At 40.4% G+C, this 60,948-nt stretch overlaps 2 protein-coding genes across 3 annotated transcripts in view; both read left to right on the top strand.

Moving 5' to 3' along the window:
• Positions 1 to 1,268: 1,268 nt before the first annotated feature.
• On the top strand, positions 1,269 to 43,553 carry LOC139459558 (protein HtrL-like). 2 transcript variants are annotated; one of them, XM_071241107.1, is made up of 3 exons: positions 1,269 to 1,457; positions 39,185 to 39,293; positions 39,852 to 43,553. In XM_071241107.1, exons 2-3 carry the CDS (start codon positions 39,189 to 39,191, stop codon positions 40,731 to 40,733), a joined length of 987 nt encoding a protein of 328 aa, XP_071097208.1. In that variant the 5' UTR covers positions 1,269 to 1,457; positions 39,185 to 39,188; the 3' UTR covers positions 40,734 to 43,553. The 2 variants fall into 2 exon arrangements, with proteins under 2 accessions (XP_071097208.1, XP_071097209.1); XM_071241108.1 differs by lacking the exon at positions 1,269 to 1,457 and adding an exon at positions 32,989 to 33,525.
• An 8,264-nt stretch (positions 43,554 to 51,817) lies between these two features.
• The window catches only part of LOC139458821 (protein HtrL-like), an 11,317-nt gene continuing 2,186 nt past the window's right edge, over positions 51,818 to 60,948 (top strand). The window contains exons 1-2 of the mRNA XM_071240246.1: positions 51,818 to 51,971; positions 60,256 to 60,340. Coding sequence (XP_071096347.1) covers positions 60,266 to 60,340 — 75 coding nt within the window. The 5' untranslated portion in view covers positions 51,818 to 51,971; positions 60,256 to 60,265. The remainder of the gene's footprint in view (positions 51,972 to 60,255; positions 60,341 to 60,948) is intronic.

The following is a 60,948-nucleotide window of genomic DNA, read 5'->3' as shown; positions in this document are numbered from 1 at the left end:
GATCGGGTGGTCAGGCTCTCTGACTTGGTTGATGCATGTCATCGATCCCACATTGCGTGGATCGATGCTCATAATGTCAATCACTGGATTGTCTGGCCCAGACTCGATTATTTACAGACCGCCTAGCTGGAATACTGCTGAGTGCGGCGTGAAACAACAAACCAACCAACCAACCAACCAACCAATATGGCTGCTGTCAAATGTTTCAGAGACGAAGAGAGGTCGATGAGAGATGCAGGTCATGTGTCGTGCTAACATCTGACTGAATCATATATTTTCATTTTCGTTAAAAATTAAAAACTTTGATTAAATCTAATTCAAAATGAAAATGCCGACAAAATTAAGCCACTATTTAATTTGAAATAACATTTATATATGTCACTACTCCTTTGGCACTTTATGAAGAATATCGACTATGGCGGCCTTTAGTGTGAAAACCTAATAGAATGATTAAATCTACCCCCAAAGTTTAATGCAAAGCTGTGAGCAGTGTCGTGTAGTGATCTAGTGTGGTATGAAGCACGGCTGCCTCGGGTCAATCTATCGACAAATACACAACAGGATGTCGCCAGTGCACTGGAGTTGAACATCCGGGAAGGTTGTAAATAATCGTCATAAAACCTCCTTCACAAATGCTTAAGTTTCAGATTTGAAGTAGTTTCAACATTTTACCAAATAACAATCGAAAGTATCACGAGAGACCAAACACCGATACATCTAACGTCATCGTCTAGCTGAAGACGAGGTGGTGGGGCGGTGTTGTCTGGTGTATGCATGCATCAAGCGTGCCGTTCTACATAGCGATGTGCTACCGCTAAGGTGATCGTAACTCACCTACCTTAACATAGATTTACGACAGTCGTAGTGCTATGGTTGTTTTGTTCAACGGCGCCCAGCTGTCCTTTTACATGGGAAAGTGGGTTCACACACACACACACACACACACACACACACACACATCTGATAAATCACCGATCCCTGAAATATACTAATTACTTGCGCAAAGACGTAAATATTATATCATTGTCTCCTTCACTGTAAACAAATCTTCACGGGCGAACCAGAGACCATATACCGAGCCAATACCGCCAGCTACACTACAGCTCACTGTTCACTACCCAAAAAAACGTTACGCTGGGAAATCGTACAGCTCCTCTTGATAACGACATACTTACTAAAACTAATAATTCAAACCGGTTACGGATTGACATCAACCGGTTCGGGAAGGGGCGCACTCGATTCGCTGTATGCTGCCGTACTCCCTACAAACCGGAATGGGTCCGCCCAGCCGGTAGTGAGTTATCTCGAGCAGACACAGGAAAGGGGAGAATCCTGACTGCACAATGCGCGTGCAAAAGGACATGAGCCTGACTTCAGTTTCCTTATCAGCCACATTATAGTACCGAGACGGTCCCTAACTCGGTCACCTGGTCAAATCCACGCGGCTGCTGACACAGGTGAGTTAGCCTACTTTGAAACCGTCCCATCATCTTCGTCACGTGAAGTTTTTAGCCTTGATACGATGGCTGTGAACGATGGAATCAATTGAAGCCACCGACGTGTTCAAGTAATACGTAGCTATTACAATAACCACCGGTATCAACACTCCATCGCCGAGCGGTTGAGTGAATCTGACTGAATTTCTGGTTATATTTAAATATGACCTATGACCTCCATCGGCGTGCTGACGTCAGAGGGATTGTCTCAAAGTTTTCAATTAGAAGCAGTTGTGGTACTTGTTCTATAGACTATATATATAATATTCGGTACATCCTGGTATGTATACTTAAAGTATAAGATTCTAAATGATGTCTGAATTATCCTTTACGCATGTATAATTAATAAATATTAATTATTAATAAATATTGATTATTAATAAATATTAATGTAGTTATGGTAAGAGAAGACACAATTTCGTCAGTATATTAACCTAGAGATATGCAGTAGCAATGAATAAATATATAATATATAATTTGTTTTCTCTGAAACGAGAGACAAAAAGTTTTATTTGGACCCAATAATAACAGTATTCAATATAAGAACATCAAACAGGTGCAGCAAATGGTTTAATCTTATTTGGTTTTATAAAGGCTGTGAACAAATTTTCCAGTATTTTCGAGAAGAGATGTTTTTACTCCCATCCTCCCACAAGAATACCAAGGGCTCAGCCTTTCCAGGCTTGTGTACCCTTTTCAAACTGGACATTTCTAAGCGCTTGGGGTTTGTGACATGATCGGATTGCAAGTGTTGACATTTAAGCTGTTGGTGTGGTGAACCCGATGCCCGCACGAACTAGTTGATGTCAATCTGAAACCGGCTTGAATTATTGCAGTTTTGGTAGCCATATCATTGTAAGTGGAGGAACTTTTCAGCTTTTGTAGCTCTTTTTGTAGTGATATACCAAATCGAGAGTCTGAGAGCTGCATCACTTCGGGCTTTCCTCCCACATTAAGCTGACACGCCGCGATATAACTGGAATAATGTTAAAAGCGGCGTTAAACCCAACTCACTCACTCACTGAGGCGAAGGGGATAACACCTAACGAGGGACGCTTAAAACATGTTCCCAGGGTGATCCTGCTACAACGAATTAGTCTTACCGACATGTTTTAATGTGACATTATGAACGAATTAACACAAATTCAAAATTGATATAAAACAGCTGTTCGAGTGAGCTGAGGTTAACTTGTACTATGTCACGTGACTCGGACAAAGTGTGCGGCTTTTTGCTTTTTGCTTTTTGCTTTGAAGCGGAGTGTAAGGGATTTATTCTGTCTGTCAGAAATCTGTCAGAACGTGCAGACTGTATTGCTCGGGGCGGGGTATAAGAGATTTGTTCACCCGCTGAGAAATTCATTACCCTCCAAGGCGGGTTACACAGTATTTCTTCAAGATCACGTGGACCAATCAGATCTCATCATTTTGACATGGCGATATGATAATAGTATTTATACACAATAATAATAAGTTTATAATAATAATAATAATAATACTATTGGAATAAGCGGCGTAAAGCCGTACTCACCCACTAACTCGTTAGAACGAAATGCACAAATGGCGTTGTAGCCCAATGGCAAGTTTGTAGGAGGAATTTGTTATTTCAAGTCGATATGGGGGTGGTGGGGGTAACCCAGTGGTTCATGCTAGCGACTGCACGTCACGCCGAAGGCCTGGGTTCGAACCCATATATGGGTACTATGGGAAGCCCATTACTGTTGTCCCGCTGTGATATTGTTGGATGATTGATTAAAGCTGCATACTAACTCGTCCTGCGCCATGACTGTGGAATATATTTATTTTATGGAAAAAAAATAATCTAGAAACGCATACAAAAGCAAGGTTAGCCAGCTCTAGCTAGCTCTATTCCACATCAGCATACGGAATTTTTTATATATTTTTAGAATGAAGAAGGATATTGTGTAATGTAAGATTTCAGAGACTAAATGTTAATCTACATACAGTAAACCACGGTTATAACGAACACGCTTATAACGAACTGACGGATATAACGAACTTACTTTTTGGTCCCAACTATTTGCTGTAGTTATGCTGTATATATGCTTATTACAAACTACGGTTATAACAAACTAAAATTAGTAGTCCCTTTGAGTTCGTTATAGCCATAGTTTACTGTACTAACCAACTCCCTCAAATCGCCATGGAGCGTTATAAATGTTTAAATATATGCGATGTGTTATATTCCGAGATATTAAGGATGATTGCCATTTCAACAATAATTGTGACATTAGCTTTGCACATGGTAAAAGAACTATTTTAGTGTGGGAAATACAAAGGGGATTGCGTATAAGCATACATCGAAATTATGTTGCGTGTAAGCATACATTGATATTATGTTGACTCTACATCAATACATATTTGATGTCTTGCCTTCTCATGTTTGCATATTAGCTGCTCCTTTAATGAGCAGTTTCATTGATTATCAATTACATATCGGGGGCACGGGGACGGGGGAGTCGCCTTAGGCGCACTGTGCAGAGTTGCGCCCTTGGGCATGACATAAACTATGATTGTGGGTTAGAATCCTGGTTCTTGGCGCCGCTATTCGCTGTGCGGAGTTGTGTCCCTTGGGTGTCCCAGAAACCGCAAATACCAGTGGGGTTGGATCCTGTATGCCCTGATTATGTTTCTAGGTTTGTCAGCACCATACCCGTCCTCGTGTGTGTCACCAGCGTGCTTAGCGTCTGAGACCTGCATCAGTTCGGGCTTTCCTCCCACATTAAGATGACACTACCAGATATAACTGGAATACTGTTCAAAGCTGGGTTAAACCCAACTCACTCACTCACTCAATTCCATAAATGTATAGAATATATATTGTACAGATAATTTAGTCGTTATCAAAATACATATTTGGTGTAATGGTCAAAGTTTGTAAGAGTGAAAATCAAAAGTAAGCGTAATATTACAAGTTTGTACACAAGAAATGTTCCTTCCAAGTCTGTTTGGAGCGTTATTCATCATCCAAATACAAAGGGGTTGTAATATCCCAAAGGACAAAAATATATGAATTACTGCCCCTGGTAAAAGCATCTACCCCCACTAACTGCTCACAGTCGCCGCTACAGAGGTGTTCATAAACTGATCTAATTACGATGCTATAAATTTTGGCCCCCTGAAGATCCGGGGTAGAATAGGTCTTCAGCACCCATTCTTTCCGCAAATTCGACTATACTTGTCGTAAGAGGCGACTAACGGGATCGGGTGGTCAGACTCGTCTTTGTTGATGCACATCATCGTATTCCAATTGCGTGGATTGATGCTCATGATGTCAATAACTGGATTGTCTGGTCCAGACTCGATTATTTACAGACCGCGGTCATGTGGCTGGAATATTGCTGAGTGCGGCGTAAAATAACAAAGAAACAAACAAATATGAATTGTGTTTATTCCTCCAAATCACTGAATTTGGTAACAAAGAATGCAAGTAAAGTATGCTGTGGTGTTGGAATGTATGCGAACTGGCTGTGGTTAACACCACCTTTATTCGTATTCCAGTCAGATTACAGCTGTCAGTTTGATGTGAGAATGAAGGAGTGAGTTAATAGTTAACGTCGCATCGGCATTAGCCATATAGCGACGAGACCAAGTTAATATATTAACAATTAAGTCATTTAGGCAAAGAAATATTTAAAAAACAATTTATCACCGAAAAAAAATAATCCATATATACAAGCTCGTATATGCTTTGGAAAGATGGTATATCCAAAGCATATACAAGTTTGGAGTGATGAGATATACAAAATATACAAGTTTGTATTTATGACATATACACAAATATACAATTTTGTATGTATGATGTATCCAAAATTGTTTTTCTTTGTACATATTAGTAAAGGAGGATAAGTGTTATGTATTCGTGTATAATCATTGTATATGTGCAAAATGAAGTATTTTAAGTTGAGCACTGTGTTTCTTTGTAAATGTTGATAAAGGAGGGTAATTGCTATGTATTGTTCTATAATTGTTTTGTATGTGCAAAATGCCGATCAATATTATTAGCAAGTAACAAATAAAACTGATATAGTGGCGTGTAACATTATTGGAATGTTTAATGAGTACTCCTCGCCGTTAGCGGGAGTCCTTACTCTCCTTGCAATGATATTGACGGGTAAGCGATTGAGGCGTCTGGTACTTTTTCCTGGCGCGGTGCTTGGTATGTGGGTGAACTTTATGGTCAAATATACAGAGCGGGTTAGCAGTCGGAGGTAATTGCATTGGCGGTGACTTCTTTATTTTAATCACTTGAAAGTGTTGAAATCGATTGTGCTAAGCTTGGATTGGTTTGTACGGGATGCCGCGATGTGATTTGTATAATGCTCTCGTGCACATAGCAGATTAGACAACAGAGTGGATTTCACAGAGGATGAAAGCTATATCATTATTGCCTAAAAGTGATGAATTTGGTTTGTACGGTTTAATTGTACTGTATACATTGTAATGATGTGAAATCTCCGCGGAAAATCGCTTTTTTAAAACAGTAGTTCTCGGAAAAATAATCTTCCGCGTAAAAATATAATCAAAGATTTAAAAGAAAATACTCCGAAAAATATCGTGTTTCCGGACAACCGTCGCGGATTGTCCTGTTTTCGATCAGAGCTTTCAGCATCAAACATGCCTTTATTATTATTATTATTATTATTATTATTATTATTATTATTATTCATAACAAAATACTATTATTGTCTGATCTGAAGTTTCCGGACATTATACGTTCTCTATCACGAATACTTGCACTATAACGAGGGGTGTGGCGTCACACACAAATACTCCGATGATGGCTTGTTTTTATGATAACGTTGTCTTTTATAAATCAATGAGATATTTTACAGCAGTTCATGTAAAAAAAATATGAATGTTTATTCAGCGTCCGAAAACTCATAACAGGGGGATATATGTTGCAGTTAATGTCTTATGTTTTACAAAGGTAAGTAAGAACTGTTGCGTTGTGGGTACTGTCTTCTACATCTTGTAATTATTCTGGCTACCACACACAACAAGACGTCGTTCTTTTGCCGCCATATTTTAATCTCTTCCACCTTCACCTCTGACCTAGGTCAGATAATCCCAAACGTCATTTCATTTCAAACCGCCAGAAAATAAAGATAACATGCTTTTCCTTATGTGAAATTTACATTCAAATTTACTACAAAATGTACTCCGTTTTGCTACGCTACAGTACAAGGTTAGCTTTTCTCAATATGTTTCAACATGGGAAAAGAGTCAGACACGGCACGTTTGTAGCAGTGTTGCTCCCAGACCTGGGTGCGCTGAAGCTGTTCCCAATTTTTTAAAAGTACCGATTTTACTTTGAAATTTTACTGCATCCGCCATCTTTGTTTATTTGATTTATTTACTTTTGCCACTGACTTATATGAATTTGTTTGTATGAATATTGTCCAAACGGCACGAAATTGCTAAAAATGCAATGTTTAAAAAAAATTGGGGGGCTCATCTAATATCGTTTGCAAAGTCAACAGACTACGACTGTAAATGTATTGTACAACCGATGCCAGAAAATAAAAAAAATGTTACAAATACATTTTATTCACAAGTGGAATATCAATACTAACACCTGTACTTTTTAGAACAAGAAATTGACACATTGACGTATGTAAATGCGAATTGTTTTGTTTGTTTGTGTTGCTTCATCTACAATTCCACAAGGCACAAAACGTGCTTAAATTTAAAACAAATAGTCAATCAGTGAGATACTCTAGTTATTGCGCAAAGACGAATCCAGTACCAATGAAAGTGAACAGCATGCATGACCCGATGTTATACAAAGCAATCATATAACATATCGCAACTCATGGTTGTTAACAATCAGGCCGTCAACATAATGACGGTATCAGTGGGCACATCGTAGTATTTGAAGTTAAAAAATGATAACTTCATACTTATACTTATACAAAATGAACTCTTATATTTGCACAGTAATTAAGTTCATGCTTTCATTGGCAGCTTCAAGATATTAAATGAGATATATTGTGTATGATTAAAATAGATGAGAGAACAACAGTATCGCTCATTTTCGTATATAGGATACTAAATGATCCCCCGTGCCGAACCATTTCTAGGAAACGAGTGAACAGTTTGGTATCAACTGCTTGGTTTTGCTAGGTTCATAAAACGTGGTATTATGACTCGTTTCGTATTTTATTAATCGCTTCTTTTAAAGATTGAATGATACATAATGGGCCGTGCCTGCATTATATAGCCTGCCACGAATGAGATGCCTCACAACTGACATATTATATTTTGGTAGAATAAAATCAATATCTTTTGAAATAACTTAATCAGAACAGACGAGATACCTTTATGTATGTTATATTTATCCGACATTTTTATCAAGTCACGAGCAGTGACGGATGCGATACAGTCCAATTTTCATTTAACTGTATAATGCACCTTGCTGCCTTTGAGAGAGTCAGTGTCTGTTTGGTATTCACTCGCTGGAACACAAATATTGGATATTAGCGTTGTATTGTGATTTTGAGCATCCGGGTGCCTATATAACATGTAATATATTTCCGATTATAGTACTTGTTGTTCATGCATGTGTTCTAGCAATAAGAAATTTGATAAATATTCGTTTTGCTTAATTTCTACTTTGAAAAACCTCGTTGGCGCTCTGAACGCTTGGCGCTGTATAATTTAGCACGCGCATGGTTGGGTGCAAACCAAATTATGTTTATTTCTCATAAATTAAACCACCAGCGGCGGTACAGGAGCATATATCTAATGTCATACAATACAGAATAGTATATCAAGATGGCAGTTTCCCTGTAAAGATTATATGTATTTCTAAAGATTCGAACAATATATCTTGATAATTGTTTTTTAATCTTTGATCTTTTGTGAAAATAATTGTGGAAATGGTTGAGTACATGAACTGGTTGAGGGACGTATTTTACATTAAAAGTGGCGTGATTAACATCATTAAAATATAAAAGAATCTACACAGTGATACAACTATAAATGGTGAGTTGTGATTTATTTAAGAACGAAGTCAGTAATTGGGGATTTAACTTGCGCTTTCCCACATTATGCGTATTTCGCACACAGTTCAGAACGAAGTGTAATTCACTTATTCATACCAAGTACGAATGCATCAATCCGCCCGCGTTGTATCTACTTACATGTCCATTAATAACAAAAGACAATGACAATGACAAATTGATTATTTTTGTCTCATCGGAGATACAGGTTATAGGCACATACATTATTATAAAATTACACTATAAAGTAACTCTGCCACCCATGATGTGGGTTATAAGAGACCATACATAATGCATAGTAAAACAAATTGAGTTAAAACATATAAAAAGCAATATAAATATATATGGTGTTATGGGTAGTGAGATTTTCTTCGGACAGCCATTTCGTAGCACACACTACCTAGTGTTGAAATAATATTATAATCATTTGAAATATATACAAGCTCAATATTTTTATTTAAGTTGCCATTTGTGGGGTTAAATACTTGTGGAAGGTGGGTAACACGGATATCATCATAAAGTGAGCAGTGGAGGAGAAAGTGAGTTTCATCTTCTACACATCCAGGGCAATATTTACAAAAACGTTTGTTAACTGGCACAGGAGGATTAGAATAACGTCCCAATTCAATCTCGAGCTTCATTGACACCAACATCACAGGACTGAGTACACAGTTCGTTGAATGTTGAGTCCCCCACCAAACTTCCTCTTATTAATTCTTACAACAACAAAAAAGTGGGATTTTGGTAGATTTCCTACTAAGGATTGGAAATTGTTCATGCTTTTAACATATTTTTATTTAATAAATGAATCGGGATTGGTAAAAACTGCTCCAGAAACAAGATTATATTTATCAAGTAATATTGAAAATAATTACAAGTGTTGGTGTATACATACATATTATAAAACATAATACACATATACAACAAAATAGAACAAAAACGGGTGGTCAACAAATTAGTGCGGTTGATGGAGGGGTGTTCAATTATTAAGAAAAGCTATTTAACTATTTAATACTTAATACGTATCTTATAATATGAATTAATTCTTAAGTTATTAAAATGCAAATCCACCAGAACGTAGATATGGACTGAATTCCAAATTTCTAAATGGACAGATCGTTTCCCATAAAACACTGAATTAAAACTCTAACCTTTAGAATCGAAATACGATTCGTTTCTTAAAATATTGTAGTAAGGGCATGTGAAAAAATAATCCAGTATACGTTAGCCCAAGAGCATGCATGATGCGTTATCTGAGATGTGTCTTTCAAGCCGATGGAAGTTTAAATCACTACAGCCGAGTCCGAGGCGATAAAGGATATGTGATATGTGTCAGTTTGATGTGAGAGTGAGTGAGTGAGTTAAAATTTAACGTCCCATCGGCATTAGCCATATAGCGACGAGACCAAGTTAATAAATTAACAGTTAAGTCATTTATGCAAAGAAATATTAAAAAACAATTTATATATATGAAAGGAAATCGCGAAGTGATGAAGGTCGTACACGTTCCCCTTCAGGTGTACACGTTTACGACGAATTACGGCGAATGGAGAGGCAAGCGCCGCGATTCGCTGTGCAGAGTTGCGTCCCTTGGCCACACCAGAAACCTCAGATTGTGGGTTCGAATCCTGGTTGGCCCCGATTATGTTTCTAGGTTTGTCAGTATCATACCCGTGCTCGTGGGTTTCCTTAAAGTGGTAAACGTCTGAGACCTGCATCACTTCGGGCTTTCATTTCACTTTAAAGGGGCACTGATCTAAAGCAGCTCCCCGGGACTGGTTGTTGCCTTTGTTATTGTTCCCCCCCCCCCCCCCCCCCCCCTGAGGACCCGGATGATAAAGCAGAAATCTAGACTAGTTTGCGACCTGTGCTGCGCCATTCGTAAACGCATTTGTCACTTATATTGATAGTGTATGGTCACATTGATCAACAAAATGTAATATATTTTTTGAAATAATAAAGAAATGTAGATATCCTTGTGGTTAGCATTGGGTACGGTGATGAAGTTTTGATAAGTGACGTGCTTGGAAATTATGCGATTTTCGTTTACACTATTTTGACTTACAACACAAAGTAAATATTTCACGTGAGCATTGCTTATTTTATCGTGTTTATATTTTTACAGTCAAAATGTGCAAATTTTTCACCTATATATATATGTATATTATGTATTTACTTATTCACTTATTATATTCACTTATTTCATAAATTGCCTGAAAAATATGTCAATCTGTATTGTTATGGTAACGAATTCAAAAACATGTTGTTATGTTTCAAGAGAATGTTAGGATTAAAAGTACATTTCTGTATTGTTTGGTTTCTAATCCTAGCATAAATAATCTACTGTGGTGCTCTAAAGCCCTTTTGACCGTCTAAATCATATAAATAAATGGACAGCATTTTCAGTCAAAAATGAAATATTTAGACATTTTATAAATTGCCTGAGAGAATCACATTTTACAATTTGGCTAATATATACACGCTTAGAAAGAAAAAGACTTGTGAAAACAACGTGAATCGCGCATCGAAGAACTTCCCAACCAAGACGAATAGGAGCAAGAATGAATCTGTTCAATACCACAGCAAATGAAGGAAAACAAAATACAAATATAATAACAAACTACCAAATTTAGATGTATAATTTTAGGCAGCTTCCTTTTTCGAGGAATGTATCCCTGAATATCCACATAAAGGAACAATATACCACACGTCTGCAGCTTAACAAAGAAACTTATTCGATGTCACATGTCTCTGTAACAAATAAATATTTTAAACTATATTGTCGTGTCGGCATATTATAACCCGTGTTCGTTTCTCAACTGATCACTTAGTTTCTTTCAGTTGTTTCATATCGGTGTCAAGTCTCAAAGGTCAGCTGAGAAAGCCCGCGTGACAACTATTTTCATAATGTCCACGGTTCTTAAAAAATACATTGAGTTAGATAACAATGAGCAATCAATCACCGTATTATCGGTTAACCCTTTGAACAAAGTATGTTGTTTTTACATCGGCACTTCACGCCATGATATCAGTGTATTCCCTTTGCTCTAGTAAACCTAGACATGTAAACACTTACTTTTGACATATCCACTGTGCATGATAACAGTGATTTTTCAATCGACGTATTTTCTGTTAATCCTTTGATGGCTAGGAATTATCCGTTGATTTACAAAAAAGTAAATTAACTGATCATTCATCTCTTGCTTGGGCTGCCACGTGCATATTACATAAAACACATTTCACCTCACTTCAAACCTGGATTTAGATTGAATAATTACCCCAGACACAAGAAATGCCAAATGGGAACCTTTATCACTAATCATACCTGTAATAAATTCATTAACTGAACAGCAAGTGAATGACGACAAATACTCAAGTGTAGGGTATACCAGAAAACGTGGATGGCAACACTGGAGTAGTAATCTATTATCCACGCAATCCGAAATCCGAAAATGCTTTCACTGCAGGGATGCTTTTTTTTATATATATTATTAAACTATAACCATCAGGGGTATTTCCAAATGACGACATCCGATGAGCTTCAGCCGTTCTTTTTGTCTGTTTGTTTAGGTTGAAGAAATTAATTAACATGCGCCCTTTGTCGAAATCTTTATAGATCACGGGTAACCAATCAGCCCAGCTAAAACGAAACTGTTATATAAACATCCGTAAAAATTTTACGAAACGTTCCGGAAATGTTTTAAAACATGTTTTGTACACGTGATTTTGTATGGTTTTCTATTAGAAACATTTTCCGGAAACATTTGGTTATAACGTTTCAAAAATGTTTTGGTAAAATATAGAAGAAATGCTTTCGAAAACGTTTTTTTTATTCATGTGATTTTGTCTGGTTCCAGAAACGTTTTAAAACAAATTCCGTGAACATTTGATTATATCGTTTCTAAAATATTTCTGTGAAATATTCCAAAATGCTTTTGGAAACGTTTTATTCACGTGAGTTTGTATGGATCTGGAAACCTAAGGAAAGTTTTATGTGAACATTTGGTAATAACGTTTCTAAAATGTTTTGAAAACGAACCAGAGTGTTGGAGAATCTCAGTGTTTTGCTGCCAATGTTCACAACGTACAACACCCAGTCACTGTGAACAAGATACAAATGATTAGGACAAATAGTCCCACACTGTACACCCTCCAGGCATGCGCTGCAGAAAACACATTACCAATGACCGACATGGTAATCCATGCCAATGACCAACATGGTTATCCATGCCAAGGACCGACATGGTAATCCATGCCAAGGACCCACATGGTAATCCATGCCAATGACCAATATGGTGATCCATGCCAATGACCGGCATGGTGATCCATGCCAAGGACCGACATGGTGATCCATGCCAAGGACCGACATGGTGATCCATGCCAAGGACCGACATGGTGATCCATGCCAAGGACCGACATGGTGATCCATACCAATGACCGACATGGTAATCCATGCCAATGACCGACATGGTGATCCATACCAAAGACCAACATGGTAATCTATGCCAATGACCGACATGGTGATGCATGCCAATGACCGACATGGTGATGCATGCCAATGACCGACATGGTGATCCATGCCAAGGACCGACATGGTGATCCATAACAATGACCGACATGGTAATCCATACCAATGACCGACATGGTAATCCATGCCAATGACCGACATGGTGATCCATGCCAAGGACCGACATGGTGATCCATGCCAAGGACCGACATGGTGATCCATACCAATGACTGACATGGTAATCCATGCCAATGACCAACATGGTAATCCATGCCACGTCTTCAACATTCTGTCAACATATACTTGATCATGTAGCTCATGGTATTTAGCAACAGTTTCTGCACTTACGTTTGCATCATTCACAGCCCCTGGTGTATTTGGTGCAGTCCTCAATACACCTAATATTTCCGTGTGTATTTCCTGGAATGCTGTTGTATCCTTTTGCCACTGGCTGCAACAAAAACAAAAATGTTCCACATTATAAGAAAGTTATAACTTGAACTATACTAGCCACATAAAGAAACTGTGCACGGAGAAAATATATTCTTGATTGAAATACAACACAGCAAGAACAAAATGATGCAGACGCTGTAGCAGCTGAATGATCGGACCATAAGAAAATGTCAACGGGACCTGAACAACATCTGTTACGATGACGTCAGAAGATCAAAATGGAGTAGGGGGTCATACGACAAAGTCACAAAGTCAATAACGGGTATGACCACCCTTTGCGTGAATCACAGCAGTGCATCGGCGACGCATGGAGTCCACCAAATGGGCATGGGAGGCCTGGGGAATGGCCTGCCATATCCTCCTCAAATCCTGTGCCAAGTCATGGACCTTATCTGGAGGATGTGGAAGACGACGCAGACGGCGCTCCATTTCATCCCACACATGCTCTATTGGGAAGAGATCTGGAGAAACTGCAGGCCATGGCAGTAACATGACATTGTTATGGTGAAGGACATCCTGTGCGACCCTAGCCGTGTGAGGACGAGCATTGTCCTGTTGAAATGTCAATCCCGGGCCATGACGTTGCAGGAGTGAGTGAGTGAGTGAGTGAGTGAGTTGTGTTTAACGCCGCTTTTAACAGTATTCCAGTTATATCACGGCGTGTCAACTTAATGTGGGAGGAAAGCCCCGGAACAACCACCAAAGGTGTTCGGTGCCGTGCTGTTATCCCACCCCAAATCATCACAGAGCCACCTCCAAAACGATTCCTCTCCACAATACAGTTGCATGCATAACGTTCTCCCAAACGCCGATAGACACGTTGGCGCCCGTCACTGTGGGAAATGCTGAACCTCGATTCATCTGTAAAGACAACATTTCTCCACCATATTTGAGGTTGGTGAACATGATTTCGACACCATCTTAAACGGTTGACTCGACGAAGGTGTGTCATGATGGGACGTATGGCAGGGCGTCGTGGTCGAATCCCGTACTGACGTAAACGATTCCTGACAGTGTTGGGATGGATACAGCGCAGTCCAGGAATTGTCTGGGATGTCGTTACTGCCGTTTGGAACTTGTGTCTGAGATGTGTAACTCGAATCCATCTGTCCTGTCTTGGCGTCGTTACTCGGGGACGTTCTGAACGTGGGTGGTCCGCAAGGTCATTTGTGTTCTGATAACGCCTCACCAATGCCAATATCGTGTTATGATGGCATTGGAAATGTGTTGCCACCTGTTGTTGCCTCATTCCCGCTCGGATCATTCCAATGGCTTCATGACGCTGTGCAGCTGTCAATCTTGGCATGATTTGCTTGTGATATGCTTGTGTCTGCGCCTGAAAAGTTTTGAATTTTTGAATGACCACAGATCATGCTTTCCAAAGTGACAGCGAATTTTAAGTTGCACATGCTGTGTACAGCTGCACAGGATGCACGTGCAGTAACACATTGCACGTCCATAGGCCCCCATCAATGACGTCATATCGCATGGCACGTGCATGAGCGTTTGAATCTCCAATAATTGCTGTGTTCAAACCTATATTTCATATATGGACGGTGTGCCCTTATATCTATATTTTCTCCGTGCACAGTTTCTTAATGTGGCTAGTATATATTCAATAAGCATTATATTGTTAATCCAAAGATGAAATATATTATGTAGGTTCATAACATTATTTTAATTCTGGAAACCAATTTGTCCAGGAACGGTCCATGCTTTGGCCAGTTTCGGTCAAAAGTATTTCCAAAATTCATCTTTGCTGATTTCATTGGGACCATCAGTGGTCCACACTAAGGATGAAAAAATAATGTTTCGAAATCTCGTCGAATTATGTCGCCCATGGGCCTGCCCATACACATACAGGCTGACATGGGCTATGGATACTAAAGTGCCTGTTTGCAAACGTCCTTTGTGAATGTTTTGAAGGTCTTCATTGATGATATGAATTTAATGACGAGTTTCCTGTTGTCACATTCTCTTCTTTAGTCCTGTCACATCAATCTTTAACTGTTGTGCGTGTGGGTGACATGTGCAGTTGGTAAGACATAAAAACTGTTCTGTACAGTATTCAAATATCAAGAGGTGTGCAAGTCCTTGCGCAGCTACATGTATTTTCATGGTTGTTTCATTTCAATGCCACATTTAATAATGCGACTATTACTAACAATAGATTGCAACAACAGATCATGTTTGAAAAAAACTTGGTATCAAACAAACCATGAGATTAACATAACGAGGCCGTGAGAAACACCTGGTTGTATTCGCCAACTTAAGTACAACAGTGTCCCTCTGTATTTCTACACAATATGACATGCCACAGGCTGACCTCTGGAATACGCTATACGCTACAGCTACACTCTGCATTCAACACGGTAAAAAGTCATTGATTGCTGATGTGAATTTGATGATTGTTCAAGTACATAAGGGAATATTTTCCGCATATGCACATTGAAGTTTTCACTTCGATTATTACGTAACGTGTTGGTTGGTGTCTGGTGCAGTTGTTAGGCTTTCAGGAATGTTATTGTCTAACCCCCTCAGCCCCCGAGGCTTCCACAAAAAATGAAAATCCGAGAACTGGTAGTGTAGGGGCGCGTTGTAAGCCACGAATCACTTAGTGAAAGCAAATTAATCGCTGCAACAGTTCGAAGCGCATGCGCACTCTTCCAAAATGGCGGCGCAACTACCACTTGGTTGCCTTGACGTAGAAAAACGTAATAAAAGAGGCTCGATGATGAGCTGATCTCGGCTTGGACGTGCTTGGACGTGCAGACGTGTCCTTCCAAGCTCACTACCTCACGCTCTACAATGAGAGACTCTTCTACAGTCCGTTTGACTCTGAATGAGAATGATGAATTGCAAAATAACTCGAAATCCAGAAAAGTCTATGAAACATCAATACGGTACTTGACCATGAATACCCTGTACCCAACAAAATCTGAATTTTGTTTATTTTAAGACCCATGACGAATGAAGTTCTTTAAGAAACTATCATGTAATTTTGTATAGAAATGTGTACATGACACGTAGGTGGGACAAACGGTGGAAGGCACAGCGCAAGCACGCATGCACTGCACCTTCTGTGGTAGGGGAAATGACAGAGCGTTAGAGGGGCCGTCTCATGATAATTTCAGTCGGAATCTGACTCGCTCATGCCATAGATCTCGTCGTCGGAACTGCTGGTGCCTGAACCGACTGCCACTATTATAGGTTGGACTGTTGCTGGCCGTAGTCCATCTCGTGACCAATAACGTGGCTCTATCTCGTCAACGACAGTGGCCACACAACGCCTCCATGTTTCTACTTTTACCCGACCAAGGGATTCCTTTACGAGTTGTTCAACGTCTCGTAATTTGAACGTTGTGTTCGATCGTCCAACGTCACCCTTAACAATGCCCCATACCAACTCGATTGGATTCGTCGCATTGGTCGCAGTGATAAGGTGGCAGTCGTAAGACAGCGTGACCCTGATCCTTGATGTAACTGTCAACTTTATACACGGGGTCAGGTTTTATAGTTTTGATGATTTCATAGAGCTGTGGTTTCGTCGCTCAAGAAGGAAAGGTAATGCTCCTCCGTTGCAGCCAAGTAACCATGTCTCCCTTACGGTTATTAGAGGTTGGAGTCTTGCTTTCTGGATCCTGCACACTATGATACGGTGCATTGTCCATGGCAATGAGAGACTTGGTAGGCAAAGCAGGGACTAATTTATCTTTCACCCACTCGAGAAATACATTGCCGTTCATTTCTGTGTGGTAGTCCCTGTTGTCTTTGGCCTTGGCTCTAAAGACTAGTTCACAGTCTGGGAGAAAACCCTGACTAGCAGAACCAGCATGGAGAACTATGAGTCTTTCACCCTTTCCCATTGGTAACTTTCTACCAGACTCCTTACAGTCACCTCTGGGTACCCTCTGACTGCTGGCTGTGTGTGACGCATTTACCCATGTCTCATCTAAGAAGAAGGGCTGATATAATTCTTCAAGTTTCTGCTTGATGGTACGAAGGTTATGATTTCGGAGACAAACAATGTCAGACCGTTCACACAACACAGCCCTATTTTCTCCAGTTATCTTTTTGTATTTGTAACCAAATGTATGCAACAGCTGCCATAGTTTGTACTTTGTAACATGTACATCATGGTCAGTTTCAAGGTGTTTCTTCAAAATTCTTAGGGACAGGTTCTTATTTTCTGAGTGCACTTTAAAAATTGCACGTCTGACTTGATCCCTCTGAAAACTGTCTAATTTATCAACCTTGCGTGGTTTTGACATGTTCCCTACCTCCTTGGCCTGACTATTTGTATCTCGTCGACAAACAACATTTTTAAGTTTCTGAGGGGACATACCAAGAGCTTCTGAATCTCGTTTCAAGAATTTATTAATTGCATAAAAAGGCTTTGCTCTTTCTGCTTCACTTCTAAAGAAATCATACACATTCAACATCAACTGTTTAACATCTGCTGAGTAGCGCATCTTGTCATTGAATGAACACAGTCACTGTGTAGCACGTGCAGACCGTACTTGCGCTATTCCTTCCACGGTTTATCCCCCTACGTATCATGAACACAATTCTAAACAAAATTACATGATAATTTCTTAAAGAACTTCATCCGTCATGGGTGTTAAAATAAACAAAATTCAGATTTTGTTGGGTACAGGGTATTCATGGTCAAGTACCGTATTGATGTTTCATACACTTTTCTGGATTTCAAAATTATTTTGCAATTCATCGTTCTCATTTGGAGTCAAACGGACTGTAAGTAATTACCGAGAGTGCTGGTTGCCATCCTGGAGCCCCTGCTGGCTTACCGGGTTGGTGACTACTCCCTCAAGACTTCCTACAAGTCTAAGAAGTCCACCCTCTCCATCTCCTTTGACCTGGGTCAAAGGAAGAGGCCTCTGGGCATACCTCCGGCCCCGACCTTACTGCATCCGCCCGGTGCAGAAAGTCAGACCTCCAAGGAAAAAGAAGACTCCACCAGTCTCCGTCATGGAGATCGAGGAATGCCTTCCCACTTCCGGGGGGCTTAAACAGGTAAGAGAATCGGAACTTGTCACCACAACAGCTCGCCAGCTCGCCAGCCGACGCCGTACCTTCTCATGCTTGCCCCCCCCCCCCCCCCCCATATATTTTCCATATTATTGTATATTTCTTTATTCTACACTCCCACCCAGCCAAACCCCACCCCCCTTACCTTTATTAGACTAGGTCTTTATAGTTTATATTTTTGGAGGTTGCACTTCTTTATTTATTCATTCCACTTTTTTCCCCCAATAGTATAAGTGCAGCCCCGTGTGCGAGATACGATTATCTCGTGCGCACGTTAAATCTCCGATAATGATGATGATGAGCTGATGAAATTTATGACTACTTTGAAGATGTGGAGCAGACTGAGGATGATGGGGTGTTAGCTACCTTTGCTCAATTCCTCGTTGATCCAGTCAGGAAATTCTTGTTCAGCTGTCAAAGCAATTCGGGCTTTGCAAAGCACCAAGAGATCACGTACTTTGTGTACCCCTCTGACAAGTGTAAATTGGCACGGCTCCCATGGCCGAAAACTATGAATACACAATGCCATTTAGAAAGTGGTCAAATGTAACAAATGTTATATTTACACAATGTCATTTAGATACTGCTGAGATAAGCGGATACTGCTTTTGAAAATGAACTTACCCCCTAAGAAATCGACGTTCGACGATCTAGCTCTTGCTGGACAAAGTCACTTGGATGTAGAGTAAACTTGAACTGATGATGGCGGGTGCAAAATATGACGTAATAATGTGACGTCACTAGCGACAACAATGCATTTTGTCACAACATTTTAAAATTGTTTTCGAAACGTTTGTGTGATATCAGTTTTTACAAACGTTTTAAGAACATGTCAAAAACATATAATTTTGTGATAAATTTTCAAAAACGTTTTAAAACATTTTAATAACTAGTCATGAAAAATAATTAAATGTGAGAGAATGCGTCTTTGACCATAGATCTATATTTATTCACTTCTCAACGGTTTCTCTCATGCCCCCGCAAAATATGCGCGACTAAATGTAATTGCCTGTGACACTATCTGTGATCAGCAACAAACAAATCATGTGAAGTTTTTTCTTACTCATATCTGCTATATTTTCTTTAGACATTTAGCCTACAGATTAAACTGTAACTGTTGTGAAAATGTTCGATTACTGCATTACCAATCCACAGCCACGTAATCGGTACTCACTTTAATACATGGCGATAACATTTCATAAAAATATGTTCGAGCATAAAATTCCTGCAATGTGTTGAAAACATTGCAATAACATGTTATGAAACAGTATCGCCTATGTTACAGCATGATGTTCTTGAATAACATTTTAAAAACAATTCAATAACATTTCATGAACTAGTTTCTGACATAACATTTCTGCATTGTAATAATAGTGAAATAGTTTCGCCTATGTTATGGCATGATGTTCTTGAATAACATTTTAAAAACATTTCAATAACATTTTGAATAATTATAAAACATTTACACCTTATTTGGATGATTTTACATATGTCTACACAATGTATTTAAAACATGATGATAACATTTCATAAAATATGTTCTGGCAAAACATTTCTGCAAATTGTTGAAAAGATTGTAATAACATGTTATGACATAGTTTCGCTTATGATATGGAATGATGTTTTTGAATAACATTTTGAAAACATTTCAATAACATTTTGAATAGATGTAAAATATTTCTAAACCGTTAATCAAATGTTTTGACGAAAATGTTTTTGAAAAGCTACAATGAAACCTTTTTGAAAATGTTATGTCATCTGGGAGTGTTCAAAAATGCGTAAAACAAATATTGCCTCCAAGTTTAGTTACGCTGTCTTTACAGACGGTAGCCCAGTCTCTTGTCACGCTCAGTTGCGTTAGCGAGTAAATCGACTCACGGCAGCTAGTGAGCCCAAGCGGCCAGTGTCAGACAGCCGAGAAGAAGCCAGAGATTAGTGCCCCTTTAAGCTGATACATTTCTTCATCCTATTATTCCGGAAGAGACTTTTGCAAGTCTACATACCGGCAGAGACCATAAAATAAAATGAAATATATTTATTTTATAGTCTTTGATACCAGTCAGTATCTGTTTACTTTTAAATTAATGGGTTTTTTTAATTTCCAGATAGGTACAAGTTAAACACCCTGTTTCCATTAAACTGAAACAATGTATCTGCAGACAGTCCCTTTGTCTGTCCCCCAGACCAGATACTCAATGGTGGCTGATTGTACTACACTGGACTCTTGCCGGCTTTATGTTGCTAGCCCACTGAGGCACATGCGGCAATTTAATATTAATACCCCACGCAACTGAATGGATGTTTTGTAACAGGTTGTACAGAATTATGTGGCGAGGTTGATGTGGCGAGGTTGATGTGGCGAATTCTACAGGCCACGACATATTGATGGTAAATTCTCTCGAGTTATTGCTCGAGGGTTCTGTTGTCTCTGGCACGCATGATAAATACTGAAAAAGATAAGTTATGGATCATTAATATTTTGGGGATGTTTATATTTTTTATGAAGACTGACCAATTTAATTTGATATACACCACCATCCCCCACCACCACCCACCACCCCAAAAATAAATAAATAAATAAAATGAATAAAAATAAATAAAAAACAAATAGATACATAAAATAAAAAAATTAAATTAAAATATATATATATATATATATATATATATATATATATATATATTATATTATATTATATATTATATTATATATTATATTATATTCATATTCATGATCTTTAAGTAGTAAAGATGATGGGGGTTCTAGCTCACTTCCACTAGAGCCAGATTCATATACCTATACCACCACTACAGAGGGAATTTTTTTATGTCAAAATGATGATGTGATTTAACAATCGTCATGATATCATGTTAAAAGAATCATCAATATTTTTACTAATGTAAGCATTCATTTAAATATGATCCAATGATAGGAAGCAATCTATTTTAAATCTCCAACTAGTTCTTTGGTTTTGGCACGGATAATTAACGCGCTTGTTGTCTCCCTTGTTCTATGAACTTTTTTTCTCTTCTTCGCTAATACCACTGGTCTTATGAGAATTGGATCGAATCTCCTGCTTCATTGCGTTGTATTTGGTGAGTTCTAACAGCACAAAACGAAACTCATCCTCGGATATCTTACAATCAGCTAATGCTGTTGAAATATGGTCCTCAATGCTGTTCAACTTTGCTTCGGTGAGTATCCGAATATTATCATGTTTTAATGCTTTCTTTTGCAACTTACGAGAAATGAATTTTATTGCTATTCCTGCCAGTCCTGAGACTCCGCCCACTATTTCCATACTAAGTACGATAGGCGCAACGATTATAGTTGATAATAAACCGACACCGGCTACACCGAGTCCCATGCCAGCCGTTACCAGCGCGATGTCAACTCCATCAAGAGCATTAACGGCTCTACGATACTTTTTATACAATCCAAGTCTAAACTCCCTCTCCTTATCTATTTGATGTTTTATGTCGCTTATTTGATGTAATCGAAATTCATCAACAGTATCCAACTTTTCAGATGCATCATCGAGCGCCGGATATAAACCCATAGTGTATATTATTATATTATATAATAGTCTTTAATTGGTCTCGCTTAAATGTTTTGAGAGTATACATCAACCTTATCCAATGTATATTATACGGCATGAATATCTTAGTAAGAGAAATGCTGTCACTTTTAATAATTTGGACCCCCTCAAGGGTTGCAACACGTGATGCTCCAATATGAATAATACTGCAACGTTGACGTTGGTGTTTCTTTAGCCATTTAATCCATAGACCTGGTAATATTTCGAAGGCATCTTCCGGTGCATCTCCGAACAAGACTTCAATAATAAGCGTAGAAAGATTAGGTATTGCACTCAAGTTCTGTTTAATATCATTGAATTCAGTAACCAAATTTAAACTAACATTTTTTACTGCTGGACGACTATATAACATATGACCTGGGTTTTCTGGCAGGGGTGTGACTAACACACTTTTTCGTTTTGATGGGATATAATCCCCGAGGAGATCCCAATATTTATTATCTTAGTTAAATTATGTGCCTTACCCATCATCACATACGGTGGGGTATTCAGTAGCCACTCGATGTTTGCTTCAACCATAGTCCATTTATTATCATCGTTGAGAGTAAGATTATACGAAGTGTTTTTATGGAGTCTACTAACGTCGACAACGCTTTAATCTCCTAGATTACCTGTGAATGATCCGCTTGTATACATTATCTTGTAAGTGTAAAGCGTATAACTTACCATCGGTACCGGGTTAACCGAATCCTTCTGTGTCTCCTAGATCGGAAAGCGCAATTGTATTACATTGTCTAAGGTTATGCGTTCCAGGGCCTGATGAATCAACCATTATTTATGTTACACTCAAGTATCCTATATGCACAGGTTGATGTTTTACATCTAATACAGAAATTTTGAGATCTGAAATGATACACCGCTTTAATTTTTTATGTTGTTACGTTGAGAAAGATTCCGTTCTACCGCTATTATATTTTTCATCTTTGACTGGAATAGCTCTCAACAGAGTAGAAGGAATTTCGAGTTGAATATTATCCGTCGTGCTTATCTGATCAAGATGGATGCACAACTCTTTATAGGGAACTAATTCGGGTAATTTAACTCCATGCACTGTTTCGTTGGGTCCTGTTAACATTCTATATTTTTCCATTAATAAATCCAAGTGTGGCTGCTATGTCCTGGAAAAGAAATATTTGCCTTTCTCCAGTTTTTATATTCAGCATCCCATTCGACTCATTTTGTGTGAGACTAATTCCATTAGGCTTAAAAATTTCATCATTGAGGGAGCATACGCTGTAATACACCCATCAGGTATAACACTGTTTTCAATTATATATATCTCATTACCTCTCGCAGCACTTATATTGGTCCACTGCGCTTAATACGTTACATCGCATAGAACGACTTCAAGATGACCAGCTGAGTTATCGATAGTATGAAGCAGTTGAATAGGCTGACCATTTGTTATTCCCGGGAGTGTGACATACATATTAAATATACAATGATACTATAACATTACTTAAATATGAAATCAACTTACATTACTAATCAGTCGATTTTAGTAAGTGCCTCTGGTGCTAATTGTTTGGTTAAATTTCCTGATATCTTTGAAAAATACAGAGTCACGTCAACTAGGGATAAAATGGTGCACGATTGGTTTCACAATCCGATGCAATTTTGGCAGAATCAGTTAAACTTTGCCATATGGTGTGCAACAACAGAATGTGATGTATCTCTTTATGCCCCAGGATTTGAACTAAATAAGTCTGTTTTATCATTTCACGTCTACTATCAGATTAGACGTATACTTAAAGAAACAAGCATGAAATACTCACATTCCCCGCCAATATGACATGTCGGGTGTGTGCAATGCATTAGCTCATGTGAATTATGTTCACTGGGCCTTTTTGTAAAGAAATATAGTACGTTTTTCAAGATATCTGCTCCGGAAACGAGTACTACCGCCATTTTCAGTCTAAATCAAAGTCGTAGCCATGGAAACTCGAAAAATAACTTTTTTAAAAATCCCAAACTATCAAAAGGCACCAGTTCACCACTAGGTCTATATATGTGCCAAGTTTGGTGAAGAAATATGGTACGGTTTTCAAGATCTGCTCGGGAAACGAAATGTGACGGACGGAAGGACGGACCCACGGACGGCACCCATTCCAATATCCCCCTTCCACTTCGTGGCGGCGGATAATTAGTGCCCCATTACCGCAGGATCGAGCTTGGAATGCATCAAATAATCCGTACAATAGGTGGGCATTCGAACGTATTTGTCAGGAGTTTAATGTTTCTATGAGTAAAGATTGGCGTCTGAGTGGAGTTAACCATGGTCTAGGTATTCCATACGCTGGTACACACTCTGTTAAAGGAGTTAGCGATGATTTACTGAAAAGAGGTCGGCTTCTTCAGAGCTTTGCTCTCTCGAGGAACGAGTGGAGAGATGATCGTATGAACTTTAAGGGTGGTGTTGTTTTCACCATCCAAAAGGTTGTGCAACCACCTATATGCTTGGAATGAATTTCTATATGATAAATAGAAAATAATTTTACTTACCCAGGAGTTTAATTAATGAATCAATAAGAACTTATGTAAGGGCAATTCTTGGTGCACAATCGCAAACACGAACGGGAATAATTGGTTCTGGGACGGCGCTCGATGCACAAAAACAGTTTGTTACAAACGTAGAGGATGCTAATTATTCACCAGTTGACATACCATCTTCTATAAAACGTTATCAAGATGTATTACAGTACGCTCAATCATAAGTAGACTATGTTTATGCGCCGGGACTATACATGTCTCTGAGTAATATGGAACTTAAAGGGCAAGTTCACACGGAAATGAACCATTTTTTCTTGTACTTTTTCCACATTAAAAGTGTTAACATAGAAGTGTCATAGACAAAAATATGAAAACATCATATTTAATTAACATATTTTTTGCACTAAAACGATTTATATTTTTCACATTTACCAAGTGTTCTATTTCCATAACAAAAACACCATGGCTTATGCCCCTTGCAATATGACGTCATTGGTGCCAATTGATAAACATTATGACGTCGTCATGCTTTGTTAGAGCCGCTTCACGCGGTGTAGATACAGTTTTGTGATTCTAGCATCTCAGATGCCAGCCAGAATTGTGTTATGCTGAGTCACCACTGCGCCGGAGTGTGTCGTAGACCATGTTGTTTTACCGCAAACTGGTCCTTGATATCTTTTGCGTTGATAATAGACAGGGACCCAGTTGAATTGGCACCAATTACGTCATAATCTAAGGGGGATAACTCAGGCCTATTTCGCTCGTAAAACGAAGGCCTCATAACGGCATATCACTTTCACACTATTGTGAGCTTCCTACTTTCACTGTGAAAGAAAATGAGTGTATATTTTCAAACACAGATACTAACTAATTCTAAAATTGCGTTTTGTTTAGAAAAAGAAAGAAAGTGATTTTTGCGTGTACACTTCCCCTTTAAGATCGGTCAAGTGATCGGTTATAATAATAAAACTGTTATTGCTACCGATCAACAAAAACCAGGTGTAAATTCAGATATTAACACCGAAATAATAAAGCAAACAAACACAGGTGAAACGGGAATAGTCAAGCCACAGACACCACAAGGGCTTATCCCGGAAGACATAATGAAGTAATTAAACATTTGAATATTTTATAAACATAGTATTATTGAACACAGTTTAAAACATCATGGCAACAATTGCGATGATGGTCAGTGGAGCTATTGTTAATGCTCTAGCTTTTTCGGGGAGTAATTATTCATTTTCTACTCTGAGAGAATCAAACGCTAAAGAAGTTGAAGAGGAGCGTAAACGACATAATAAAGCATTAGAACAACTCGAAGCAGCCCAGTCACAATGGGCCAGGCGCAGAATGGAGAGATTAGATTTTATTAATGATGAACTGCGTAAACAAGTACATTCAATTCAAACGTTTAAGGATGTTGAATCTGCCATGCATGAATACTTCCTCGTTTATGGAAAGACACTTGACCCAATGCCGAGGCCAACACTCTCTCAGGTTTATACACCGTCAGAGGCTCAGCAGGACCCTGAGATAGCATTTGTAGTGTTTGGGTTGTCTGAAGTTGCTATTTATAGCTACACACTTATGCACAAGCTATAAATAGATCTGGCTGGTTGAGAGACTCGATATGTGCTTTTCATTCAGACAGACGATATGATAGGTGTATAATCATTAATCTGTGCAGATATACACTCATAGGGAAGCCAATTCAATGTCAGAAACCATGCGTTGGTGTATATTGCGGTACTCACGCTTTTTACATCAGACAAGGAAATGTAAATTATACCTGTTCTGTATGTGGGATAGGTGTCAGATGTCGTTATTGTTTATGTAAGAAACACGGCGCTGATAGGGTTAGGAAGCAGATTATTTACGCTAGGAAGAGAGATTACATCAACGAGAGGAATAGGTTGGGGAGAATGAGATATATGGAAATATAACCATTTAGATAAATGTCTTATTTTGTATATATACCACAATGGTTTTCGCCAGAGAGTTGAAAGCTTTGGCAAAACAACGTGGTCTACATGGTTATTCTCGAATGAGAAAAGCTGAATTGATCGATCTACTTGGTTTGGAATACAACAAACCCCAGACTAGTAGAGAAATCAAAGCTCGAGTGAAAAAAAGTGGGCTGACGGGTTATTCTCGAATGAGAAAAGCTGAATTGATCGCTTTACTAGATAAAAATCAACCAGGTGATGTCGATAAAAATCAACCAGATGATGTTGATTAAAATCAACCAGTTGATGAGTTAAAATTTTTACTTACAGACGGTGTGGGTAAATATCTAAGAGGTTGGAAGATGGATATTTATTCCAAGATGGATGTTAATGATGTTAAGCCCATCGTATCGAGCAAAATTAATGAGGAGTTAGATGATTTAAATAGTATAAAATACCAGCTGACGGTTAAAATGTCATTGAGTAAAAGTAGCGCAGACGATAGCACTGAATATACCGAACCATATTTCCGGAGCAATCATGAAGTTATAACCGAATCTGATACTATAAACGCATCATTAGATACATCAATTAAGAGGATACAAGAAACTTTAGAAAGCTGGACTAATAGAGGTTCGAGTTGGGGTGTGGATAAAATCGAAAGTTTTTATTTAGATATATAGAGGTTATCACGCTTGTGTGTTTGGGAGTGGTAAATATCCTGTATTAGAAATAAACACTATGTATTAAGCTCGCCAAGGCTCGCTAAATACAATGTTTATTCCTAATGCAGGATATTTACCATCCCCAAACACACAAGCGTGATAACCTCATTATCATATAATGTCATTCTTTAATTCTGTGCTTCAAAATCGCTTTCCCTCTCTCACAAACATTACCGAAACATTGCGAGTTTTCCTGGAATGCGCGCATTAATATTTATTACGTCACAGGGTAAGTGATGTGTCAGTCGGACAGTGACTGTAGCCAATATAGCTCCAACTGAAATCTGTTTCTTATACAGTGGCGAAGCAACATATACGCAAAACAACAATTGTTTTTAATTGCCTTTCGCGGCAATATATCGGTCTGTCCGCTAAAGTAACTGCCCTTTGTCAAAGGGAAGCTACTCTAACCCTAGTCTATGAGACGTCACGGCCATGGTCAGACGTTGTTGACAGTCGGTCTGTCCTGTCATAACGTTAAGAAGTGTAGTCAGATGTACACACAGCGACAAACCGAAACAAGGTAACAATTCAAACATATTTCGGCCAAATCCAACTATTTTAATTTTTGGAGACGGTTTCAAGCCGCAGAGGTCTACAAGCACAGATATGGCTACTGATCCCGCTTGGCTAGGCCTCGTGCCCTCGCAAAATTGTTTCGAAATTTATATCTCCAAAGTTGCCCAAACTTATAAAATGCCTGAGCTACGTCACAGTTAGACACTGCTTTTCAGTGTATTAGACTGTTCTTTTGATAATGATAGCAATTATCCCTGTAGTTTATCCAGATTCCCGATGGTTAATTCTGACTCGATCGCCAAATGACGAGGGCGACGCCATTTTTGTTTATAAACAGAGAAAGTAGTCCCTACTTGACCTTTGATATTTGCATCACTATCCGCATATGACCCCAACGGATATCGTTTTTATCCGTTGGCTTTATCCTGCCGAGAAACCTACCCATTATATGATAAAGCAAATTATATGCCTTTCAAAGGTGGATCTTATATAGATTTACCCCCGTATTATAAGAAGAAAAAAGACATAATTAATGTAAAAAATAAAGGGGATGACTGTTTCAGAATTACGATAAGATCTGCATTGTTCCCCGTAGACAAAAATCCGGATAGACCTTCTAGCTACTCCCAAAACGATGGACTCAACTTTGATGGTATAGACGAACCTACACCAATCTCACAAATTGATAAGGTGGAAAAGCAAAATAATTTAGCTAGAAATGTTTTCTGGCATTCTTCTAAAGGAATTGTTGTACATAGGATAAGCTCCGCTTCCCAGAATCAATTCATTTCTAATCGAAAAAGATGGTAAATATCATTATACATGGATAAAGAGTTTAAGCAGGCTATTATACTATCAAACAACCCATAAGGAAAAGATATATTTCTGTGAAAGATGCCTACATGGGTACAGCAGACAAGATCTATTAGAAGCGTATAAAGAAGACTGTAGAGGTGTTGGACAGACTGCTATCAGGATCGATATGCCCAAAGAGGGGGAAAACATATTAAAATTGCACATTATTGTAATCAAATGCCAGTACCGTACGTAATTTACGCCGACTTCGAAGTGCTTATCAAACCTAAAGAAAATACCGACCGAAGCAATCAAGATAGTAGTTTTACATACAAAACTCAAGAACATATTTCTTGTGGGTTTGGATATATAGTTGTAAAGGATGATGGGAAAACAAACCCGCCCGTGATTTATAGAGGTTCCGATGCAGCGGGAAGGTTCCTGGTATATATATCCACAAAATGAAGAGAGAATAATCAGGGAAAAATTATCGCGTAAGAAACCCATGTGTATGACGAGTGATGATTGGAGGGCCTATAAGAAGTCAACGAGTTATCATGTTTGTAATAAACCCCTGAATGGGGATTCCGTAAGAGCTCATTGCCACGTCACGGGTAATTATCGGGAAGCCACGCATAACGAGTGTAACTTGAAACTAAAAATGAATTCTCAAACAATACCCATCCCCGTTGTGTTTCATAACCTCAGAGGATACGATTCTCATCTCATTATGCAAGCTATCTCAAAGACCGACGGTGGCTTAACGTGTATTCCTAATAATATGGAAAAATATATATCGCTCTCGTTGACTAAAACTATACATTATACGGACAAGGATGGGAAAGCCAGAATAAAGCAAAGTAATGGACTTAGATTCATAGACTCCGTACAGTTTCTGTTATCTTCCCTGGACAATTTAGCTAATGCGAACAATCCCGATGACTTTGCGATAACAAATCAATATGCTGATCGGTGCCGTCATTTGTTGCTGAGAAAAGGTGTATATCCTTACGAATATATGGATGATTGGTCTAGATGAGACGAAACTAAATTACCACCTCTTGAATCATTCTATAGTAGCTTTAAAGAATCTAAAATAACAGATGCCGATTATGAACACGCTCTGACGGTGTGGGATAACTTAGGTTGTAAGAATTTAGGCGATTATCACGATCTGTACTTAAAAACCGATGTACTGTTACTCGCCGATATATTCGAGATATTTCGAAAGACATGTTTAAAACAATACGGCTTGGATCCGGCATGGTACTATTCCAGTCCCGGACTATCGTGGGATGCATTGTTGAAGAAGACCGGTGTAGAACAAACTACTCACCGATTACGATATGCACTTGTTTATTGAGAAATGATTAAGAGGTAGTATATCGATAGTAGCGAAAAGGTATTCTAAGGCTAATAATAAATTAGTGGAAGGATATGATCAGAGTAAACCCGACACGCACATATTATATCTCGACGCCAACAATTTGTACGGATGGGCTATGAGTCAACCTTTACCCACGGGTGGTTTTGAGTGGGTCGATGTGAATGATATCCATAATACCAATGTGAATAAAGGGTACATACTAGAAGTTGACTTGGAATATCCAAGTTCGTTACATAAAGATCATAACAGTTATCCGCTAGCTCCAGAAAGATTAATGGTTAATAAAGATTGGATGTCGGAATATCAACACTCTTTGATGGGTAATACTAGGTTAGCTAACGTAGAAAAACTCGTACCAAATTTGATGGATAAGACAAAATATATAGTTCACTACAGAAATCTCCAGTTATATCTGTCGTTAGGTATGAAACTAAATAAAATACATAGAGTTCTAAAGTTTGATCAAAGTCCTTGGATGGAGCCCTATATAAGACTGAACACAGATATAAGAAAGATGGCTACCAGCGATTTTGAAAAGAATCTATATAAGCTCATGAGTAACTCAGTATTTGGTAAAACTATAGAGAATCTGAGGAAGCATGTTGATGTTAAATTAGTCAGATCTAATGAGGAAGAAAGAAGGAAACTTATAGCCAGTCCGGCTTTTAACAGAAGTAAGATATTCGATAACAACTTAGCCGCGTTGCATATGCAGAAGAGTAATATAAAATTCAACAGACCGGTGTACGTCGGTATGAGTATTCTCGACTTGTCAAACACTTAATGTATGACTTTTATTACAACGAACTTAAGAAGCAATACGGCGATAGATGCGATATGTTATATACTGACACAGATTCTTTGTTGATGGAAATACAAACCGAGGATGTGTATAACTTTATGGCAGAAAAAATAGATATGTATGACACGAGTGATTACCCAAAAGATAATCCACTGCACAGCGTAGTAAATAAAAAGGTGTTAGGTAAGATGAAGGATGAATGTGCTGGGACTTCTGTAGCGGAGATGTATTCTATAAAGAAGTCCGATAATGGAGAGATAAGAAAAGCTAAGAGTGTTAAGAAGTATGTTGTAAAAAAGCATATCAAACACGAACAGTATAAAGAAGCATTATTCAACGGTAGAACATTCAAACACGAGATCAACTCTTTAAGAGTGAGTGAGTGAGTGAGTTTGGTTTAACGCCGCTTTTAACAGTATTCCAGTTATAATGTGGTAGGAAAGCCCGAAGTGATGCAGGTCTAAGACGTTTACCACTTCGGGTGAAACCCACGAGTCACGGGTATGGTGCTGACAAACCTAGAAACATAATCGGGGCGAACAGGGATTCGAACCCACAATCATAGGTTTCTGGCGTGTCCAAGGGACGCAACTCTGCACAGCGAATTGCGGCGCCTTAGACGATTGGGCCACCCGTGCCCCCGAACTCTTTAAGAAGTTACAATCATAGGATATATGGATTAAGAATGAACAAGACATCATTATCCCCCTTAGATACAAAGAGGTGGATTGATAAGGATGCTTATGGTTATTTAGGGCGGTAATACTGTATCGTCTGGAACAATGAGCAACTCTTCTCGTACAAATGCCCTGCCCGGTCCATCTTGACTACGGTGGGCCTCTTTTTCACCACGCCTGATTTCGACATTGTGCTTTGTTAACAGTTTAGTCACCGATCCCATAAACTCGCGACCAGGATCTACTTGAAATAGTTTAGGCCATTTTAGTGGTCCGCGTTTATATGTGCGACTCAGTGCATTAGCTACTTATGTTGAATCTTTCGAGGTTAATGGTTCAGCCTATTTGTATCGACTAGCCACATCCACTACGGTTAAAGCGTATTTATACGTTTTGCGTCTTACCTTATCATGGGGAAGAAACAAGAGGTCAGCCTGATGAACTTCATTCGTTGTAAAAATATCAAACTTTTTCCTCGGTATATAACGCGGGGCTGGTAAGTATATTTGCCACATCGCTTGTTTCTTTAACCAATCCTTGGCCACATCTTTAGATACCTTAGCCGCGGTGGCTAATTTTTGTATTGCACCTATCCCTTTCCAATATCCTCGTGGGCTATAGTAAATTTTATCCATTATTAATTAATATTGATGTTTCTTTTAATACGTCTCATGACTATCGTTAAATCGCATCGTCATTTTTGCATAAAAAATTCCATCTGTAGTAGCAGTATAGGTATATAAATCTGGCTCCAGTTGAAGTGAGCCAGAACCCCCATTACCTATACTACTTCCTTAACTGATTTGTTTGTTCAGTGTATAATGACCGTACACTGTTCAAATAAGCAAACAAACGACTCTAGTGGCTGCCATATTTTTCACCAAATACACAGTTAAGGCACCTTTTGCGACACCAGTGCAGTGTTAGGAATTGGCACTAAACCCGTTGTCCTTTCCAAACTGCATGCCCAATAGTTAATGTATCATAAGGACCAGTAGAAATTTGCCATTTTTAAAGGTTTTGCTATGTGCTATCATTATGAGGACTGGTGGACTTAGGTGGCACTAAACCCGTAGTCCTTTCCAAACTGCATGCCCAATAGTTAATGTATCATAAGGACCAGTAGAAATTTGCCATTTTTAAAGGTTTTGCTATGTGCTATCATTATGAGGACTGGTGGACTTTAAATGTTAGGGTTTTTTTTACCGCTGCAATGCAGAGAACACATTTTTATTATTTGTTCATTGTTCGCTTTGAAGAATGAATATTTAGTTCGTCACGCATGAGCTCTTACTCATGATGTATATCGCCGTGTGTTACATGTCCCTCAATTACTGACATCTAACTTTAAAGGACCTGGTGCGCTACACACTGTGCTGCAAAATCAATATACATCCGCGTTGGAGAGAGGCCATCCACCGTGGAGTAGTCAACCCAATCTGGCGTCTCGCGTTCACAGCCAACAAACCCAGTCCTGTAATACAAAACCGTCTTCACGTCCTGCCTAGGTTTATTGATCCCGAGACGTACAAGTGTGATAGGATTAGAGTGAGTTTATGCAGAGACAATTTCATGCGTATGCATATCCAATGGATGCCGGAAAAACCCCGTATGTGTCTTGATATCTCGCCCGATATCGCGCAAATCGTCAGGGTATGCACACACCCTACACGCCGGTGACACATCGGTCCTCTGCTGTGGGCGAGTACGGACGCCCATTACTCTGCTGTCGGTGTTTTCCCTGGGGACAGTGTGATCTGGTTGAGTTCAGAGCTCTGGTATACAGTACACTATATTTAGTTGAGATGACCAATCGTTACCAGGTCAGCTCCCATCTGTCCGGGAGTGTTTGTCATTCGGCTCTAATCAGTGTTTGGGAGCATGTAACACAAGATGGACATCTGGTCACTTTGTGATGGTAACGGACCACGTGACTGTGGATGAGGATGCGAGAGAATGAGGGATCGCGTCGAACGTGTCGCTGGGGAGTGTTTCCGTCTGAAATTTAGACTTTCACCAAGCTGATCGTGAGAATTACAGGCTACATGATGAACCATTGAGGTAGGTAGGTCGTGTGGTAACAGCTGATCTTGATTTACTATGTGGTCCTCTCGACACGAGACAGTGTGTGTGTGTGTGTGTTGGGGGTGGGGGGGGGGGGGGGGGGGGGGGCTCACAGGGATGTGGTCTCCTACCTCGGTATACATTTCACAAGGCTCACAATCGATGTATACAATCTTATATGTCTGTGTATCTGCATTTCAGCTTGTGTGTTGAACATTCACGTTGATTCCGTGTTTTGCTGGTTTACTCTTGACAAATGACGTACCGATCATCTACATTATCTTGAAATTTTGCCAATGCATTATGTGTGTGTGGTTGTGGGTGATGTATGCATCGCTTTGATGCGATTTCGCATTATTTACGTCTCGAGTCTGGCCCAGACAATCCAGTCGACGTTATCGAGTCTGGACTAAACAATCCACTGCTTTACATCATTAGCATCGATCCACGCAGTTGGGATACGATGACATGCATCAACCAAGTCGGCGAGTCTGACCACCCGGTCCCGTTAGTCGCCTCTTACGACAAGCATGGGTTGCTGAAGACCTATTCTACCGCCGGGCAGATATTTACATATGCGTCATCTTGGACTAAGATCAAGCGATGTTTAACAATGCTTAGGTGTCCCTATGACTACTGTAAATTATTCTGACAGTTGATATACTACTCAAAAGAACTTTTTAAAAAACATCCGCTTCTTTCATATGACGACAGTTAACCTGTCATAGCTGGTGGGGATTGCAACACACAGCCTTCCAATGGCGTGGGTTTTTTTAAACCTTTTTGGGGTTGTATATGTCAGCATCCGTGATAAAACTAACGTATATTTTAAAGAGGCGAAAAACAACTCATTCACTGTTAAACTGTATGTCCGTATTCGTTTCTGTGTTTCCAATTTCCCGACGGCCCAGTATTTTTATTCCGACGTGAAATGATAAAAACATATTTATCTAAATTTTTACAGCCGCTATGAAAACAAATGTGATACAAAACACTCCTACCAAAGCGACTCGGCCAGTCTACGTTGTAAATTAATTTGAAGACTGGTAACAAGTTGTAACAAGCTTTAAAATGTTATAAAATGTGTTACACAATTAGTGAAAAGAAGGGGTTTTTGTGGGGTTTTTTCATTGTTTTTGTTTATTCTTTTTCGCCCGACCGCTCTCTTGCTGGTTGGGGTTGGAGATGAGAAACTTTTTTTTTAAAATCAGGTTTTTTCAGTTAAAACAGATACGTGAATATGTATGGAGGTGCTTACAATGTGCACGATGCATACTGTTTTAAGAACTTGTAAATGTAATAAATGGATCTTTGACTTCGTGCCCCAGTCGTCTAAGGCGCAGCTATTCGCTGTGCAGAGTTGTGTCCCTTAGGCGTCCAAAAAACCCAATACTGGTGGGGTTGGGTCCTGTATGTCCTGATTATGTTTCTAGTTTGTCAGCATCACTCCCGTCCTCGTGGGTTTCACCAAAGTGGTAACCGTCGGGAACCTTCGTCACTTCGGGCTTTCCTCCCACATCAAGCTGACACGGCGTGATATGAATGGAATACTGTTCAAAGCGGCGATAAACCCAACTCACATATTCATTTTCACTAACGCTTCCAAGCACTGAACGGTTTACCTGGTCCAAGTATTTTTAGTCCACCGATGGCTACCGATGCTCATAATATCAATCATTCCAGCGGTATGACAGCGGTCTGTAAATACACGATTCTAGATCAGACAATGAAGTGATTGAGCATCCACGCAGTAGGGATAGGATGACATACTTTAACCAAGTCAGCGAACCCGTTAGTCGCCACTTACGACAAGCATAGGTTGATGGAGACCACGCATGTAATTCTAACCGGAGTTAGCTTCATGAATTATGGGTCATTATGGAGCTTTCAAGGCCAGCATCAAATATCCGACTGATCACCGCTACCATGCCAACAAGCCAACGAGGTGGTCCCACTATGACAGTCGCTATTGTTAAGGTATAAGGATCAGAGAGCCGTGATAATCCATTAAGCAATAGGGTGAGTGAGTTTGGTTAAACGCCGCTTTTAACAGTATTCCAGTTACATCACGGCGTGTCAGCTTAATGATGGAGGAAAGACCGAAGTGATGCAGGTCTCAGACGTTTACCACTTCGGTGAAACCCACGAGTCACGGGTATGGTGCTGACAAACCTAGAAACATAATCGGGGCAAACCGGGATTCGAACCCACAATCATAGGTTTCTGGTGTGCCCAAGGGACGCAACTCTTCACTGCGAATCACGGCGCCTTCGACGACTGGGCCAACCGTGCCCCCCTAAACAATAGGGATTTAGTTGAGGTATTGTCTATTCCAGATTTTTTTATCACAGGTTCATTTATCACTGTTTAAAAGTGGCTCTGGATAGGTATTTGTTATAAAACAGAACATTTATTTATGGATATAATTTTATGATTATTTTTGGAATGCACAGTAGACATTTTTCACTTACGTAAAACATAATACGTAGTAAGTAATACAGAGCATGGTTGTGGATCAACGATATAAAACACAGTGCAAGTTTCATTAGAAAGGCGTAGTTATAGTAACACCTAATACCAAATGCTTTGTTTTGCAAGATCCATTGTATGCGAGACAAAGCCTTTCGTCAGCTGCCGATACGCATATAACATACCAGTATAAAAGAAAGGGCAATTAGCGTGTATCACGTTACATGCCGCATTTTCAGAAGGAAATTGTCAAATAAGGGAACATTACAACCAACAGACCAGGATCCAGGACCCACTTGCACAAAGCGATCTTAGCGCTAAGCTGATCTTAACTCCCATACTTTAACATAGGCTTACAGTAGTCTTAGCGCTAAGATCGCTTTGTGCAAGTGGGCCCTGTATCTTTAATCTGCCAAGGGTCAAACCGATAACGCACATGGGACAGGACCAGTATCAATTGTTAGACGAAGGCAAAGTTAAGACGTTAATGCCTGTAATAGATCTGTATCTACAGCTATTTATCACCCATCCTTATCAAATCACACGTACCACGATAATATTATGTATAATACGTAGAATCGACACCGACCCGTGAAGATCCGGGTTAGAATGGGTCATCAGCAACCCATGCTTGCCGTAACAGGCGACTGTGCTTGTGAGAGGCGACTAACGGGATCGGGTGGTCAGACACGCTGATTTGGTTGATACATGTCATCGGTCCCAAGTGCGTCGATCGATGCTCACGATGTGAATGACTGCCGTTAAACAACAAACAAACAAACGAGAATCGAACCCGAAGTTCGTGACGTGGTCACCTCGAAGTAAACACTGAATCGACACATCCGTGTTCGATATGGCAGAATCGACTGTTAGAATCAGTCTTCCGGGTTACAGTTGCATGGATGTCGGCTGTAAAATATGTGATGTATGGAAGTTTCCTGGAGAATGATGCCGTTAAAGTTCACCGAAGGTCCGAGTTCGATAGCCCGACATGGGTACAATGTGTGAAGCCCATTTCTGGTGTCCCCCGCCGTGATATTGCTGGAATATTGCTATAAGCGGCGTAAAACCTCACTCACTCGTCAAAGTCCGTGTATATATTAATGAAAATCCAAATATTTATGAAAATCCAAACAGATATCAACATGACGAGAGACAAGAGGTTCTTTATAATTAACTTACATGGACGTACATATGTCAGGAAAAAATCTTATATTTTTTTACATTTTGGGTGACACAGATCTACAGAGTTTAAAAATATTGGGCCACGAGTAGGGCTTGTTGGAGAAGGGCTTTACATCTGATAGTGAAACTCATCTCCTACTGAAAGTAAATCACGTAGTTGACTCGGTTCTTCTCTCGGCATGTACATGTTTTGGGGAAGAAACAGATGATTTTCAAAATTTGGGTTTTGCTCGATGCTCATGATGACAATCACTGGATTGTCTGGTCCAGACTCGATTGTTTACAGACCGCCGTCACATAGCTTGAATATTGCCGTGTGCGGCTTTAAATAACAAACAAACGGAAGACTTGGGGCCTACCGATTTCCATGTACCCTTTACTTCAAATAAAAACATCCGAAACCATGCATTATTTAATGTGGACACCGGTAACGTCCCCAGTTTCCCGATAGTAATTTTTGACAACTGTTGACTCTTGCAAAATAGCGGTGAAAATTGTATGAATGTATGACTGAAAGTCAGTGATGCCAGAAGGTGTTGTTTTGTTTGTTTGTTTGTTGTTTAACGCCGCACTCAGCAATATTCCAGCTATACGACGGCGGTCTGAACATAATTGAGTCTGGACCAGACAATCCAGTGATTGATAGCATGAGCATAAGTCTAGGCAGTTGGGCACAAGGTGTTGTATTCAAGAGGAAGCCTGTTCATGAGTATGGTTTAAAGCCACTTTCAGCAATATTTCAGCAATAAGCTGGAGTACTGCGACACTGTCAAAACGTACGTGCTCTTAACTGCAGTTGCTACAGAAACGAACGAGATATTATTTATTCAGTATTTGTTCAAGTGTGCGCGAGGACTTGTTTTAGCAACGTGACATTTTTCGCCACATGAAAGTAGTTATTGATTGTGGATTTTTTATATCCCCCAGAACAATTCACAATCTCGATTTCTGCAATAAAGCTTTTGGCTTCATCCGTAGCCATGGAAACGACACATGTCTTGCTTACACAGCGATTTCCCCGAACGAACCTATTTGTTTAAATGCCGTATAGTAATAGTATTCATTTTGGAAGTTTGTTGAGAACTGGTGAGTTTATTGGTATAATACGGCGCTTATATTTTCCATTGCCGACAGCTCTCAACAATGTCAACATTTTGACTAATAGGCGTCTGCAAATAGTCACCATCTGACTCCTCGACAGAGGCATGATATATGTATGTGTTCTGCGATAACCCGTCTGGAATATAATTTCTCAGTCAAAGAAGGGTCAAAATGTAATTGTGTAATCTGATCGATTGAGTGCTAGTCTCCAAAGCCTGACGGTGTCTTTGATTTTATGCATGTGTTTGAGGGGCCGAGTTCGGAAGCTAGTATTTTTCATCAATTTGCCATTTGTTACTAGGTATTTCAGTGATGTTTTGACTGAGCTTAATTGTACTTCCGGATTGCAAACAGAGTACACTTGCATTATATCGGATACCTGTCGACCATATTTGTTGGATGCTTGATAAAGCGACACACGATATCGTGGTCATTTGAGACGTAAGGTGATAAAGTGTAAAATAAGCAGAAAACATTACCCTGATTGCGTTTGCATTGTTTAGTAGCATATCAAAGCAATTCATAAACATAATTGCGTGTTGCACACTCATCCATTTACATCCATCAGGACCACACTTCAACAGACATGTGTTTTCCTTTAACTGATCATGACATTTACTCACGAAAACGTTTATTACAAGGATTTGTGCTGGGGGCAAACCAACCCCCCATAACCACCTGAACCCCCTGATAGCTGACAAAAACGATGTCGGATGCAATTCCGTTTATTGACTTGTGCCATATGTTTCCGTGTGTTGTCAGTTGAACAATTTACTTGCCTTTGCATGTGTTTATGACGGATCAGTCCATCCAAATTAGCTGTGATAGAGCCGACTACAATGCCGTTCAAGCGCTTATCGCTATAGGTATATGGTTGTATATATTTGTGTTGTGTTTTCAGTGGGATGTCGGAATTTGGAAACATTATGACCATTAAGCACAACTGGCGACGCTGTTTGAAGATCTTCGTCGGCTGTCTTCTCGCCATCGTGTGTGTCAAGTTCTCAGTAGTAAGTATGAATTATCAACGCACGTAAAAATCCGACCTGCAGCGTAGATGAGGCGTTGGAACAACCCAGGGAGACTGATCGGTCGATGTGACTGCTGAGAGTGAATCGTACTTGGATGGATGCAGGCATCCATTAACTCTCATTTGTGATCTGGTGCTCAAACTATCGGTTTGTATGGTCAAGCCAAGATTAACGTTCTGCTCGCATTGAACAAGCTTTAATACTTATTCTTATATGCTAAGAGCCCGGAAATTCTTCCTGTTCGTCATATTGTGACCCTTATGTGGTTCAAAACGATGTTGAACTCCGCGCACTTGTGTTATCATGCTACCATGCTGTTAAACAATCTTAAAAACAGATCTTTTAAAATCTTTTTAAAGTTACCACAAATATGACATTGGTGCGAAGGTTTTTTTCTCTAATATAAATTCAGGCTCATAGTTTAAAAAAACCCATGTCTTGTATCTAATATCGATACAAAATCTCATCTGAATAATTCTGGATTTAAGCAACGTTACTTTCACGAAATAAGATTATGTTATATTATTTTTCTTGCAGCAACCGCCATGCATACTTGGCTTCGTCCCTCTCCGGACATTTCCGTCATTTGAAGGAGATGTACGAGTACCACCCGACATCACAGTAGTAACCGCCTACCTCAATCTCGGCCGTTTCAACAAAGGGGACGGGGGGACCGTCTTCGGCCCCACGCTGTATCTGGAGTGGGCCACGGTGTACAAGCATCTCATGAACCCACTGGTTGTATACACGGACTCGGACCAGTTTGTCAGACTGTTCACCGACATGCGACAACACCTGATGAACATCACAAAAATCATCAAGATTGAAAAAAAACAGTTGTGGGCTTTTGACCATTTGGACAAAGTTCGTGACATTTATTCTAACCCGAACTATCCTAAATACCAACCAAATACAGTTGTTCCAGAATACCCCTGTGTTCAGAATGCAAAGTACGCCTGTGTTGAGAAAGCCATAGAGAGTGACGTCTTCCATACCAAATATTACATGTGGGTGGATGTGGGTTACTTCCGGTTAATTACAAGCAGGAAGAGGGACTTCCGGTTAACACTTCCACGAGACTTTGACGAGAAAAAAATAGCGTTCAATCAAGTTAATCTAGACTATTCCATGGAGGAACTGCCAGAAGACATTTTTAAAAACATGTACGTGTGGGTGGGAGGGGGCCTTGTCGTCGCCGAGAGAGATGTGTTTCGCCAGTTTGTGAAGGAATACAGAAGGGCAGTGGAGCATTACTTGGACTTGAAGCTGAGCAACTCGGATCAGCAGGTTCTGTTTGCGATGTCCACAAAGGCGGAACGTGTTAAACTCCGACTGACGGTAGACATCCAACCCTACGTCTGGGACGTGTGGGGAAGTTGCTGGTACTATCTCGGCTACCAGTGCTACAGGGAACTTTGACGAAATCATTCTCAAGGGAACTTTCATAATCACATATCCTATAGCCGATATCAATCACTGGATTGTCTGGTCCAGACTCGATTATTTACAGACCGCCGCCATATAGCTGGAATATTGCTGAGTCCAACTTTTAACAACAAACAAACAAACTAAAACATCCATGCAACCCGGAAGACTGATCCTGACAGTCGGTCCTGCCATATCGAACACGGATATCTCGATTCAGTGTTTACTTCGAGGTAATCTCGTCACGAAGAGTTCAGCCTAGTGGTTAAGCGGCGAAGACCTGTTTCGATTTTACTTATTAAGAAGTGAAAACCATCTTAAATCGGCGTGAAACTGTGCAATGTAGTACTTTGGTGTTGAGGCCCACGCGAGTACCTTTGGTCTCTGGTAGAATGTATGTGATCAAGTAACTCTTGATACCCTTGTTACTTCATGGCGTAGTACAAAGCCTGATGGATGTTTCATCTGATATTCTTATCTTAACGTGCCTTGCGATTTACACAGAACAGTTCAATCGTTCATTATGTAAACATTCCATTAACTGATTCAGAACGCCTATGTCATAAACAGTGTACCCCCGTTAATCCAGAAGCCCTTTCTGACCGATAGCTGGATATAATACATATAGAGTTCAATGCTCCATAAAATGAGTGGTTTATCCGGAATTGTCTGCTCCTGATGATTTCACTGGAAAAAGTACCGTCCGGATTAACGGGTTTGGATGTATTGCTGGTACTGCTGTCATTGCCAGAGTCAGAAGGTTGGCCATTAGTTGAAGACAAGAGTAAGACGGTGACGCCAAAACATTACATGGAAACGTATCAGAAGTTGAGATTAGCATTTACAAGTTTGTGTGATATGTGGAGGGGACTCGGTGACCCGATGATGATGCCTGGTGTATGTGTGTTCGTATCAAGTCACATTTATAGTCATCTTCCCGAGGCAAGGGAGTTAACTGACTATAAAAGTCCTTTTCCACCCTTGCCGAACTAGGTTGGTATTATGGAGTTACATTTTGGATGGACTAACGAGTTTATGCATAGTCCAATCAAAATCGCGCACCGAAATCGAAATCCGGTTCGTAAAGTGTCATGCAGATTTCGGTCGACTGCAGGATTTGCAAAGCATGTGCACCGCTAACTCGTTGTCAACATATATTTTCTATATCTTTTCATGTATTTAATCAAAGTGCTCACGTGATTTGATGCACTTCGCGATGTAAGACTCGTTTGATAACAATATAGATCTTGATTATCAATCGGATCGTTTTGACTGGGCGCCACCGTTTTGTTTGAAGCAAATGCAAGTGATACGAGAGGTTGAATCTGATTGGTCCATAGGAGAGGCATAGAAAGGACATTATTCGTAATAGCCACTGATGGCGCTACGATCGAGCCCAGAAATTCCAGCCTAGTTCGGCAAGGGTGGAAACTGGACTTTTAAAGTCAGTTAGCTCGCTTGCCTCGGGAAGATGATTTATAGTCTGATTGTGTTCATATACATGCGTGCGTACGTGCATGGTGTTCTCATTATCTACGCAATGGAGGCAATTTATTGCTCTCAGAATCCAATGTATCCGTGATATATGCAGACAAATGAGATTAGATGTTATCGTTCCGATGTATTTTGCAGAAGATTACAAGAAGTATTAACACATGCCAAAGTAACTGGTCTCATTATATACTTTTCTGAAGTTGAGAAAAGGTATATTATCATTGCAGTAGACATGACATCAGATATTTTACTGCAGTGAACATAACACTTTGACGGAACTCTTGCCATACAAGAGTTACCTTCAAGCACCAAGCAAATTGTCTCCCTTTATCGTATATGTCTGGCCTGTACAGACACTATTGGCATCCTTTTTACGTTAGTTCCACATTTACAAGGCAAACTAATGACAGATGGTCATTTATTGAATTAATATCGCATCATACCGTGTGTTATTATCTCGAACATATTTCGTTATAAACTGTAAATTTCTCATTTAACTCGTCAATCTGTTCGCTTCGCAAAGCGCCATTTTTGTTACTTAACCAGCGTGTATTCTTTCGCTTCCAACAGCGGTATCCTAGTTTTCAAGAATATCTTTTTGTAAAAGATTATTTTGTATGTAATCATATCTATATGTATGATCGAGAATGTTCGTGACCCTATATATTTTTTGTTACTTTAGTTTATATTTTTATGATTTTGCAAACACTTCCTTTTTTAGTCGTAAATACAGAAGGTGGTGAACCGCACCTGTGTGTTAGGTAGGGAGAATTTACGTTTCAAGGTTTTACATTTGTAATGTTATAATTTAATTTTCCAGTAACTACACAAAAAGTATATATGATAAATAGGATATTCCATGTGTCTCGTGAAATATCATGTTTCACTCGACATGTGAAATATCCTCCATACATGAATTACTGCTAACTAAATATTAGCAATAACTATGTTGATATGGACAATGTGAATATACAGATTGATAAATCTTCTTTCTTAGGGACTGGTCATTTATTATAGGAGATGGGGATGGCGTGAAAAAAGACAGTTCTATTTTTTTCTATTTTTTTTCTTCTAAATTTGAACATTATTTATCGACTGCTCATTTATTAAAGGGAGGGGGGCCATGAAAAAAATGTTACATAAAAAGGTTAAGGAGGGGGAGGTCGTTAAAATATGATACAGTCCTGAGCCTAATGAAACCGAAAGCTTTTGAAAACCTTTCGGGTCCGTGCCCGTTTAAAACCAACTACACTTTAAATATTTGTTTCTTTGTACACTGTAAACAATCAGTGTTTTTAATAAAAAAAATCATAATCTGTTTCTTTTACCTTGTGTATATTTATTCTGTTTTCTTGTCGTTTTACAGGTGTGATACTTCCAAAGGCTTAAGTCAAACCACCAGTCGCAATTGGTTGTAGTAGGTGACACACTACTTTAACATATTAGTTTTGAGTTTCTCAGAAAACAGTGTTCTGTTAGCAAATTCCTGACAAGGAAATAATCTGTCTCAGTCAATGTTATTGTAAATCGTTTTCAACTTTTACCTTGGAAATTCGACTTTATTTTCTTAAAGAGTTTCTCGCTCGTCCTGTCCTATCTGCCCTTGTCGCTGCTGTCAATATTTCCCGATTCCTGTGCCAACAACAAGAAGCTTCTTTGATCCTTGGACATAAATAATTTAATCTGGTTCGTGATAGAACTATGTTTAAATTTTCTGTCAGTTCTTTTTATTTCCAATTTGTACCCAAACTTGAAGCCTTGAGAATTACATAGCCTTCAAATGCTCCTTGTCAATGAAGACTACCATCATTGAATGTTTGCTTGTCCTCGGCACCATTTAGTAGTCTCGGGCTAGCGGACTAGCGTGAATTTCGAAGGCAGGTGTTCAGTGCCCCCCGATGTTCAGTCAGTTGGTCGTGCCAGCGAGAATTTAATGAAGCGTCAAGCGAACAGTCTAACCAGATGTTCCCTTATATTTATTTCATGAAATGAAACGCCAGTGCAATATTAGCAGCTGTTGTGATATGAAACATGATTGGCAGTCCCGTGATGCTGGCCTCGTAACCACTGTGCAATGTTATCCCTCAGTGGGGATCTTCCTAATGACCCTTTGAGGTCACTTGCTATGAGGTCAAATGTCAAGGTCATGAGATGAGGTCAAATGTGTAAATTGTTGTAATAGGCTTAGGATACACCCTCTCTAAAAATAGGGTCCTCTTTTAAAAAAAGGGGTTGGTCAAGATTTATTCAGGACGTATTCACGAACAGTAGCTGTTGATGTATTCACGATCCGTGGCAGTTGATGTATTCATGAACCGTGGCTGTTGACGTGTACATGAACCGTGGCTGTTGATGTATTCATTAACCGTCAGCTGGGAATCTGAAAAAAACTCTTCTTGTCCTTGTTGCACTATTGCTGCAATTTACCACCGCACATGAAACAGGCATGTCGGTAGGTTGAATAATATTCTCGGGCGTGTTTACGTTTCGCGCTTGTTTAGGTTGACAACCAACATGGCGATCGCGCACAGCATCATGGGAACTGAAACCCCTCTGTTGACATATTCACGAACTGTTGATGTAGTCATGGACCGTGGTTGTTGATGTATTCATGAACCATGGCGGTTGATGTATTCGTGAACCGTGACGGTTGATGTTTTCATGAACCGTGACAGTTGATGTATTCGTGAACCGTGGTTGTTGATGTATTCATGAACCGTGGTTGTTGATGTATTCATGAGCCGTAGCAGTTGATGTATTCGTGAACTAAGGCTGTTGATGTATCATGAACCGTGGCGGTTGATGTATTCATTTACCGTGGTTGTTGATGTATTCGTGAACCGTGGCGGTTGATGTTCGTGAACCATGACTGTTGATGTATCATGAACCGTTGCGGTTGATGTATTCATGAACCGTGGCGGTTGATGTATTCATGAACCGTGGCGGTTGATGTATTCGTGAACCGTGGCGGTTGATGTATTCATGAACCGTGGCGGTTGATGTATTCGAGAACCGTGGCTGTTGATGTATTCATGAACCGTGGCGGTTGATGTATTCGTGAACCGTGGCGGTTGATGTATTCGAGAACCGTGGCGGTTGATGTATTCATGAACCGTGGCGGTTGATGTATTCGAGAACCGTGGCTGTTGATGTATTCATGAACCGTAGCGGTTGATGTATTCGTGAACCGTGGTTGTTGATGTTTTCGTGAACCGTGGTTGTTGATGTATTCATGAACCGTGGTTGTTGATGTTTTCGTGAACCGTGGCTGTTGATGTATTCATGAACCGTGGCTGTTGACGTATTCAGAAATTAAAGAAACAGCAATCATCCAATGGACATTACTTCCCCATGACACTCACTAGAGAAATGGGACTCCCTGTCTTGAAGACCTACTACACGAAAATAACCATCTGTTTTCTAAACCATTCATTATAAGACTGGAAGTGCATGTAACTTGGTTGTTAAGCGAGGTAAAAGCGTTGGTCTTTCTGGTTGAAAGTTGTGCGGTAGTAGGTATTATCCAAGATCACAAGAATTGTCATTTAAGTAGGAATTTTCTTTCAGTGCCTTATTTCGCTTGTTGGGGGCGTAGTATCTCTGGTTTTAACGTTTTCTTACGTACGAACGTTTCCCCAAACTTGAAGTAAAGTTGAATGTTATGATTTGAAAGGAATGCTTCTGTTATGCCAGTACTTGCTGCGGAAGCACCCATTTGATGTCTATTGAAGGGGTGGGAACATTTGATAAATAGTTTGTAAAGGAATATGCCCACAATGAATGTTGTGCTGGCAGTGGTGCAAATACTGTAAAGTTTGAATTTTAGTTTTAGTTTTTAATAACTGCATATTCCTGAAATCAAATAATCAATAAAAGTATGTAACTGATGGGGATTGAGTTGTTGCATGCTTTAACCTTAAAAACAGATTTGTATATCTCGTGTCCACTGAACGACTGCGCTCACTCTGTCGAAATAGGAAAAGTTGTGTATTTTGTGGAAACGTCAAACTGACGCTGTCAGCTGTGTCTTTAACTTATGTCGTACTCGGCTGTGTCTCTGAATCACACCCTGGTCGGCTGTGTCAATGAGTCACACCCTGGTCGGCTGTGTCTATGAATCACACCCTGGTCAGCTGTGTCTCTGAATCACACCCTGGTCAGCTGTGTCACTGAATCACACCCTAGTCAGCTGTGTCTCTGAATCACACCCCGGTCAGCTGTGTCACTGAATCACTGAATCACACCCTGGTAGCTGTGTCTCTGAATCACACCCAGGTCAGCTGTGTCACTGAATCACACCTTGGTCACCTGTGTCTCTGAATCACACCCTGGTCAGCTGTGTCTCTGAATCACACCCAGGTCAGCTGTGTCTATGAATCACACCCTGGTCAGCTGTGTCTCTGAATCACACCCTGGTCAGATGTGTCTCTGAATCACACCCTGGACGACTGTGTCTATAAATCACACCCTGGTCAGCTGTGTATCTGAATCACACCCTGGTCGGCTGTGTCAATGAATCACACCCTGGTCAGATGTGTCTCTGAATGACACCAAAGGTCGGCTGTGTCTCTGAAATCACACCCTGGTCAGCTGTGTCTCTGAATCACACCCTGGTCAGCTGTGTTTCTGAATTACACCCTGGTCAGCTGTTTCTATAAATCACACCCTGGTAAGGTGTGCCTCTGAATCACACCCTGGTCAGCTGTGTCTCTGAATCACACCCTGGTCGGCTGTGTCTCTGAATCACACCCTGGTCAGCTGTGTCTATCAATCACACCCTGGTCGGCTGTGTCAATGAATAACACCCTGGACAGATGTGTCTCTGAATCACACCCTGGTCAGGTGTGTCTCTGAATCACACCCTGGTCGGCTGTGTCTCTGAATCACAACCCTGGTCAGCCGTGTCTCTGAATCACACCCTGGTCAGCTGTTTCTATCAATCACACCCTGGTCAGGTGTGTCTCTGAATCACACCCTAGTCACCTGTGTCTCTAAATCACACCCTGGTCAGCTGTGTCTCTGAATCACACCCTGGTCAGCTGTTTCTATCAATCACACCCTAGTCAGTTGTGTCTCTGAATCACACCCTAGTCGGCTGTGTCTCTGAATCACACCCAGGTCAGCTGTGTCTATCAATCACACCCTGGTCAGTTGTGTCTATGAATCACACCCTGATCAGCTGTGTCTCTGAATCACACCCTGGTCAGCTGTGTCTATCAATCACACCCTGGTCAGCTGTGTCTATCAATCACACCCTGGTCAGTTGTGTCTCTGAATCACACCCTAGTCAGCTGTGTCTCTGAATCACACCCTGGTCGGCTGTGTCTCTGAATCACACCTCGGTCGGCTGTGTCTCTGAATCACACCCTGGTCAGCTGTTTCTATCAATCACACCCTGGTCAGCTGTGTCTATCAATCACACCCTGGTCAGTTGTGTCTCTGAATCACACCCTACTCAGCTGTGTCTCTGAGTCACACCCTGGTCGGCTGAGTCTCTGAATCACACCCTGGTCAGCTGTGTCTCTGAATCACACCCTGGTCAGCTGTGTCTATGAATCACACCCTGGTCAGCTGTGTCTATGAATCACACCATGGTCAGCTGTTTCTATAAATCACACCCTGGTCGCTTGTGTCTATGAATCACACCCTGGTCGGCTGTGTCTATGCATCAAACCCTGGTCAGCTGTGTCTCTGAATCACACCCTGGTCAGCTGTGTCTATGAATCACACCCTGGTCGGCTGTGTCTATGAATCACACCCTGGTCAGCTGTGTCTATGAATCATGCAGTGGTCAGCTGTGTCACATAACTATCGTAGAATTTCTTATTTTAGGGTTTTATCTCAACTATTCACAGTCGTGTTAAATGCAAGGCTTTTGAAATGGGAACATGTCCAAAATATTTTAACCGAATATCTAGCTGGTTTTCGTCAATATTATTCAACAACAGATCAATATCTTCATTTGTATGCAGTGGCCAGAAAATATATCTGTAAGCGTAAAGGTAGATTTTATTGTATATTTATAGACTTCTCGAAAACATTTGCTAGTGTCTGTTATATGCGATTTAGGCGAGGTGAGGCGAATTGAGTTTTCTGAAGTTGAGAAAAGTGATATTTTCATTCGATGAACATAACACTTGATATTTCACTGCAGTGAACATAACACGTTGACGGAACTATTTTCTTACACGAGTAACCTCCCCTGAAGATTATCTCCCTTTAACCGTAAGTGTCTTCTGCTAATAAAACATGGACACACTCAAAATGAGTGAAATCGATGTTTTCCTGGCAGATTGGGACTTAAGATTTCTTGAACAAACAGAACTTATCCAGCAACAAACAAAACCTATCCAGGAACAAATTGAACCTATCCAGTATGTCCAGCAAAATAAGACTCACAGATTTTCAAAAACAAGTACTGGTGATGTAGATAAATATCTTGAAGAACATGCAAATGAAAACGCAAAGAAAAAACCTTGTACGACCTGAATCTTTTAACGCAGTTTCTGGTGCAGGAAGGTGATGTGGCCATTGAAGAGATTGAGCCACCTGTCCTTGAAGATTATCTCAGCAAGTTCTTCATCACTGTTAGGAAGAAAGATGAATCGGAGTATGAGCCTTCCTCTCTGAGAAACTTCCTCTCCTCCTTAAAGCGACATCAAAAATCAAAATCAAATGGTCATAGTTTGATTAATGGTAAGAAATTTGGAAAACTGAGAGAAATTATGAAAGCTAAATGAAGGCGCAGGGGAAAGGGAACTGCTGGTGAGCTAACAGACAGTGACTTGGATGTCATGTACGCAGCTGGCCTAGCAAATCGGACCAGCCTCTTACATGTGGACGGGGGGCAGGGGGGGGGGGGGGGGGGGGGGGATGTGGAACTGAATGAAGGGGATCAGGGGGAATATTTAATATTAACCTCAGAGCGTTAGTCCAAGACACGTTCTGAAGCCAATCCTTACGACATCCGCAGGAAGCCCCGTGCATACAGCAACCTGACAGGGATCCAGTGGCCTGCTACAAGATGTATCGGGAAAATCGTCCTGCTTCAATGCTTCAAACAGACAGTCCTTTTTTCCTCCCCATCAACCATGGAGAAAAGGCAGGTTCACCCTGATACAAGAACTCTGCAATGGGCTTAAATAAATTGTACAGCATAATGAAAGAGATGAAGGATGGAGCCAAACTTGCTCAAGACAAACGGATCACACCGTACAGGTGATATTAATAATATTACTATTCAAAAATGTTGTGTGCAATAAAATCATTTAAATTTGGTGTAAATTTTCTTTCATTGACCATTACTCAAATGGCTAATAATTTGAATATGTATAAAAACTTGCCATATTAAGTTATTTCTTCCCAGAATATTATAATTGATAAGAAAATAATAATTGATAATTATGTGTTACTTTTCAGCATGAGAAAGTACCTTGTACAGAACCTGGTGGAGAAAGGTGTATCTCCTAATCAGATCATGGACGTATCAGGTACATTCAATGGAAAAAGGGCCTATAAACATTATAAATATAAACATTACATGTATTAAAATATAAGCTTACATAACATTTTTTTTCCTCTCATAATTATAAAAATGTATATATGTACACATGATAATTATCCGAAATTATGGTGATATTTGGCAAAAATGTCATATTACAAAGAATAATAAAAGTATCTAATATAGCTAAAATAAATTAATGATAAACTGTACTCCCTTACACAAACACAAACTCGATTACGAATTATTCCCATCTGAAGCCTGACCAACAGCGTCTCATTGATTTTAAATTTATTTTTTGATGAAGTTGATTTTGTATATAATCATATCCGAATGTATAATATGTTTGGTTACTTTTGTTTATATTTTTTTAAGATTTAGCAAAGACGGAACTACATTTTGAGTCTTACTTACAGGGGGAGGAAAACCGTCCATGTGTGTTATGTAGGGAGAATTTACGCTTGAAGGTTTTACATTTGCAATGAAATAATTTAATCTTCCTGCAGACAACTACACAAAAAGTATATAATAAATAGGATATTTCTACGCCACTCTACCAATATCGCTCTACCACTAGACCACGAAGGCGATCTGTATATATGTAAATAAATAAAGTTTTGGAATGATTAATCTAAGATGGCGTTTATTAATTGACCTTATTTTTCTCGAATCACCACTGAAAGATACATAAATCATAATTTCCTTAGATACATTCTATAATTAGAAAAGAAAGAAGGGGATATCGTCAAGAATGCAGGCGTGTTTCATGTTCATTTTCATGCTCGATGGCCATGTGTCCCTTCCAAATCGCCATATTGCCAACAGATGTCAATGATGTACACACTGACGAAACTGGGGTTATCGTCGCTGGTCACGTGTCATGTTTTCAGATGAGTCCCGATTCACTATGCTTTTCCTTGAGAGGCTTTGCCGTTTCTGGCGACGTCGAAATGAACGTCAAACCAATGTCGACCTGAGACATCATGACACATTTTGTCGTGGAAGGGCCATGGTGGGTTGTTATCACTATGACCCATCCACTCCATAAGTATTCAAGGGGGCACAGGGGGCCCAGTCGTCTAAGGCGCCGCGATTCGCTGTGCAGAGTTGCGTCCCTTGGGCACGCCAGAAACCTATGATTGTGGGTTAGAATCCCGGTTCGCCCCGATTATGTTACTAGGTTTGTCAGCACCATACCCGTGACTCGTGGGTTTCACCGAAGTGGTAAACGTCTGAGACCTGCATCACTTCGGGCTTTCCTCCCACATTAAGCTGACACGCCGTGATATAACTGGAATAATGTTAAAACGGCGTTAAACCCAACTGACTCACTCACTCATAATTATTCAAATTGTGCAAGGAAGGGTCACTGGACAGTACTCTCGGGACCAACATTCTGACTCAAATTGTTGTCATGGTCGCAAGGCGTGTAGGTCGACGTTTTGTCTTTCAGTACGACGACGCCCGTGCTCACCGTGCGCGAATCGTCAATGTTCACCTCCAGCACCACAACATCCATAGAATGCCATGGCCAGCAATGAGCCCAGACTATTCCCCCATTGAAAACATCTGGGGCATGTACGTGAGACGTGTACGTCAACGTCATAATCTGCCGACCATGTTGGCTGAACTTGGCCTGGCGCTGCAAGACGAATTGGACAGGCTCCCTCAAATTGCCATGGGGAGACGGTAATACGCACTACTGATAAAAACAAAGTCAACTTTAAAATTTCCCATCTTACCCCTATCGTCCTTCAAGATCGTTGGCGGTCATAACATTTACTGTTATACTTCACTACCGGGCTGTATTGAGTCCCCAATTCGTTCATTATTACTACATTTCATCATTAAACTACAATGTATTTCTAGAAACTAATATCTCTTATTTCCAAGTATCCCCATCTTCGCTTGAAGAGCATATATACGTAATGGATGCTGTAATAAAAGTAACACGTGACATGCAGTTATTTTGGACTATATAACTCGAAATATGAGGTCAGTGATTGAAATGTGAGAACGCGATGCTTGATTGGTTGACCTTGTGATTCGACCAATCAGACATCAATCCCCGAGGCAAGATGGCGAGCTCACCACAGGGTCTGTCGTTTGTTTTTGAAAGTGAGAGTAGTTTGTAACCCTTGATGTGGAGGTGGAGTTTGTGCACTCAGGATATACGGATGAAAGTTCAAGCGGATATCATGTGCATGTGTGTTGGTTCATCTGCGCTTTGGACAATTGTAAGTAGATTTCGCTCCCACCAGTGTAGAGCCATTTGGGGTAACCTGAAACATTAGAATACTAGGAAAACGACACTTCTATTGCATAACGTGTGCTCGTTAGTTCATATACACATTGGACGATTATAAAAATGCTTCACGTCCACTCATGCAGAGCCACTTGATACAGCTTACACAGTCGCCTAGCGATTTATTGTTTAATCACCCACACCCGAGCCTTGTACCAGCACCGACTCATACAATTTACCCTCATGCTATTTGACTTGACCAGTGTGAATGCCACGTCTACAGTGTGTAGAAAAGTCATTGCAGATGGCCAGGACGGTGCTTGTACGATGTAGAGCTTTTCCTAGGTCAGTACATACATGTTTCAATGCTCCTTTTCGTTACCCGACCTAGGGCTCAATGTACTTGATATGGCTTGAGAGGAGCGGTGACAATGCGCTTGAAAAATCATAGCTGATGAATCAAGGTCAGGCAATTGTTACGGTTACATGTGGTTTTCATAGTTATACTTGCGATCCACGGTATTTCAGTTAGAATGTAGGTAACATGTATGTACCAGGCGGCATTGTTGTGGAAGACATGAATTGGACACGTAGCAGACGACAATGTTACTGAATACACGTAGCAGACGACATTGTGACTCAATTGTAAATATAATTATTTACTTGGTCGCGTCGCTATATGGCTGAAATAGTACCGATGCGACGTTAGATTTTAACTCACTCACTGTAACTGAATACACGTTGCAGACGACTTTGTGAGGTCAAGTTTTCCACCCGTCTACTGACTGCAGCCAAACAGAAAAAAACCTTCACGAGTTACGGGTTAAATCCCGAGAGAATAGTTTTATTTGAATCAAGTTGGGGACAAGTGATACTTGTACAAATATTTGCCCCCCTGTCAAAAAAAAGTTAACTAAGGCCTTGTTAAAACTGTTCATAACCTGTGGAATAGGTTCCACACTGAAGTAAGTGGAAATAGGTAGTTGGTGATGTGACACTCTGGTAAGTATGTAACCGTATTTTAAGTGGATTATTAAATTCTCAACGTCTCTCACGTGCAATGACCCCGAACGACTCAAATAGCACACAACATATGTTAAAATCTGATCTTCATGAGTTTAAGCCAAAGAATACTCCCCTCATTTTAGTCAAGTACAGATATCAAAATATTCCAGGACCAGTGCAATCAATACTCCCTCGACGTGCTTTGTGGTGTAAATTGGCCCAGTTGTTGCCATACCGGGTACATGCATAGCCTGGGAAGAGAATATCCTCATCGTCCATCCAAACTGTTTCACGCAACGTAATTAAATCACAGTTTTGATTAAAAACAATTTTCCAAAATGATATTCCTTCGCGTTTAAACGGTCGTGAGATCATAGCCAATATCACATGTTGATATTGATAAACAATGAACAGGTTCATGTACATTTCTAAAGACCCGTGAAGATCAGACGTTAATACCATTATCTGTATGTGTTGCTGTTTAACCCCGCACGCATCACGATAAGTAGAATAGAAACCGAACCGTGAAGATCCGGGTTATAATAAGTCTTCAGCAACCCATGCTTGCCGTAAAAGGCGAATATGCTTTTCATAAGAGGCGACTTACGGGATCTGGTGGTCACGTTAGCTGACTTGGTTGATGCATGTCATCGTATCCCAATTGCGTGGATCGATGCTCATGATGTCAATCACTGGATTGTCTTTTGTCCAGACTCGATTATTTTCAGATCGCTGTCAACTAGCTGGAATATTGGTGAATGCAGCGTTAAACCACAAACAAAACATTCACACTTTCCTGCATTCAAAATGCGTACTGTAGTCACTTAAAAATAAATAGGCAATAAGCTTTTATCTGCTGGTAATTCGCAGTAGTTCTTAGGCGGGTGACTTTGTGTATTCAAGAGTGATTTGATCTAATAAGAAGATATTTTACTGAAGGTGACCCAGTATAAAATGTGATACAGTTACACAGAATAGTGATTACTCACGTGTACTTGAATTCATAAACATATTATTAGTTCGATAACAAAATAAAAATAAAATATAACAAAATAATATTTAAAAATATAAAATATTGACATGGATCTCTGTTAATGAGCACATTTCTATTCGTAATAACAGGGTGCCGTTGTATAAAGCGAGCTCTGTCGCAAGTCTATGTTTAATTAAGGGTGTCACCATCGCATCAGCACAAAGATCGCTCTTTGGGACGGGGCCCCGGGTTTACTGGCTGAATTAGACAGTATACAATGTACTGATAGTCCCCGCGATATGCAGCGAGAGTAAGTACATTTTGATCTGGGGCGACTGACCTAGATCGAGGTGCGCGCACTACTGAATATAACCGCTCGCAGGCAGTAGACCGGCAACTCTAACTGTATACTGTAACGATTTCTATCAATTCTGTGTATTTTAAAGGTTATCAGTAACATTGAGCAAAATAAACATTGAAATTCATCACCGTTACAACAGAAAATGAGAAAGATATTGTTCATAATTACATCTAATTTCTAAAACCAATCCGCATTCAAAACTGAAAGACACGTTGAAGTATGAAAAGTCAAACCGTCCTCAGGATTTAGGTATGGGGACAGAAAGAGGTATACCCGTAAAAACGAATTACATGATTTACAGACACGTGAAGATCCGGGATAAAATAGGTCTTCAGCAACTCATGCTTGCAGTAATAGGTGACTATGCTTGTGTCGTAAGAGGCGATTAGCGGGGTGGTCAGGCTCGCTGACTTGGTTGATGTATGTCATCGTATCTCAATTCTCAGGATCGGTGCTAATGGTGGGTGAGTTTGGTTTTACGCCGCTTTAAGCAATATTCCAGCAACATCAAGGCAGGGGACACCAGAAATGAGCTTCAAACATTGTACCCATGTCGGGAATCGAACCCGGGTCTTCGGCGTGGCGAGCGAAAGCTTTACCCACTAGGCTACCCATTCGGTGCTAACGATGTCAATCACTGGATTATCTGGTCCAGACTCGATCATTTACACACCGCCGCCATATCGCAGAATATTGCTGAGTGAGGCGTTAAACAACAAACAATCAAACAAACAAACACCATGATTTACATTTTAAGCGCTTGAACGAATTATTCTTTGAACTAGGGCTGCATTTTCACGAATTAAAACCAAATTTCAAATTCTGGTACTGTCATCTTACAAGAGTTAATAGACCACTACTGGGCTCACTTGCACAAAGCGATCTTAGCGCTGAGATGATCGTAACTCCAATACTTTAACATAGGCTTACGATAGTCTTAGCACTAAGATCAATTTGTGCAAGTGGGCCCAGACCACTACAATAGAGGCCTACAGTAGTGAACCGGTAACTTCGTAGACTTTCTCTTGATCCTGTTACTTGAAAGCAGCTGTATCGACTTCGGAATTACATCTGCACTCTGCAAACAATAAGCAGCTGTAAAATAAGACAAATTATTTGTACAGTTAGAGAAAAACTGGGTTTGCAAAATTTATAAGTAGGCACTACTGGCGATGTCACCAATGAGGATCACTCCAGATGTCAAGGTCGTAGTATACAAAAAGCGTTGCATCAAACTGAGTGAGTATGGTTTTACGCCGCTTTTAGCAATATTCCAGCAATATCACGGAGGGGGACACCAGAAATGGGCTTCACACATTGTACCCATGTCGGGAATCGAACCCGAGTCTTCGGCGTGGCGAGCGAAAGCTTTACCCACTAGGCTACCCATTCGGTGCTAATGATGTCAATCACTGGATTATCTGGTCCAGACTCGATCATTTACACACCGCCGCCATATCGCAGAATATTGCTGAGTGAGGCGTTAAACAACAAACAATCAAACAAACAAACACCATGATTTACATTTTAAGCGCTTGAACGAATTATTCTTTGAACTAGGGCTGCATTTTCACGAATTAAAACCAAATTTCAAATTCTGGTACTGTCATCTTACAAGAGTTAATAGACCACTACTGGGCTCACTTGCACAAAGCGATCTTAGCGCTGAGATGATCGTAACTCCAATACTTTAACATAGGCTTACGATAGTCTTAGCACTAAGATCAATTTGTGCAAGTGGGCCCAGACCACTACAATAGAGGCCTACAGTAGTGAACCGGTAACTTCGTAGACTTTCTCTTGATCCTGTTACTTGAAAGCAGCTGTATCGACTTCGGAATTACATCTGCACTCTGCAAACAATAAGCAGCTGTAAAATAAGACAAATTATTTGTACAGTTAGAGAAAAACTGGGTTTGCAAAATTTATAAGTAGGCACTACTGGCGATGTCACCAATGAGGATCACTCCAGATGTCAAGGTCGTAGTATACAAAAAGCGTTGCATCAAACTGAGTGAGTATGGTTTTACGCCGCTTTTAGCAATATTCCAGCAATATCACGGAGGGGGACACCAGAAATGGGCTTCACACATTGTACCCATGTCGGGAATCGAACCCGAGTCTTCGGCGTGACGAGCGAACGCTTTAACCACTAGGCTACCCGACCGCCCCTGAAATTTGAAATTACTAATAAATGGTTCAAGCACTAATGACGGTACAAGGACAATACCCACCGTTTTCCTACAACAATATATTAATTTAGATGGTTAATAACAACATCACTGTTGGTTATACAAAGAACATGAAGCGAAAATAACGAAAAATATAAGTATCTAAGATACAAGAGACTCTGAGATAATAAACCGTGTCCAAGATAAACAGACCGCCTCCGTGGTCTAGAGCGTCCGCCCGGAGAGCGGAAGGTACGGGGTTCGATCCCGGCCGCATCATACCAAAAATACCTATGGTACTTGTTGTTACCCTGTCTGGCGCTCGGCAATAAGGGGTTAAAGCAAGGACTGGTCGGCTCGGAGTCAGTATACTGTGTCTGAGTGGGGTATTCATGTTAAACTGCGGCATGGTATCTATAAATCGGCATCAGTCCGGTCTAGTACAAGCAGCCACACACACACACACACACACACACACACACACACGTACATGTACGTCGCTCTTTAAGTGCAATAATCATGGACGCGACATTAAGCCCCATTTCACCACCACCAAGATAAACAAGGTGACCAGGCGCTGAAGCGATGCTGGTTGACTTCGGTTTCAAAGCACACGTCTAAGACACTGTTGCCGGGGAAGTGTCTTCATGAGATTTGTTTGTTCGTTACGCCGCACTCAGCAATATTCCAGCTATATGACGGCGGTCTGTAAATAATCGAGTCTAGACCAGACAATCCAGTGATGCAGGTCTCAGACGTTTATCACTTCGGTGAAACCCACGAGCACGGGTATGGTGCTGACAAACCTGGAAACATAATCGGGGCAAACCGGGATTCGAACCCACAATCATAGGTTTCTGGCGTGTCCACGGGACGCAACTCTGCACAGCGAATCGCGGCGCCTTAGAAGACTAGGCCACCCGTGCCCCCGATGAGTACTAAATACACAGAGATATTGAGTGATGGCAATAGATGGATAAGAAACAGGAAGGACTAGGTGTATCATGACAATCAACAGAATATGCTGGCGGTGTACTGAAAGGGTGCAAACTACCACGACAGATGACATGGGTGTCTACAAAAATGAATGTTTGAAGTGACTTGATATGTAATGGGTCATGCACCCCCGATTGGTCAAACATTCATCTATACATCGTGGCAACGTGGGGAATCAATCCCCAATCAATCTGAGGGAGTCTTGTATGGTCACGTTCGGCTAACTTAGCGGGTGGACTTTGACGTAGGCGAACACGTCTCCCGATGTCCCCGTTGTGTTCTTTGAAGGAGATGTCAGGACTCGTGTTTGGCCATTGCATTCTTGTGATGTTTTGCTGCTTGAGTAGAAAGTTAGGATACGAGCACGGTGGGTAAGACCGTTAGCGTTTCGAAAGACGAGCAAACGGCACCATGATTGACGCAAGTATGTTATCTCGGTAGTTCTGTCCAGTAACCCTTCCATGGACAATAAGCAGTGGCGATCTGGCTGTCATAGTGATTCCAACCCATATCTTTACAGACCCACCCCTAAATCTGTCACGTTGCCTTACGCTGACGTCCGCATGACGTTCGTTAGGACGCTTTTAGACATGTCCACTTCTACCCAGTAAGTCCAGAGTGAATCTGGACTCGTCTGGACCGCATCCGTGGTCTAGAGGTAGAGCGTCCGCCCGCGTCATACCAAAAGACGTTAAAAGATGGTACTTGTTGTTACCCTGTCTGGCGCTCGACATTAAGGGGCTAAAACAAGGACTGGTCGGCTCGGAGTCAGTATACTGTGTCTGAGAGGGGTATTCATGTTAAACTGCGGCATGGTATCTCAGTGAGCTAGCACTATAAATCGGCATCAGTCCGGACTAGTACAAGCAGCCACACACACACACACACACACACACACGTCGCTATATAAGTGCAATAATCATGGACGCGACGTTAAACCCAATTTCACCTCACTTGGACTCGTCTGAATCATTGAACGAGACCATCGGAGATTCAACCAGTGTTCACCAACGTATGGATTAATTCGATTGTATTTATATCTTTAATTGTTTATAAATAAGTATCTAAAAAGAAATACTAAAAGGTGGAATGCGTTAAACAGATAGTGGAAGATGTGTGATTTGTTCAATGCCTTAAGTGTTATCCGTTAACCCGATCACAGGGTTGCTGGCTTTCGGTGTCCCTCCTTTCAAAGGTAAGGATGATTAAGATAAACGAATTAGTTAAATCAATGCAGTAAACATCACAGAAACTATCTAAATGAACAATGCCAGTTGTACGTATGCAGATTTTGACGTGGTAATACAAGTACATTACCCATCGTGTGTGCACATTTTAGTTGTCTGCCATTTTATACTAAAACCATGAAATTTTCTCTTTACGTGCGCACGTGTTTGCTTCTTTTCTGGTGTAATCAGTTCAAAATGAAGGATGTTGTTGAGATCTGCCGTTCAGAGATTCCATGCTGCAAGTGGGCACACATAACAAGCGGCTCGGCTCGGCTCGTTCATCAGGAAATATTCGTGCTCCCTGGGTCATCGGCACCCCTCGGCTTAGGCTATACTAAATGTAGTGAATGCTGGCTAGTCTTGCGCCATGACAGCATATATATATATTTCTAAAATCTTTCATTAATATATTGCTTGATTTAATCACGATATGGCTGAAATATTGCCGATGTGACTATAAACCTTAACTCACTCACCAAGGGAAGTCCAGATCAAACTGAACCAAGTCTAGTTTCTAGATTATATATATTTATTTATTTTTCTAAAAGCCAAGGCAAGTCTCGATCAAACTGTACCAAGTCTAGTTTACAGATTCCACAGCGGAGGAGGGAAGCTTCTTTTGAAAAAAATAACAATATTTTAGAGAAATATTTTCAAAGACTAAGTGTTAGTCTGAACGCTGGTGATTGCATGGCTGGCACAGACAGGCACAGAATCCTATCGAGGCCGACACGCTGTCACGTTTAACTCGTGATGTGCGTGCATGTTCCAATCAAGCCGTATTTCTATGGTGACGATTACACGTGTTTGCAAGTAGCAAGTGAGGCTCGGTGGTAACTACCTACTGACGCTGGCATTTCTGCATCATCAACATACATCGTCCAACAGTACCTCGCAGTTCGACCACAGAGACAGTGTGAGGGTGTACGCGTCGTAATGATTACTGAGTACATTCCAATGTGAGACTTGACGCACACGGGCCGGTGGGGTAGCCTTGGGGTTATTGAGTGAGTGAGTTGGGTTTAACGCCGCTTTTAACAGTATTACAGTTATATCGCGGCGTGTCAGATTAATGTGGGAGGAAAGCCCGAAGTGATGCAGGTCTCAGACGTTTACCACTTCGGTGAAACCCACGAGTATGGGTATGGTGCTGACAAACCTAGAAACATAACTGAAATAGTGTTCAAAGCGGGATTAAACCTAACTCACTCACTCCTATTAACCAATTAGCGTCCATTTTGGAGCACAGATGTCCAAGGCGCCTTAAAATGCTGTTGAGTTGTGTTCCTTTCTTTGCAGCCATCCGCTGATCGTTGGTTCGAATCCCAGATTAGCTCTTATCTTGATCCCTGATTTGTTGCAACAAAACTTTGTACATTGGTTGTGACGAATCTATACGACCTGTGTCGCTATGGGTTTGTTTTTGTGATATAACTGCAACACTCCTCAAAGAAGTATGAAACCAAACTCACTCACTCACTCACACTCACATACTCACATATTCACATATTTAATATGTGTTTCTTTTCCCTTTTCCCCAGTCCTTGGAACATGGGGTTGCACAGAAACTGGTTTCGATCCCTGAAGTTCCTTGGCTGCTGCGTCCTTGTCTACTATGTAATCCAGGTAAGAAGCACAAGAAACAGTGTATCTAATCAACATTGTTACTATTTGCAAGGGAGATAGGTGGCCCAGCCGTCTAAGGCGCCGCAATTCGCTGTGCAGAGTTGCGTCCCTTACTTTTTATGATCGTGGGTTCCAATCCCGGTTCACGCCGTTTGTTCCTGGGTTTGTTAAACTGACACGCCGTGATGTGACTGGAATAATATTAAACCCGGCTTTAAACCCAACTTATCACTAACTCACTATTTGCATAGAAACATTAATCATCAGCAGTCTGAGATAACACGCCTATCCTCACAAGAACTGATAGTTTAAAGATTTTATACACGCTTGATTCATTAGCTGCCGATTCGAAGACAGTGGCAGTGGTTGTTGTTGATTTCAGCAGTTTTCTCGATGCTGTAGGGAGTGTTCGTCACTCGTCATGCCGAAGGTTCGGATGCTATTCCCCACATGGGGGGAGGCGCTCTTCGGGTTCGCTGTGCAGAGTTGCGTCCCTTGGGCACGCCAGAAACCCATGATTGTGGGTTCGAATCCCGGTTCACCCCGATGATGTTTTTAGGTTTGTCAGCACCATACCCGTGCTCGTGGGTTTCACCGAAGTGGTAAAC

This window comes from Haliotis cracherodii, unplaced genomic scaffold (genome assembly GCF_022045235.1).
Source record: "Haliotis cracherodii isolate W230 unplaced genomic scaffold, xgHalCrac1.p SCAF_13, whole genome shotgun sequence".
Lineage (NCBI taxonomy): Eukaryota > Metazoa > Mollusca > Gastropoda > Lepetellida > Haliotidae > Haliotis > Haliotis cracherodii.
The sequence above is the reverse complement of the archived record's forward strand: the minus strand, read 5'-3'. Positions and strand labels throughout refer to the sequence as shown.

Bases quoted from the DNA above. Each gene is read 5' to 3' on its own strand.
- LOC139459558 (XM_071241107.1), top strand. From the start codon at position 39,189: ATGTCGGAATTTGGAAACATTATGACCATTAAGCACAACTGGCGACGC. The intron at 39,294-39,851 runs GTAAGTATGAAT...TTTTTCTTGCAG, and splicing joins TGTGTGTCAAGTTCTCAGTA to CAACCGCCATGCATACTTGG.